At 38.0% G+C, this 72,089-nt stretch overlaps 1 protein-coding gene across 1 annotated transcript; it reads left to right on the top strand.

Annotated features, from left to right (window-relative positions):
• The first annotated feature begins 20,140 nt into the window (after positions 1-20,140).
• Positions 20,141-62,336, top strand: Mfsd14b (major facilitator superfamily domain containing 14B). The gene is made up of 12 exons (XM_057787874.1): positions 20,141-20,579; positions 33,780-33,875; positions 42,064-42,126; positions 42,534-42,661; positions 45,800-45,914; positions 49,888-50,106; positions 51,556-51,669; positions 53,301-53,372; positions 55,223-55,335; positions 57,530-57,627; positions 59,450-59,592; positions 60,605-62,336. Exons 1-12 carry the CDS (start codon positions 20,466-20,468, stop codon positions 60,851-60,853), a joined length of 1,524 nt encoding a protein of 507 aa, XP_057643857.1. The 5' UTR covers positions 20,141-20,465; the 3' UTR covers positions 60,854-62,336.
• The last annotated feature ends 9,753 nt before the right edge of the window (positions 62,337-72,089 follow it).

The raw sequence follows: 72,089 nt of genomic DNA, 5'->3' as shown, positions 1-72,089 counted from the left end.
AACCACACACACTAGTAGTAGGAGACTTCAACACACCTCTCTCACCAATGGACAAGTCAATCAGACAGAAACCTAATAGAGAATTAAGAGAATTGTTGGAGGTAATGAAGCAAATGGACTTAACAGACATCTATAGAACACTCCACCCAAATACGAAAGAATATACCTTCTTCTCTGCAGCTCATGGAACCTTCTCGAAAATTGACCACATACTCGGAAACAAAGGAAACCTCCACAGATACAAAAAACTATCAGTGTCCACTTGTGTCTTATCAGATCACCACAGACTAAAGTTAGAATGCAACAACAATGCTACCCCCAGAAAGCTGCCAAACTCATGGAAACTGAACAGTCAACTACTGAACCACACCTGGGTCAAGGAAGAAATTAAGAAAGAAATTAAAGTCTTCCTTGAATTTAATGAAAATAAAGAGACAACATACTCTGTAGTGGGAGCTGCGGGCTGTGTTCCCACAGCCCGGCTCCCTGCCGCCCAGCTAGCTTTACCCGAAATAACAACACACAAATTGTATTCATTTAAACACTGCTTGGCCCATTTCTATTCATGTGTGTAGCACCCCAAGATGTGCTTACCGGGAAGATTCTAGCCTACATCCATCCTGGGTCGGAGCTTCATCGCGTCTGCTCAGGAGAGGAGAGCATGGCGTCTGTCTCACAGAGGAGCTGCCCTGCATCCGAGCTCACTTCCTCTTCCTCCCAGCATTCTGTTCTGTTTACTCCACAAACCTATGTTCTAACCTATGAGGGCCAAGCAGTTTCTTTATTATTTAACCAATTACCTTCCTCCATCAATACTCTAACCTATGGGACAGGATGAAAGCAGTGCTAAGAGGAAAGTTCATAGCACTAAGTGCCCACTTAAAGAAAACGGACAAAGCATACATTGGGGACTTAACAGCACACCTGCAAGCTCTAGAAAAAAAAGAAGCAGACGTGCCAGGGAGGAGTACAAGACTGGAAATAATCAAACTGAGGGCGGAAATCAACAAAATAGAAACACAGAAAACAGTCCAAAGAATCAATGAAACGAAAAGTTGGTTCTTGGAGAAAATCAACAAGATCGACAAACCCCTATCCAAACTAATTAAACAACAGAGAGAGAACACACAAATAAATAAGATCAGAAATGAAAAGGGGGACATAACCACAGACACCGAGGAAATTCATTAGATCTTACTACAGAAGGCTGTATGCCACAAAACTGGAAAATGCAAAAGAAATGGACATTTTTTTTTAGATAAGTACCATATACCAAAGCTAAACCAAGACCGGGTGAACGATCTAAATAGACCTGTTAGTCGCGAAGAGCTAGAAACTGTTATCAAAAATCTCCCTTCCAAAAAAGCCCAGGACCAGATGGTTTCAATGAAGAATTTTACCAGAACTTCCAAGAAGAGCTAATACCTATACTCCTTAATGTATTTCACAATATAGAAACAGAAGCATCATTGCCAAATTCCTTTTATGAAGCTACAGTTACCCTGATACCAAAACCACACAAAGACACAACCAAGAAAGAGAATTAGAGGCCTATCTCACTCATGAATATCGATGCAAAAATTCTCAATAAAATACTGGCAAACCGAATTCCAGAACACATTAAAAAAATTATCCATTATGATCAAGTAGGTTTCATCCCAGAGATGCAGGGCTGGTTCAACATATGCAAATCTATCAATGTAATCCACCACATAAATAAACTGAAAGAAAAAAACCATATGATCATTTCATTAGATGCTGAAAAAGCATTCGACAAAATTCAACACCCCTTTATGATAAAGGTCTTGGAGAGGTTAGGGATACATGGGTCATACCTAAATATAATAAAAGCTATTTACAGCAAGTCGACAGCTAACATTAAATTAAACGGAGAAAAACTCAAAGCCATCCCACTAAAATCAGGAACACAAGGATGTCCACTCTCTCCATACCTCTTCAATATAGTGCTTGAAGTTCAAACAATAGCAATAAGACAACATAAGGGGATCAAGGGGATTCGTATTGGAAAGGAAGAAGTTAAGCTTTCGTTATTTGCAGATGATATGATAGTAAACATAAGCGACCCCAAAAACTCTACCAAAGAACTCCTACAGCTGATAAACACCTTTAGTAATGTGGCAGGATACAAGATCAACTCCAAAAAAATCAGTTGCCTTCCTATACACTAAGGATAAGGAAGCAGAGAGGGAAATCAGAGAAGCATCACCTTTCACGATAGCCACAAATAGCATAAAATATCTTGGGGTAACTCTGACCAAGGAAGTGAAAGATCTATTTGACAAGAACTTTAAGTCCTTGAAGAAAGAAATTGAAGAGGACACCAGAAAATGGAAGGATCTCCCTTGCTCTTGGATTGGGAGGATCAACATAATAAAAATGGCAATTCTATCAAAAGCAATCTATAGATTCAATGCAATCCCCATAAAAATCCCATCAAAATTCTTCACAGATCTGGAGAAGACAATAATCAACTTTATATGGAAAAACAAAAATCCCAGGATAGCCAAAACAATCTTATACAATAAAGGATCTTCTGGAGGCATTACCATCCCTGACTTCAAAGGGGTATGCTCATCCATTGCTGGTGGGAATGCAAACTTGTGCAACCACTTTGGAAAGCAGTGTGGCGGTTTCTCAGGAAATTCGGGATCAACCTACCCCTGGACCCAGCAATACCACTCTTGGGAATATACCCAAGAGATGCCCTATCATACAACAAAAGTATATGCTCAACTATGTTCATAGCAGCATTGTTTGTAATAGCCAGAACCTGGAAACAACCTAGATGCCCTTCAATGGAAGAATGGATGAAGAAAGTATGGAATATATACATATTAGAGTACTACTCAGCAGTAAAAAACAATGACTTCTTGAATTTTGCATACAAATGGATGGAAATAGAAAACACTATCCTGAGCGAGGTAAGCCAGACCCAAAAAGAGGAACATAGGATGTACTCACTCATATTTGGTTTCTAGCCATAAATAAAGGACATTGAGCCTATAATTCGTGATCCTAGAGAAGCTAAATAAGAAGGTGAACCCAAAGAAAAACATATAGGCATCCTCCTGAATATTAACCTTCATCAGGCGATGAAAGGAGACAGAGACAGAGACCCACATTGGAGCACCGGACTGAAATCTCAAGGTCCAAATCACTAGCAGAAGGAGAGAGAGCATGAGCAAGGAACTCAGGAAGCGAGGGCTACACCCACACACTGAGACAATGGGGATGTTTATCGGGAACTCACCAAGGCCAGCTGGCCTGGGTCTGAAGAAGAATTGGATAAAACCGGACTCGCTGAACATAGCGGACAATGAGGACTACTGAGAACTCAAGAACAATGGCAATGGGTTTTTGATCCCACTGCATGTACTGGCTTTGTGGGAGCCTAGGCAGTTTGGATGCTCACCTTACTAGACCTGGAATGAGGTTGGGTTCCTTGGACTTCCTACAGGACAGGGAACCCTGATTGCTCTTTGGGCTGATGAGGGAGGGAGACTTGATCGAGGGAGGGTACGGAAATGGGAGGCGGTGGCGGGAAAGCGGCAGAAATCTTTAAGAAATCAATCAATCAATCAATCAATAAAACAACAAAATAAAAAAAATAAAATAAAAAAGGTATGTAAATATCAAAACAGAAATAAACATATAGACCCAAGATTGCCTAATATTATCTTGGAGTATGGCTCCTAAATATGGCCAACTGAGGGGGCTGGAGAGATGGCTCAGTGGTTAAGAGCACTGCCTGCTCATCTAAAGGTTCTGAGTTCAATTCGCAGCAACCACATGGTGGCTTACATCCATCTGTAATAAGATCTGGTGCCCTCTTCTGGCCTGCAGGCATGCATGTAGACAGAATACTGTAATACAATAAATAAATCTTAAAAAAAATATGGCCAACTGATTTTTTATATAATAATATAATACAAATAACATAAATGTTACCATCAGAATTTTCTAAATTTATAGTTCTGTTTCATTAATACATTCACATTACTTTGCAATCTCCAGAACTTCTTCATATTGCAAAACAAACTGGTAATACACATATATTCACACAGGCTCACATGCATACACCTATACTAAATTAATATACAAATCTTCAGTACTTAAGAGAAAACTCTGTTGGAAGAAGGCCGCTTGTTCTTCCACACCAGAACTCAGTGGGTAAAGTGCTTATTACTCTTCCTGAGGACTAGAGTTGACAACCAGTACATTTGTCAAGCATCTCACAACAACCTGTTAAGTAAAGCTCCAGGGAATCCTACACTATCTGGAATTTAAGTGTACCTGCACACATATAGCATATGCATCCATACTCCATACATATACACATAAATAAAAATGATAAAAATAAATCTTTTAAAAAATTCAAACTCTATCCCTGTAAATAACAACTTCTTATTTTTTCTCCTTTACCCTCAGGCCTCAAGCATTCTGTCTTTCTAGGAGTTTCACATAGAGAAATCTTACAGTATCTGGGACTTTGGAAGTGATATATTTGTATTTTAATACTTTCAAGGATTATTAAGGTTGAAGCAGGTGTCAGAATTTTCTTTGTAAAATGAAATAAGTCTATAATATGTACAAAATAAAATGCATATCACTTTATGTATTTTTTATTCAAGGACATTTGATTTGTTCCTGCTTGATTACTGTGAACAGTTCTGCTTTGAAGATGAGTTTACATGTATCTCTTCAGTTGTCTGCCTTCAGTTGTTTTAGTACAGTTGAAAGCTCTCAGGATTATTCAATTTTCAGTTTTTAAAGGAATTGGAACTTTTTAATGTTTACATGATTCCACCTTCTTAACCATAATGCAAAATGGTTTAATTACACCACAGTCTTACCAAAATTGTTTAAGATGTTTATAACAGTAATCATCCTGATGATAATTTGGGATGACAGATGGGTTTCTGTTTTTAGATACAATATTCTTATGCAATCCAGGGCAGCCTCAAATTCCTAATCCTATTGTCTCTACCCCCTGAAATTATGGTCATGTACCATTAAGCCCAAATACCAATTGATTTTTGATAAATGTATGAACATAATTCACTATTTTGCCAAAAATAGTGTTGAAACAATTAAAGATTCTGCAACAACATCAACAAATGAACCTCAATATCTGGTCCTGTGGCTGTAGACTGGGCAGCCTGTCCTGATCTCATCTGGCTGGATCTGTCTTTGCAGCAGTGCAGACAGCACAAGGCACAGCTTGTCCTACCCCACAATGGTTCCAGTTCACAGGGGTTGTGTTGGTGCCTGGGATTACAGGCATGTAACACCAGAACCAGCCATCCAGGTTTGATTTTTTTTAATTCCATGTATCATCAAGAAAGTTCTGCTGTATATATACTGTCTATAATATAAATTTAAGGCCAGTCAGAGTTACTCTATCTCAAAAATCTTCTAATATTTACATCCCATTTTTCAAGTATTCAAAATTCCTTTTAACAAATGGTTTCACTTGTTTAGAAAGATGTTTCAACACATTTCAGGTCATAGTACAAGATCATATGAACAGCACTGTTCTTAGAAGCTACTTAAAATCTCATTAAGAAAGAACATTTTTGTTCTTTGGAATTTTCCTGAAATCAACAAACAGTTTGAGAATGTCTTTTGTAATCTTCATATGACTGCCAATATCTAATATTATAACCACAAGTGATTGCAGCCTCAAGAAGCAGGCATTTTCTGCTTCTAAGACACTTGGGAAATCCAGAGGGTGGGGCAAATGACAACACCCTGTGGCCCAGCTCTGTTATCTTAACTGGTACATCAGATAATAAAGGCTGTTGCAGGGCATAGTTTGAATTGACTGTTTCCCAGGTGAGTGAGTATCTCACTATCCAGGTTTCCTGCCTACCTCTATTCTGCCCTGTCATAAGCCCAAGTAGCTTCTTTATTCATTAACCAATAAAAGCAACACATATATAGAAGGATTTCCCACACCAAAGAAACAGCTTTTCTTTCATTTATAGTTCCCCCAAACAAAGGAGTTTCTTGGTCTTTAGTCTTATTTTCTATTTTCATAAGCCATTTTAAAGACCTTTGGAAGCTCACATGGTACAAGATATCTTTTAAAAGAAAATCTTGGGACTAGTATCTGAACTATATAAAGAATTCTTTCAAATCAAACTACCCAAATAAAATATCTGCCTTAATAGAGGACTAAATGTTCTTACACCTGCTGTATTCAATCCATTTTGACTTTGACCCCCCTTTTTTTTAAAATTTATTTGACTTTGACCCTTTTTTTAACACAGAGTCTCACAGGCTGGTCATGAACTCACAATCCTCCTGCCTCAGACTCAGGGCTTGAGTAGACACTTTCCCAGAAAAGATATACAAATAGACAACAAATACAACAAAAGATATTCTGTACCATTAAGGAAATACAAATAAAAACAAAAACAATTGGAAACCTTTAACACAATGTAACACCCAATTTTGTGTTACTCCCTCAGTACAGTTCGCGTGCCACTGTACCATACGCGAGTCAGGCAAGGGCCTGGAGATTGAAAGAACACACAAAGAGACCTGGGTCATTCGAAAGGAGATCAGCCGAATGCCATTTATTCAACCTTGGGGAAATCCTTATATACCTAGCTGCTGCACAAGGATTTCCGCCCAGGCAGGTGGAAAATTACCATACCAACGATGGAGTCAGTGCCCTACAGCTAATCACCAGGCGGGGCTGGGGGAGCACAGGAACAAACAGAATGCTTTAGTTAGCTGACCAGAAACTGTCCTCAAGATGCATCCCAGGAACAAGGGTAGACCCGGGCCCTACAACACAACACCCATATAATGTCTTCCAAGGCTCAAGGAACATCAGAAGAGGTGGTGCAAAGAATATAAAATCCTGACAATAAGAAAGGGGGCCATGAAACACCATCTTATGGACACATATGGCTTTGCACTCATGAATTCCTAACAGTTGTGTTTGCCTGCATAGGACCTAAACACGATCGAGACATTAAACATTCAGTCATAGATCAGGAAGAGTTCTTGGGGCCCAGGAGAGCTAATGGCAATCAGACTTTACTGAGGGGGAGTAAGTCATTGTCTGCAGCGATGTAGCAACTGGTGAGTTGTTCATGCTTCAGAAGATCCTTCACACTCATGACCATGCATTCAAGGAGTCCTGGTTAAGGTCAGTGAATGACAAAACAAAAACAAAAAGACATGAAAATGGAATGAGGATTTGGTGGAGGAATGGAGCAGGTGGTGGAAAGACATTAAGGGAAGGTAGAAAGATAACTATGTCCAGAAAGTGTTTTATACATGTATGAAATTGTCAAAGAATACTGATGAAACCAATAATGAGGTCCCATTTAATGTCCACAAGGATAATGACAGAATAACTATAATAACTTTTAATTAGAAATGTTTATGTGTATAAGTTTCTGTTTGTTTTGCCTGCATGTATATCTGTGCACCATTTGTATGCAATGTGCCTGCATATCTCCTGAAATTTGAGTTACAGACCATTGTGAGCTATAGTGCAGGTGCTGGGAATTGAAACTGGGTCATTTGAAGAGCATCTAGTGCTCTTAACTGATGAGCAATTTCTCTAGCCACTATAATACTTTTATAGTTTTATTTTTGTGATACTGAAGAGTGAATCCAGTGTTGTCAGAAGTTTTTGTGCTGCCAGCAACACCCCAAATAACACACAGAGGTTTAATATTAATAATAAATTCTTGGCCAACAGCTAAGACTTAATACAACCTAATTTTTACATTTAAATTAACCCATATCAATTCTCTAAGCTTTGCCACATGACTTGGAACCTTTTCTCAATATGGCATGTCCATCTTGCTTCTCCTCACATCTCTCAATAGTTCAGATTACACCCTCCTTCTGCCCATCAGACTTGTTACTACCTATTACATTTAAATTAACCAATATTTCTTATCTATACTTTGTCATATGGTTTGGAACATTTTCTCAGTATGGCATACCCATCTTGCTTCTTTCCGCATCACTCACTAGTCCAGATTCCACCCTCCTTCCTCCCAGCATCCTCCTAGTCAGGCTCTCCCAACCAATCGCTTCCTGCCCTGCTATAGTTCAGTTGGTTCTTTCTTAACAAATGAGAGTAATATATATTCTCAGTGTATAGAAAGATTATTTCACAGAATTTCCCCTTTTCATTTAATTAAAAAGGAAGACTTTGCCCTTAACATAGTAAAACCACATATAATTAAACAATTAAGAATTATAGTTACAATATCCAGTCCATTTGTATTTGGCAAACTTAGAGAAAACACTCTATTATCTATCTTCTCTTTGTGAATCTAAAGTTTTACACCTAATTTACCTTTTATTATGATGAATGAAAACTTTAATCTAGCCTTCAAATCTGTCAAAGGCCCCAGAAGGGTGAAATATTACCTACCAACAGGGACATCTGGCTGCCTGGACAGTCACCCTAAGTTCATCTGTAACACTGGAGCATCTCACTTTGACTTACAGGCCTGGTATATCTGACAGATATTTTTGAGAAGCAGGAAAATTTGAAAGACTGAAGCATGACTGATTAAAAACTCAGAAAGAGAAAAACTGGGGTTCAACCTGAAGATCTGAAAAGCAAAACAGCCAGCCACTGGGTCTTACCTCGACCTCAGTCCAAAATGGCAACCCTACTTCCAGGAATCTCAGAATGAGACTGTGTCTGAGAGCTGTTCCCTCCCCTTATAATCCTCTCTAGATCTGGAATTAAAGGCATGCACCACTAGGATTAAAAGCATGCACTGCTTGGTTTCTATGGCAACTAGTGTAGCTATTGGGATTAAAGGTTTGTGTTACCTCTGCCTAGCTGTAAGACTGACCAGTGTGGCTGTTTTACTCTCCCGATCCTCAGGTAAGCTTTATTTATTAAAATACAATGGAAGTGCCACTACAACTGTCTTACTTTCTCTTGGCACTGTTTGGCAATCACTTTCTTTTGTGTCCTGCTGGTCTAGTTTGGACAGTATACGGTCAACAACTGAGGCAAGGGCAGTTTTTGCTCAATGTCTAGCCTTTGCCTAATGAAAACAAATTCCATACGGAGGTTCTTTGATGCCTTATCTTAAAATCCATTAGCAGGACACCTAGTCCGATCTAAGGTTTTGAATTTTTGTATCAATTGATATGTATATGACTATATGGGCAGCTGGGGAAATTACAGCTGATTTCTTAAGCTGTGCTCTAACACAGGTCTTATTGGAAACTTTTAACTCCTGACTTGGTCAGTATCTTTTTATATTTATTTTATTCATCAAAACTTTATATAGGGTAACAACATCAATATTAACTGGACAATACAGTTAAGGAAGAGTCATCCTCTTGACAATCTACAGATAAAAATGCCCAGTAGATTGGGAATGTATTCATAAAATACACATATAATATATGAAGGCTGTGGGAAGACATGCAAATGAGCACATGTGTGAAATTACAGACAGAAGCAACAGATGTTCTAGAGTCTGTGTATCTCACTGACTATGCAAAAGGAGTTTCTCTTCATCAGAAGTTAATTCTGGTGAGTTGGCACCTTAAATATCAACTGTTAAGTCCTGTGATAAATGATAAAGGGTCTCAGAAATTCTGTGAGGCTGTATCATTTCAGTCAGCATCCTTGAGGCCGTTCTGGATGCTGGATCACCTGGGCCATCTGTTTTTATTGATTTCTTGTCCCCTTGTTCTGAAAATATATAAACTTTTAAAGATAACATTAATTACCTTTAATATAAGCTTAGACTGCATTAATATAAGTATAGACTTGCATTGTACACAAGTCAGACAAAGGTGAATTTTTGTTTTATGTTTGAGCAGGTAAAATATCCATCACCTGTCTTGTAGTTTTCTGGGTTTATTTCTTTAGGCCTGTAACTAGGATTTTCAGGGGGATTTCCTGATCCATATCAACCTGGAGTGAATCTACATAGCCTCTAATTTCCTGTGGAAATAAAAGCAAAGCCTCTTCCCCAAAGATATATATATATATATATATATATATATATATATATATATATATATACATTTCTAAAATATATAGGCTGGTTTAGTACAATTATTTTTATAATTTTAGCAGGCAAAAAAATTAAAGACAACACAATAATATACAGAATCCAGACTCTGTGTATTTTCCATTTTTACTTGGCTTTTTTTAAATATTATTTTATTCCCACTTTTAAAGATTTTATTATTTTAAAATTATATTTTTATGACTGTCTATACCATTTTTTTTTCTCTACCAAGTCTATGTATGTTTTCGAACACACTTTAACCCGTTTAGAGATTTTTTTCTCTCTGAATCTGTCTTTACTGTGTATCTGTAATCTTTTTCTGTGTGCATGAGCCTTTAAACTGCTAAAGGGTGTGGCCAGGGCCACTGCCTCTGTTTTGGCAGCTGGCTCCACCATGCTTGTTTCTCTAAGAGCCTAGCTTCATGGCAGAGTTCCATTGCAAGAGCCATGTTTAATATCCAGCCTTCCCTCGGTTTGTGTTTTCTTCATTACCTCCATTTCATTCTTCAAGTCTTGAACCATTTCCCTTACCTGTTTGATTGCTTTTTCTTGTTTTTCTTGGGTGTCTTTGAGAGATTTATTCATTTCCTCTACCTTTTTGTTTGTCATCTCTATCTCGTTATGGCAGTTTTTCATCTCCTGTTTAAGGTCCTCTATTATTTTCATATAATTCCGTTTAAAGTCGATTTCTTCTATTTCTTCTGGAGTGTGGTGTTCAATTCTTCTTGTTTGGATACCTGGATTCTGGTGTTGTCATGTTGCCTTTCAGATTGTTGGAGGAATTCTTGCATTGGCGCCTGCCCATCTCTTCCTTCAAATGGAGCCAGGAGAGGCCTGCTGCCTTGGTCCAGTCTTTGCTGTGACTGACTCTCTGGGTGGATCTCCTCAGTGCAGGAGCAGGAACTGTTCCTGTCTGGATGGAACTCCTCAGCACTGAAACAGGGATGCCTGGTACCCCCTCTGGGTGGATAACCCCTCCAAAGGGCTAAGTGGGGTGCAGGGTGGGGTCGAGTAGGACACAGGACACCCTGCAGCACAAGCTGAAGGTGCCCGCATTCCCTTGCAGGGACCTTCTGGCCTGCCCGGCAGGCAAAAACTCACCCCTTTGGGTGGGTAGCCTTAGTGCAGGAGCAGGAAACTGTCCCTGAGCCAACGACCATGCAGACAATAAGGCAGGCTTGGGGGAGGCTGGGTCGTGTGAGATCCTGCAATACCACTCTTGGGAATAGACACAAGAGATGCTCTATCATACTACAAAAGCATTTGTTCAACTATGTTCATAGCAGCATTATTTGTAATAGCCAGAACCTGGAAACAACCTAGATGCCCCTCAACAGAAGAATGGATAAAGAAAGTGTGGAATATGTACGCATTAGAGTACTACTCAGTCGTAAAAAACAATGACATCTTGAATTTTGCTTGCAAATGGATGGAAATAGAAAACACTATCCTGAGTGAGGTAACCCAGACCCAAATATATGAATGTGGTATGTACTCACTCATAAGTAGATTCTAGCCATAAATAAAGGACATTGAGCTTATGAGATCCTAGAGAAGCTAAATAAGAAGGTGAACCCAAAGAAAAACATATAGTTATCCTTCTGATATTGGAAGTAGACAAGATTGCCAGGCAAAAATTGGAAACTTGGGAGTGGGGATGGGGTGGGGATAAGGGGAAATGGGGAGAAAAAGTGAGAAGGGGAGGATGGGGAGAGCTGGGGGGAATGGGACAATTGGGATGGAGGCAGGGTGGATATGGGAGTAGGGAAGTATATATCTTAATTAAGGGAGCCATTTTAGGGTCGGCGAGAGACTTGACTCTAGAGGGTTCCCAGGTGTCCATGGAGATGTCCCCAGCTAGATCCTTGGGCAGCTGAGGAGAGGAAGCCTGAAATGGCCCTATCCTATCGCCATACTGATGAATATCTTGCATATCACCACAGAAACTTCATCTGGCGATGGATGAAGCTAGAGACAGAGACCCACATTGGAACACTGGACTGAGCTCCAAAGATCCAAATGAGGAGCAGAAGGAGAGAGAACATGAGCAAGGAAGTTAGGACCGCGAGGGGTGCACCCACCCACTGAGACAGTGGGGCTGATCTAATGGGAGCTCACCAAGGCCAGCTGGATGATGGAGCATGTGATCAAACCAGACTCCCTGAATGTGGCTGACAAGGAGGGCTAACTGAGAAGCTAAGGACAATGGCACTGGGTTTTGAACCTACTGCATGTAATGACTTTGTGAGAGCCTAGTCTGTTTGGATGCTCACCTTCCTAGACCTGGATGGAGGGGGGAGGACCTTGCTTGGACTTCCCACAGGGCAGGGAACCCTGACTGCTCTTTGGACTCGAGAGGGAGGGGAAGGGGGATGGGGGAGCGAGAGGGAAATGGGAGGAGGTGGAAATTTTAATTAAATAATAAAAAAATAAAAATAATTTTAAAAAGAGCCATGTTTATCGTTCTTGGGTCCACATTTCCCTGAGTAGTGCGCCACCTGCTGCTCATAAACCATTTAAGTGTTTCATTTAAGTGTTCAGGAGCAGGGCCTTTTAAAAGAGCCATACTCATTTTTGTCATTATCACTGAGCCAGGAAGCTGCTTCTTAAAGGAGCTGAGCAGCAAACAGAAAAGGCAGTTACCAAGAAGCCATGCTTGACTCCATTTTTGTATGTTTAGAATCCTTTTTAAAGTTTTATCAGAAATTATGTAGAAATTCCAGGCCAATGTTGTAATGCCATTTTTTTGGCACAAGTTCCTGTCCCAAACAAGCACACAGAGTCTTCATATTAATTATAAATGCTCGGACAATAGCTCAGACTTGTTACTACCTATTGCTTTTAAATTAACCCATATTTCTTATCTACACTTTGCCACATGGCATAGAACGTTTTCTTAGTATGGGATGCCCATTTGCTTCTCTCTGCATCACTCACTAGTCCAGATTCTGCCCTCCTTCTTCCCAGCATCCTCCTAGTTTGGCTCTCCTGCCCAACTATAATCTGCTCAGTTCTTTCTTAAATAATGAGAGTAATACATATTCATGTGTACAAAAAGATATTTCGCCGGGCGGTGGTGGCGCACGGCCGGGCGGTGGTGGTGCACACCTTTAATCCCAGCACTCGGGAGGCAGAGGCAGGCGGATCTCTGTGAGTTCGAGACCAGCTTGGTCTACAAGAGCTAGTTCCAGGACAGGCTCCAAAGCAACACAGAGAAACCCTGTCTCGAAAAAAAAAAAAAAAAAAGATTATTTCACAACAATCCAGGTGCACATGAGTTTAAGTAAGTCCTTTACTGCTGATATATATATATCCCCAACTGGAAAATAATAGGTGTTGATTTGAATGTGGAAAATTAAACCTTCTTTCACTGGTGAAAAAATGAAAAATATAAGGTGAAAAAATTGGTGGTCCTTTAAAAAGTCAAACAAGAAGTAAGTAGCTAATAATTCCTCTCCCAAAGAATCGAAAACAGTGACCAAACAATACTTGTATATTAATGTTTGCATAAACTCTAAGTATAATAGACAAAAGATATAAATAAGCCCATTGAAAATGCACAATTAAATGTGGTATATGCATTTAATTGGATCAGCTTAAGAAGAAAATTTGACAAATGTATGAACCTCAATTACAGAAAAAGATAAATTTGAAATAATTTATTTGAGATATCTAAAATAATCAAAATTGCAGAATCAGAAGAATATTGTTTTCCAAGGGTAAAAAGGAATAAGAGTAGAAAATCAGTCTCTTGTGGATTTGGAATTCCAGTTTGGAAACTTAAAAGTTATGGAACTGAATGTTAGATATACAGCAATGCAACTTCGTACTTGAAAACAGTGATTTCTGTTTGAATACAGACCAGGTTGTCTCTCCCTCCTGAGTACTAGGATTAATGGTATGATATATCAGGCATGGTTGATGCAGGTGGGTCATCTGTCTATGTGTTATTTTCATTCATTAATAAAGAAACTGCCTTGGCCTTTGATAGGACAGCAGCTTAGATAGGTGGAGTAGACAGAACTGAATTCTGGGAGGAAGAAGGCAGTGAGCCAGATGCCATGCTTCTACCTCTACTTAAGATATTTTTTATGTTGATGTAATTTTAGGATATGTTTATCATATATTTATCAAATTTCTACCTCTGATCAAGATACTTATACATTATTTACATTTTGAGGTAATAGGTCATAGCCCTCATTTGCTGCACAGTTGTTTAGAGATTGTTTAATATTCTAATATGAAGACTTAGTCTTTAAGCTATATAGGTATTGAGAATTGCAAGTCAATAGTCATCCATGTTAGTCATACTTATAGTTAGACTAATCAGGTTCTTTAGATGCACAGAGATTGTATTCCACATAGATAGGTAATCTTCAACCACTTCAAGGAACCATGGAATATGACCTTTAAATAACTTAGGATTCTGTTGATATGAAATGTAATTGTTCCTAGCAGCACCAATCAATTCCCGAGACAATGTTGGGTACCAAAGACACTCCACTTGGAGCTTGTTTTCTTCTTGGCAAAAGTAGCCTTTGGGCAAAGAACTGCCCCTGCCTTGACCACTGAAAAAATGCATGGTGTCCGGACTGGACAAGCAAGATACAAACAAAAAGACTGCCAAATCTTGCCAAAACAGAGTAAGACAGTTTTTCAAATTTTCCTGCTCCTGAAAATAGTCTGTGAGATACTCTAGGCCTTAGCCAAAGTTGATTGCCCCAACATTGCAAATGAGACTTTGGGTGATTGCCCAGTTAGCTGGTTATTTTTGTTATTTCTTGCACCTTTTGGAAGTTGCTTGATTATACTCCCTATTAACTCAAGTAATATTATTTCCCTTCTCAGGTCTTTGATGGAATTGAAGACTAGATAGCCATAGTTACTTTCCTCTTATGACTTAGCCAAGTCATTTATTTATTTATTTATTTATTTATTTTGGTTTTTCGAGACAGGGTTTCTCTGTGACTTTGGAGCCTGTCCTGGAACTAGCTCTGTAGACCAGGCTGGTCTCGAACTCACAGAGATCTGCCTGCCTCTGCCTCCCACGTGCTGGGATTAAAGGCGTGCGCCACCATCGCCCGGCAAGCCAAGTCATTTTTAATATAAGATTTAGACTCCTTAGGATATGATAACTATTGAAACATTTAGGCTATGTTTCTTGTTTGATGTTGTTCATGCTGGTTATAATTCTAATTTTTACATATGTTTTTGTTTTTTTTCCTGGACAATACTTGATAATTTTTCTTATTGTATATACTTTTGTATTAGGCTTAAAACTTTCTTATTTAGACAAAAGAGGGAGGAGCTGTTGGAACTCTTTCAGCCAATAGCCTTTAAGATGTCTGCCACTTTGGGAGTGGTCTCATGCACTATAAATGCAGATGAAAAGCATGTGCAGCCGGCCCTCTTGGCTGCTGGATTCGGTTCCAGTTCCCAGTGTACACAAAGGACTGTGGATCACTAGTCTTTCTGTGAGTTTATCCCCAAATAAATAAACCTTTGTTATACTCCACTCCAGACTATTGTGGAAATCTTTTGTACTCCAACAATTATGACTATTTATATTTGGCAATATATTATTCATTAGACTTTGCTAGTTAACATTCACAAAAAATTAGAAGTTAGACTGAAATGATGTGCTAGTCGATTGTGTTTTCTGGGGTAAAAATTGAGGTGATAAACTCTATACTTAATTAAGAGGACGGTAATTTCTTAGAATTCAAATCTTGGCCTGGAGGTGTAGCTACAAGGTAGAACATCTACCGAACATGCAGATACGTGTGTATTCAATTTACAGTTTCATAGACTCAATTAAATTAAACTCAATTCAATTATACAGTATGCTATTCTATCATGTTTGCTTTAATTTTAACAATATTAGCTTTTCATATTTTCTCTTTCCAAATTTTAAGCCATTTTATGGGTTCTTTTCTATTTTTTTATATTTTTGTTGTTGTTGAAACTGACTCTCACTATCTAATTCTGGTTATCCTGGAACTCACTATGTAGACCAAACTGGCCTTGAACTCATAGAGATCTTCCTGCTTCTGCAGTGCTAGAACTATAGGTCCTAGCACTATACCTGGTCTGGGTTCCTTTATTAAACAGATAAATTTAATGTAGGCATATGCTCAGTCTTTTGTGTGACTTTTTCTACCAAGATGTAATCTTTTTAATGTTAAAGAAAAATCTTACACAAAGTATACAGAAGATGCAAGCAAAGGGAAGATGATACTGAAGGCCATCATGGAAAGGTCTGTGTACAAGACACCTGAGCTGAGCATTGAAGTAACAGGAGTTGTAAGCAGGCTGGAAAGGAAAGAGAAAAGGAGGATTTGAAGTGAGGATGCATCACAGGGCAAGGAAAAAATATAAACAGGTATAGATGGTATCAAATGAGATTGAGAAGTCAGATCCTAAGACACATAGGTCATAATAATGAGCAGTCCTATCCTCCATGAAAGCATACATGTGACACAATAAGATACCTTTGTGTTTCAGGAAAACCTGTTTTGTCTGAAGAATGCATGCATATGTGGAAATGGATCTAAAAGACAGAGATAAAATAAGATCTAAAAGAGAGTATACTTACACTACATAGGTAAGTAATAAAGCTATGAACTAAAGCAATGGTGTAGTGAAGGGCAGGCTCAGAATGATTTGTAATAAATAGGGCACTGTGGTTGCTTGTATATAGTAGGAGTGGGAAAGGGGGTAGGAGGTGAGTGAGATATGTGTAAGATCTGATGAGTAATCATGAGGGGGTGGCTGGGATAAGGAGTATTGACCTACATTAACAACCTTCCTACCTTGGGAATAGAGATAGTATCACTCCTATTGTGAATAATGCAGGGACAGCAGTTAACAACTGCGTATATTTCCAAAGTGATAAACTATAATACTAGCAAGCAACTCCTAGCTTTTTACACAGTTTACATACATTACAGAATTAACTCTTTGCTTATCTGGGCAACACAAACTTCTATCTTTCTTTTCTTTGAGGCAGGGTCTCAGTATGTAGCCCTAGCTGTCCTGGAACTTCCTAAATTGACCAGGAGGGCCTTGACCGGCCTTTGCCTCCAGAATACTGGAATTAAAGCCATGTATCACCAAACTCAACCTATCTTTTCCTATAAAATGCTAATTCGCTCACTTTGGGACTCTCCCCAGACCTTTAAAAAGCTATAATTTTAAATAAGTATCTTTCTATGGCTTCATACCTATTTTTAAAAATAAACATAATCATTGCTTTCCATACCATGTCCTACACATTCTATAAGATATTAATCAGTGTTCTGTGAATAAAAGAGGTACGTAAAAGTAAATTTGGGAAACAATGATTAATATATATAATATATAATACATATGCAGAGAATCATACAAAAATCATGGAAATCTAAAAATAAAAAATTAAATAATTTTTTAAAATAAATAATTTTCATTTTATTTTTAACCCAAAGTTATTTTCCACCAGGAAACAGATTTTTTCTTGTGTATTTTTTCATAATATGTATTTAGTCTGTGAGTCAATGCAAACAATTCCTGGATCAAACATGATAAAATTTGTTAGTGAGAACCATTATTTTTCTAAGTCTATAAGATTCTGAATTATGTAGAATCCATGGTATCCATTTGAATTAGTACATCAATTCCTATATTTTAAGAGATTGTTCATATAATGAATGTTCATACAATGAAGAATCTCTTAAAAATTAATTAGGGGCTAGCAGAGGGACTAGGGACTTATGTGGTGAAAGAAATGAAGCAACTCCCACAAGTTGTTCTCTACTGTCACATCTGAGCTGTGGCATGTATGCACACACACATAAATAAAACACTATGCCCAGCAATAAATGTAATTTAAAAATACTTTATTTAAAAAAGAAGTAAGAGTTGAGGACGGGTAGCATAGGCTGTTAATCTCATCACTTAAGAGGACAAAGTAGATAGATTTCTGTGAATTCAAGACCACCCTGATCTACATAGGGATTTCCAGAATAGCTAGAACTACTTAGTAAATAAACACTGTCTCCATAAATAAATAAATAAATAAATAAATAAATAAATAAATAAATAGTCTGCAGAGATAGTTCAATGATTATGAGTCCACTCTACTGTTACAGAGGACTTGAGTTTGTTTCTCAAGACTGGAGTTCAGCTCTCAGCTTCCATGCTAAGTGGTTCAACTTCCTGGGACTCTAACTCCACAGCATCTGTCTGCCTCCTTTTTATGGACTTCATGGTCACCCACATGCACCACATATTCACATAATGACACTCAAACCTAGACAGACAGACAGACAGACAGACAGACAGACAGACAGACAAAAAAAATAAAATGAAGCTGGGGATTATGGCTTAAAGTTAGAGTGCTTGATGTGTCTTATACCCTAATTTTCTACAACAAGGCATCAGACATGGTTATATACACATTTATGTGTACAAGTGTTTTGCCTTTGTGAGTGTGTGTGTGTGTGTGTGTGTATGATGTACATATTGAGCCTAGAGAGTGTGTTGGACTCCTGAAACTGGAGTTACAAATGGCTGTGTGTTTCCATGTGGGTGTTGGGAATAGAACCACTATTTTCTCCTCAAAGTTACATTTTAAAACATCACATTTTCATTGGGATTTTCACAAACTGGGATTTAATTAAAGAATATCTGAAAGATGAGAGGTCCAGGCTAGCATTTTAAACAAATGGTGCTAGATGTTTTTGTGTAGATATGGTGGGCAAAATCACAATCAACAAAACATGTGTGAAACAGGCAGGAAAACTTTGGCTAAATAAAAGGATATTGAGAAACCAGCTTATCTCCATTTTGTTCCTAATAGTCATTTTGAGTCTGAAGCCAAGTTAAGTTTCTGTTTCTCAGAGCTGGACAGCACCCTACCCCCAAAACCATAGAATGTACTGTAAACCAGCCCCCTGGAGAGCTACCTGCTGTTGGAAATTGTCTATGCCCTTTGTTCTATAATCTACTTTCCTTAAAGCCTGGTCTTACATCTGTAACCATGCTTGTATGAAAAATTCCCCCACTTTATGGTTTTGCCTTATATAAGGGGCTTAAGAAATTGACTTTGGGGCTGGTATCATGAATTCCACCTTAGAGAGAGACAGCTGCTGATTTTGCTCTGATGTGTGCCTGAATAAACCTTGGTTTAATTTGGCCATACTTTGCGTTGGTGGTCTTTCTCCTTACATCTGTGAGATTAACTATAATTTACAAGCCAGGCAGTGGTGGTGCCTGCTTTTAATACCAGTACTCGCAAGGCCAAGACAGGTGGTTCTCTGGGAGTTCGTAGCCAGCCTAGCCTACAAGAGCTAGTTCCAGGACAAGTTGCAAAGCTACAGAGAAACCCTGTCTCGAAAATCCAAAAAACAAACAAGAAAACCAATATCTTTTACAAAATTAGCATGTACCCGTATAACAATATAATTTACAAAAATGTACGTGGCTTGTTTATTTATCTTCTCCAGTCATATTTAACAGTCGAGAACAATGTCCTGTGTCGTGGCTCAAACCATTCAGCACGTGGGGAGACTGAGGCAGGATCATCATCATATATTTAAGACCAGCCTAGGTTATATATGAGGAAATCCCTAGGTTTTTGATTGTTTTGGCGTGTGTGCGTGCGTGCGTGCTTGCGTGAGTGTGTGTGCGTGCGCGTTTCACTGGAGGTTAAACCTAGAGTTTAGCGAATACCCAGCAAATGCCCTATCACTGAGCAATATACCTGTGGAATTTTCTGTTAATCAGTGCAAGGTTGGAGGTTTCTGGGATATTGTGATATATATAGGATTCCAGATCCAGGGCTTGTGTATCAGGTTGTCCATTTTTATAACTATTACCAATTATCATTTACTGGGGGGGGGGGGACTCAGTTCCTAAGGTGCCTGAGGACCCAAGTCGGATTCCTAAAACCCACATAAAAGTGTGTCGACGTGCTCTTGGAATCCTAGCCCTAAATAGGAGGAAACAAGCGATCCCTGGGGCTCAGATCCTCTCGGTCTCTGTAAAAAGCGGTAGGCTCCCGAGTCCCCAAGAGATGACGCAGTATTGGTGCGCTACGCATACTGGGGCGGAGCTTGGTTGAGCTAGTTGAGACGGGTGGGTGTTGCATGCGGGAGCCGCCTTTGCTTAGTGCTTTTGTCGCCCCAGACCGTTCTGGTGCTCACTGCCAGTGTCGGTGTCCTGTGTTCACGGACCACGATCGTATAGTTCAGGGTCCTGTTCGCTTCCTGCACGGCTCCAGCCTCGGCGTCCCCTCAGCAGCCGGCGTCGTCACTGGCGCCACCGCCTGAGTGGCAGGCCGCCGCGGACTGCGGAGCCCATGAAGGCGCGGGCCCCGCCGCCGCAGTTGCGGCGCTGCCGGTGTTTTGGAACGACCCGAACCTGTCCGGGCATGACGGCGGCATGAGCACGGACGGGGAGTCGCCGGAGGAACCGGGGTGGAAGGCGACGGCCTCACCCAAGGCGGCAGCTATGCCTGAGAAGCGCGGGAGCGCTCAGGCCGCGAGTGGCAGCTGGGTAAGTTTTGACTGGGCTCGGCTCTGGAATTTTGGCCTTTTCTAGGAGAGTCAGGTTCACTGAAAAGCTGCCTTTCCTAGGTAACTCCTCCCTAGACGAAGCTCTGGGATATTTTGTTATTGATTCAAGAGCCACTAGACTCCCAGCACTTGGGAGGCAGGGGCAGGCTGATCTCTGTGAGTTCGAGACCAGCCTGGTCTACAAGAGCTAGTTCCAGGACAGGCTCCAAAACCACAGAGAAACCCTGTCTCGAAAAACCAAAAAAAAAAAAAAAAAAAAAAAAAAAAAAAAAAAGCCACTAGTCTTGGGACAGTAAATATAAGTAATTTTGATATCTCAGAGTTCTCCATTCTGTGTCACTTGGCATAGTCTTCTAGATGCAGATTTTGTACAAAGCAACCTAGACACATGGATAGGGAGTTTTATTTGGTCCAGTCTTCCTAATAGCCTAAAGGGATGCTGGAGGTAGAAATGGGAGGCACCTTTCTGATCCTTCCTCCTCCTTTGGACTGCAGAACAGAGTGTGGTCTGCTGAGAGGAAGCTGATGGTCTCTGCAACCCAAGGAGTAAATTCAGCCTAATCTCTAGCGATTCTTGAGATGACTTTGACAACAGCATAGGAAAGCTTATTTTCATTGGCCTGGATTCACAGTACGGGCCTTAATCAGTGCCACCTTGGTTTTCTATGGTGGGAAACTGAGCAAAGAAATGTCATTTTTTTTTTTCAGTCAGTCCTAAATATAAAAAGGGATTTTTGGGGAAAGATCTACTTAGGACCTAAAACATAAAAAAGTGTTGCAGCGAGTTGAGTACAAACTCTTGTTATCATGTAAAGTTTGTTCAATGAAAAATGGGTTTTTTAAGAAAGATACATGCAGACAATATTGTCAATTCTTTCAATTTTTAAGCTTTCATATTTATTTTTTGTTAAAGAATACTAAGTGGTTACAAGTGCATATTTAATTATATGAATTCTCCTTTGGTAGAGTTTGGAAGATGGAGAATTAGGAGCAGTATGTGAAATGAAATTTTAGGCCAAAATTCATACATGCAAAAATACTGAGGAAAAACACAACTGTGTAGTATTTACTAATGACTTACAAGTCTTCAAGGTACAGGTTTTATAATTTGATTCTGTCTGCAATCTTGTGATTCATATCTTTAATGTTTTAGACCTAGACCAGAGCTGGTTTCTAGTCCTAATTCTACAGAGTGTTGCTACTCGGTGCCTAATTTGTAAAATCATCATGTGTTGAAGAAGCATGGAGGGATCCTTTTTTTCTTTTCAAAGCTCAGGCTTTTCTAATGTAGAAAGCTTACCTGGTGGGGTGAGTTTTACAAAATTGGTATCTCTCATTAAGTAGATAATACTTCTTCCTACCCTTTAAATGAAACTAAATCACCAGTTTCCCTTTCTGTTTTCCACCAGTGGATGAACAGTAATTACTAACTAGTGGCCAATTCAGTAGCCTAAGAAGTGTCTTCCTTCATCTCTTCCCATATTTTGCAAATTTTAGCTTCTTGTTCTTGCTTTTATATCTCTAGGGTTCAGTTCCCTAGTATTTTTTGCTCTTACTGCTTGACACTCATGTTATTACCAATCTGTATCCCTTTGGCGTAGAGAATAAGAAGTAAACTGCTGAGTGGAGGTATCTTAGTATAGTAATTAAGTGACCATGCTTGGAATTCTAGTTTCTGTTCTTATTACCTATATCACTTTGGGTGAGTTACATAACCTCTCCTAATAGTGTGTTCCTCATAGGTTGTAAGAGATGGTGCAACCTAGTACCTAGTATTCAGGTAAAGCCTGAATAAATATTCCAGGGTAATCTTAGTATTTCTTACATGTGTAAATGTTTTTTAAGTTTATGGTGTATTTGTATGTTTATGTGTGTGTATGTGCGTGCCAGCCAGAAGCTTTTATGGGATATTTACTCAAAGAAACTAGACTCTATTTATTCCTTAACCTTTCTTTGAATCCTAATGCTTATCCTATTTTGGGCAAAGGTAAATTCCTCCCAGTCATTCCTCATTTTTGGGTACAGTCATTATTGATTGATGAGAATACCGTTTTTCTTGTTTTTTTGTTTGTTCATTTGTTTGTTTTCCTATAGTTAATGAGATGACTAACATGTGCAGGGCCCAAGGAAGGATGTAAAAACAATGAACTTTTAGCTGTAGCTGTATATGTCATATGCCAGTACCCCAAATTATGCATTTTTAGTTTTGTAGTTTCTTTCCAGTATTGCTTTCCAGTACTGTGACTTAAGCATTCATGGAATCAGGCATTGTCTTCCATGAGATCCTTTGTCTAAAAGAGAATTGTGCCTATCAATTAAGCTCACATATTATTCTTTCTGTCCTTCCTTCCTATGAATTCACACACAATTTGAGGTGTTTTGTCAAAACTATTTTAATTATTGAATATAGATTTTTTCTATTTTATAATTTTTTAAAATATTTATTTATTATGTATACAATATTCTGTCTGTGTGTATGCCTGAAGGCCAGAAGAGGGCGCCAGACCTCTTTACAGATGGTTGTGAGCCACCATGTGGTTGCTGGGAATTGAACTCAGGACCTTTGGAAGAGGAGGCAATGCTCTTAACCACTGAGCCTTCTCTCCAGCCCCTATTTTATAATTTTTTATCACCAAGTAGAAGTTGTTTTGTAGTCATTTAATCTTTTTAATTATTTTATATCTATGAGTGTTTTGCTGCATGTATGTATGTAGGTAGGTAGGTAGATAGATAGGTAGATAGGTAGGTACCAAATGCATGCCTAGTGCCTGCAGATGTAGAAAAAGGCATTGGGTTCCTGGGAACTGGAGATATGGATGGTTGTGCACCATTGTGAATATGGGGACCAGACTGGGGTCTTCTGGAGATCATCAATTGCTCTTAACAGCTTGAGCCATCTCTCCAGCCCATTTTACAGTCATTTATTCATGGGTATCTGATGACAATTAATGATTTATTGCAAAGGAAATATACTGTTAGGTGTAATATTTCAAGATATTCATAGAATGGTCTCTAAGAAATCAATACTTGGATTTCAGTAAAGAGCACTGATGAGATTTAGAAATCAGTAATATTCTGGGCACAATTGTTGTCTCTTAAGATGGCTTAGTAGGTAAGAGTATTTGCTGCCCAAACATGCAGACCTGAGTTTATGTTCTTAGCACTCATGTTTGCATTTGGGTTTTCCCGTCTGCAAAATGTAGGCAATTGCTTCCATCTCAAAAGGATAAAATAATTGTGTATATTATGTGATTTAGTTAGGGCCAGGTCTGTCTGTTACTACTATTGTTATAGGGTAATTTTTGCTTGGATTTTGTTCAGTGCCCTTCCTACTACTACTCCTAGTCTATATTTCTTGTACTTCAGTGAATATGTTTACTTGTGTAACTTTACATTCCAGGAAGTGAGAGCTGGAATCGTTTCTTCCTTTGTGCACCACTGTCCCCCTGCATCTTGCTAATGCTAGTAGACCTCAGCAAATAGGTGTTGAGTTAGTTACTTGCAGGTGACTACTTTTACTGTTAATGAAAGTTGGTAGAGAGGGGAGTATTGCCGGAAGTATTGCTTAAGTTTTTTATTGGTGAGGAACGGTTGGTTTGAAAAGTTGTGAAGAATGATTGCAAGTATTTAATGAATGCATAGTCTATCCAACTTAATAAGTACATCTAACCTAATAAAATGCTGAGAACATGTTTATAGAAAATATAATTAATCTGGACAGACAGCCAGTAAAATTTCTTTTCCTTCTTAGGTTTCTGTGATTCTTATGGTAGTTTTTTTAAACTGTGGAGTACCTATTTTCTGTTAGAATATACCTATACATTTTTTAATGTTAGAAGTACAATATCAGTACTATATCACAGTTCTGGGATTTTTCTGACCTCCAAAATGTCCTTTCTTCCTTCTTTTTATTTGGAAACCTGAAGTTCAAAACTTTGGTGACTGCCAAGAAAATGCTGCAATTTTGGACAAAGCTAAGGAATGTCAGCAGTTTTCCAAACCTAATCTGCTTGAAATGTATGCTTTGCAGAGGCCATATGCATTAGTTGAATTGTTATACATGAAATATATAGCATAAAAAATAAGAATGACCATATGTCAATAGGTCAATTAAAGATACAAATATTAATGCAGAATAGAGAAAGGAGATTCATTTGTTGTGGCTGGGTTGGTGTGTTGTGAATGTGACTCAGTTTATAGATTGCCAGCCTGGCATACCAGAAGACGTGGGTTCAATGTTGAAATAGGGTAATGGAAACACTCAGGTCTATAATGTAATATCAGCCACTCTAGACGTTGAAACTAGAGGAACAAGGCTTCAAACTCATCTTTGGTCAGCTTGAGGCCTACCTGTACTTATATGAGGCCCTGTTTCAGACAGCAAAAGAATACTTAAATCATTGTGGCTACATTAGAAGGAAGAGCAGATAAAAAGGTCTTGTGGCAGACTCTTTTACTTTTTTCATTTCCTGATATGAGATTTCAGTTTAAATAGAAGACAAACACTATCTACAAACAAGCAGTCCTGGTTAAGGTATAGTCTTGCCTCTCACTGTTCCATTGTTGTCTAGTTTCCAGTATTCCTACAAGGTATTTTGACAGAGACAGAACAGGTCTGGGAGAAACTTCCACGATGAGTGACTCGGCTATGTGTTCCAGTTAGAGTTTCTGCTGTTGTGATAAATACCACAACAATAACGGCAATAAAAACAACTTGGGAAGTGTCTTAGTTTTCTATTGCAGTGCCAGAACACCATGACCAAGGCAACTTATAAAATAAAGTGTTTTAATTTGGCTGATGGCCAATAAGTAGAATGAAGGCATGATGACAGGAACTGCTGAAAAGCCTACATCTCAATCCAAAAGCTGGAGGCCAAGAGAGCACACTGGAAGTGGCATGGAATTTTGAAATATCAAAAACTTCCCCCAGTGACATACCTCCTCTAACAAGGGCATTACCTCCTAATCCTTCCCAAACAGTTCCACCAACTGGGGACCTAGTGTTCAAATATATGACCCTGTGGGGTCATTCTCATTCAAATCACCACAAGATTTGTACATTTCAATCACAGCCCATCATTTGGGAAGGCAGAAACTTCAGCAGGTCATAAATTTGTTCTTAAGAACTGAGGTGCTGACTTTGAGAAATACTGCCTACTACGTGCCTTCTAAGCTTGAATTTTTATGTAGCCCAATACTTCTGTTTGGTGTGGCCCCATCCGTATAATAGTGTGGCCTCTCATGTCAGTCATTAATCAGAAAATGCCCTGTAATTTTGGAGGCATTTTCTCAACTGAGATTCCCTCTTCCCAGATGACCCTAGCTTCTGTCAAGTTTGTAAAGAAACAGCATGTTATGGTACTTGATTTACCCATTCCACCTCCAACCAGATGGTATGTTAACATGAATTTCTGCTTTGAGTGAAACATTGCTTATACTCAAACTTAATATAGGTGGAAAGTAAGTCAGATTCTTGAAATGTCCTCTTCTTAGGTTGCCCTTCTGTAGACTTGGAGAATTTGTACTAATAATAATTATGGCATTGGCTGGGATCTTGAAAAACACAGGACTTTTCAGCAATACCTGCATGAAAATAAGGAGGTACAAATGGAATACTCTCATTCTATAAACCTTCATTCTTCTCTCTGTATTCTAGTTTTATATTATCACTAAATTTTCTTTGAAACTGTTGGTATCACATCTTGCAGGTGCTTCCCAGTTCTGCTGAGAACTCTTAGACACTCAATAACATCTTTCCCAGATTATCCCACTTTTTTTTTTTTTTAATGGAATAACTATTTGGAGAACCCTGAACTGGGTAATTCTCTCTCACATTAATAGTGGTTAGGGGATATTTCCTTAAGAATGATGCAACCCTACCACCTTAAGGAAATAACCATCCTATATCACCAGAATCAGGCCTAGAACCAGTGCCACTTAAATTTTAAAGGAAATACTGTGCATACTCAAAGCCCTCAGTTTCCTCACTCCTCCCCTCTCTTCTTTTACTGAGAAATGTAGAAATGGATTTCCTGCTAAGAAAATGGAATCCCCTAGGGTTTTAGAATTCCTATTTTCCAAGATTAACACCCCAATGGCTTGCCACTATCATCGCCTTCTTTATGCAGATTCCCTGTGTCAAAATCTCTTGCTTTTCATCTCTGCAATTCATAGGCTACAGACTTATTGTTTAATTTCCCCAAAACTGTAAATTAACTGGTAATTTTACATTTTTCAGGTGAGAAGTTCAAACTTAGACAGTTTCTCCCCCTCTGTCTACCCTGCAACTCAATCCCTCATGTTCTGAACCCCACCTACCCCAGTCTACCCAGGAGATCTCTTCTATTTTCCCTTCTCAGGGAAATCCCTTTGGAGCCTTGTCACTTAACCTCTTGTAGATTGTACTATGTTATCCTTTACAGCTTATATCCACTTAAGAACATACTATGTTTGTCTTTCTGGGTCTGGGCCTCCTTTTAAGACCTTCATAATGGTTCATACTGGTGTCCGTGGCCTGTGTGGCCCATGCTGCCTACACAAGCCAGATTGATGTCAGTGGTCTGTGTTGCTGCCAGAGGCTATGTGGATGTCCTTGATCTGTGCTGCAGCCAGGGGCCATGTTGATGTCCACAGTCAGTGCTTCAAAAGCCTTGTTGAGGTCTGTGGTCTGGCTGCTGTGCTGCTAAAAACCATGTGGAAGTCCATGTTTCATGCTGCCACTGGCTGTTAGGGCAAGAAAGCCTTTTTTGCAGTGGTATCGATGACTGCAAATTTATACTTGAGAATGAATTGAAGGCTTCTGTGACAGCCTTGTTCCCACCCCCCCCCCAAAAAAAAAAAAAAGTAAAAAGGAGCAGCCTAGACAGGAAGCCATTGGAAAAGTTGTGATAAATATGCTGAAGTGTAGCTCTTCACAGTTGATGGCTTCTGGCAGGGGAGTGGGGAAAGACTCAGTTTTCTTTAAGGGACTTCGTCTATGCTGGAATGAGTATGTGGGCAATACAAATTGGACTTTGTGTATGTTTTTGTTTTCTTTTGAGGGGAAGGGAACACGGGTAGCAGGGTGGACCTGGGGGAATGGGAAACAAGTGTGATTGGGGTGCATTGTATGAAATTTCCAATTAATCAGTAAAAATATTATGTTGAAAAAGAAAGAGGGGGGAAAAACCAAGCAGCAAGGCTGTGGTGATGAATACAGACAGAGGCTGGTGGATCCTTGTGAGTTTGAGGCCAACCTGAGATACACAGAGAAACCGTATATTGAAAATAAGAAAAGAGCAACATCGTTGAGGTGAAATCTTCTGGAAAGTGTTTCCTGAGAGTCTGCACACAGAAGCTGTGTTCCAGACTTGACATGACCAAAATTGCACCTTGTGCTGGCAGCCAAACTTCTTAGTCACCCAAGTGAAGCTGTTTAGAAAGTGTGAAGGGGTCATGGAGAACAGCTGTGGCTTGACACTGTGTGGCAGGACTGGAGTCCCAGAAGATTGCCTAGCAGAGGCAATTGGTGGAAGTGCAGCCCAGTTGCAATAAGGGGCCCCAGTAGTTTTGGAGATGTCAGTGCCATGGGATGACATGAACAGCATCAACAGTGGAATAGAGGCAGCCAGAGCCTAGAAGACAAGCTGTACATGCTGCAGAAAATAGAGCTGGAGAAATGACCCGAGCTCCTCCAGTAGAGGAGCCCAGTGGACTGTGAGTGAATTCCAGATAACTGGACATTGAGTGATGTATGTTATTGGAGTTTGGTTTACTTGGTTCAGATTGTGATTGTGCTCTGATTCTTCCCTCTTAAAGTATTTATCTTAATTTTGATTTTAACAGCCTATCGCAGAGACTTTGAACTTTTAAAGAGATTTTGTGTTTTAATGAGATTTGATATTTTAAAAAGAGACTTCTAATCTGTTCGAATTTGTAAAGACTGAGGGGATTTTGTCGGGGTGCATTGTGTAGCACAGGTTCATTGAAGAAAGAAGGCACTCCAAGATATAATTTTAAGGCCTAAGTGACAACAGGAAGGTCCATCTTCTCTGATGGCCTGAGCCCCGAACAGCTACACAAAGATGTATTTATTGAAAGTTACACAAAATATTTCCTCATAACAATGTCCCTAATCTAATTTGCATGTCTTACTAAAGGAAAGTATCACTTGCCCTCATGACTCTAGTCCTTTATTATATATCATTTGCAATACACAATAATACAAGAGCCTGGGGTGTATCTGGGGCATCTTGTGACCAAAATCATGGTCACAATCACTGTTTTCCACAAAGATTCTTCAAGGTCAAGGTATTTCTAAAAAAAAAAAAAAAGTTGTATATTCTAATATCTAGCCAGCTACAGTGACTCTGCTAAATTACTACAACAGAATTTAGTTATTTGTTTTATATTGTGATATTAATATGTCACCTTGGGGATTAATAGGAAAGGAACAGTTCTAATTGAAAAGTGCTGTGTTTCTGTGTCAGGTTGATAAGGGGTCAGTTGTATTGGCTAGTTTTATGTCAATTTGACACAAGCTAGAGTCATTAGAGAGGAGGGAACCTCAATTTACAAAATGCCTCCATAAGATTAGGCTGTGGGAAAGCTTGTAGAACATTCTTAATTAGGGATTGACTGGGGACGGCCCAGTGCATTGGGAGTGGTGCCATCCCTCGGCTAGTGGTTCTAGGTTCTGTAAGAAAGCAGGCTAAGCAAGCAATGAGGGGCAAGCCAGTAAGCAGCACCCCTCCATGGCCTTTGCATTGTCTCCTGCCTCCAAGTTCTTGACCTGCTTGAGTTCCTGCACTGACTTTCTCTGATGATGAACTGTGGTGTGGAAGCACATGCTTAATAAGCTACCCTCACCTTTGGGGAAAAAAAAAAAAACATAAAAATAAAGAAGAACACAGAGTTGGAAAGGGTATAGGAGTTTGGGGTGGATCTGGAAAGAGGGAGTGAATATGATCAAAATACAATGTAAGCATGAATAAAATTCTCAAAATTAACAGATATTATTTTAAGAATGCAAAACAAAAAATGCTAAAAAAAAGAAAAATACATGCTTTTAGGGGAAATGTTTGTTAATTTAAATAATTTCTAATTAATATTTTAATGTACAATGGTAGTAAAGAATAGGGTAGGTGTTTTTATTTTTCAAAGTATTAAAAATAGCATGATGGATAGATGTAGACTTTATTATGTATCTGCAAGTTTGGGATTTTGTTTTTGTTGTTTGAGACACAGTTGTGTAGCCTAGGCTGGCCTCATACTCAACAATCCTATTGTCTCAGCTTCCCAGTTGCTTAGATTACAGGTATTCAACACTACAGTGTGTCTGTTTTTATGTTCAGTCAGCATTGCATCGACATACCTGTATTCTAACAGTCTTCATTAAGTAGAATCCCAGGTTGAGAGGAAAATATTCCACCGAAGCTGTATATGAGAGCTGGATAGGATAGGAGCACCCCAACACACACCCCTCATCGTCTTGTTCAGGATCCTTTCAAGGATTTTTAAGCCAAACATTTTCAAACAGTAACACAGGTCTCTCAGAAGTTCAGTGAGCTCTGTGGCACTGGACAGTTAGTTGTTAGTGAACATCCTATGTACATTGGTATTTTACCTCCTAGTATGTCTGTGTGAAGGAGTCAGATATTCTGGAACTGGAATTAGAGACAGATATAAGGGTACTGGGAATTGAACCTGGGTCTTCTGGAAGAGCAACAAGTGCTCTTAACCACTCAGCCTTTTCTCCAGCCCCGTTAGTTAACATCTTGATCTGGTCTCCATCCAAAACCAGTGGTGCAACAGGCTTAAGGGTTATAGGAAGTGTCAAGTTATTCACACGACTTTAGGCAAATTTATAACTGAGTTGCTATGACAGTAAATCTGGAGTTAAAATAACTACATATTTAGAATTTTTTATGTATCAGTTGTATGATCATCCAGCTAAGTGGCTGACATTAATATACACTATAACTTCACAGGTCCCTTATTAAATGCTGCTTCTAAAGCTGATTTATCTATCCATTCCATAGAAAAGGCCAGTTATTCCACTCTGGGACACAGAGGTACAAACCAAAGGCCTCAGGATACTTTGGTGCTTATTGTTTTTTAGAGGAAAAGAATTTTTTTTATTCCTGTACAGATTCTTATCTGAATACTCATATTATCCAAAAGACCAAGTAGTACTAAAATTGCAATCAATGTGTGCATATACAGATAGTTCTACTAAGAATTATCTCCAACTAGGATTGAACTTCATTGCCCAAGATATGGTTAAATTTGAATACCAAGATGGTTGTTTCAGAACTAAGGTATATGCTCTACATTCCCATTCATAACACTAATATTTGTTGAATAGTTGTCATATCCAAAGGAAACTCCATTTCCCCAAATTCTGGTGGTTAGGCAAAAGATACCATTCCTCAGAAACTTGTGCAGCTGGTTCGGTTCCCCATTTCCCTTATCATTGGCAGAAGGGGCAAATGGCTATCTTTAGTGCCTGTTAGCTGACCAAAGCACATGCTGGCCATCTTAGTGTTTTATTGCTATGAAGAGAAACTGTGACCACAGCAACTCTTATGAAAGAAAGCATTTAGTTGGACTAAACTTTATTTCAGAAGGTTAGTCCATTATCATGGCAGGGAACATGGCAGCATTCAGGCATAAATGGTACTGGAGAAGTAGCCTTGAGTTCTACGTCTGGATCAGCAGTCAGCAGGAAGAGAGAGCCACTGGACATGGCTTGAGCTTTTGAAACATCAAAGCCCATCACCAGGGATACACTTCCTCTAACAAGTTCATACCTAGTCCAACAAGGCCACACCTCCTAATCCTTCTCCAGTAGCCTCTCCCTGATGAATAAGTATTTAAATATATAAGTCTATGGGGGCCATCCTTATTCAAACCACCACATTGGCCCCCAGGTCCTCTCTGTATTACAAGTACCTGTTGAGCATTTCAAAATTCATGCTAGCTTCCTAGTTCTTTTCATCTCCCTAGCCCTAAACTCCTTTCAGCTCTGGAGCTTCCCTACCTTAACTACTCATTTTTCCTTATAACCCTGGTGATTTCAGTTATGTCCTCTCTCAGGTTTGGTCTCTCACTCTTTGTCTTCATTTTGATCTCTCTCTCTAACCTTCTCTCTGTGTCTCCCTCTTCCCCTTTCCCTCCTGCTCTGTTTCTGCTTCTTTCATGGCTAGGTTCAGTCTTTTGGCCTTGTTCAGTCTCCTATTTCTGCTCTGGACTCTTCAGATGCCTCTGGCTGTTCTCTCTCATCTATAATTAAAAACCCTTCCCCTAAACTATATCATGAACTAGTCATGGCTCCAGTTTATACAATACTGACCTTTACAGAGTAGCTGCTTGGGCTGGATCAGAGAACATAACAGACAGAACACTTTACTTTTTGAGGGTATTTCCATTCCACAGTTAGATGATAAAGAGAAACAAGTCATAAATTTACCAGAAACCCTTTGGAAAACAACAGTGTAAAGAGAGACCAGGGATAAGAAGTTGAAAAGGAAGCATTAGGAAGCCCAATGTGCTCAAAGAGTAAAAGTGAAAAATTAGTATCCTTAAGGAAAGGCCTCCTGCTGTGTTCGGATCTATGGGAAGGGTGCCCTGTGAGCAACCCCACCCACCCACCCACCCCCTTACCCCCTCCCCCCCTCCCCCAATACCTGCAGTATTTTCTCAGCTAAGCTTCCAATTCTTGAAAGGAAGGAAAAAAAAACCATAGGGCAGTGGTTCTCAAACCTTCCTAATGCTGCCACAGTTCCTCATGTTGTGGTTATTCCCAACCATAAAATTACTTTTATTGCTTCGTAACTAATTTTGCTACTGCTCTGAATTGTAATGTAAGTACCTGTGTTTTCTGATGGTCTTAGGCAACTCCTGTATAAAGGTCATTTGTGACCTACTGGGTTGAGAACTGCTGCTGCCCTAAGGATTTTTTATTGTTGTTTTTGCTTGTTTGATCGTTTGTTTTTGTTTTTGCTCCCAGAAAGTGATTGTTTCTATTCATAAAACCTGCAGCTAATGTAGTCAAAAGAGAAAAGGATTCATTCCAAACTGTCTGTAGAATTAGCAGGAATTTAGCAGTGTAAGCCACACTGTGCTGTCTTTGGAGGTATGAAAGATACCAGAGTGAGGTCGTCCTGGGTTCTTCCTCCATGATCAGAGAGCTACTGAGGCCAGGCAGTGTGCGGCAGTGTTGCAGTTGCTGCAAGAAGTCCTTAAGAGGCCATTGAGTAAAACTATATAGGAGACCTGGGTTGCAGTGGAAGACTGAGATGTTGGAGATGCTAGAGCCTTAAGACATCTGCCAAGAGGAGTCACATAGCTGGAGTGGAGCCAGCCGTAGATAAAGATTGCAGGTAGAAAGTTTGGAGGGACTGAGCCATCTAAACTCCTTGAAACTAAAGCATGAGATAAAGGACATGGAGCTATAGGATGTGGTATTTGCTCTGCTAGATTTGGGTCTCGTTTTTTTCTCTCTTTTGGGAGGAATTGAGTATTCTGTGCCATTGTATGTTAGAAGTATGTAATTTGCCTTTTGTTTTTGCAGAGGTCATAGTTAAGAAATTGTCTTGGGTATTAAAAGGGACTTTGAACTTTTTTATTCTTTTTTTTTTTTTTTTTTTTTTCAACTCTGGGTTTCTCTGTGTTGCCCTGGCTGTCCTAGAACTCTCCTGTCAGACAGAGATCTATCTGCCTCTGCCCTCTCAGAGGTGGGATACTTGGCTTTGACTTTAGACTTTTACATGGTGTTGAAACTTTTAAAGAGCACCAGACTTTTGCAATTGAACGAAGTATGTTTTACATTATGATAATGGCTATGAACCAACCTGTGGGACTGCCAGAGCGTGGAATAGTTTTGAATGCAAAGTGTCTAGGTAGTCTCTCTGCAGTCTGTCAGCCATCTGCCCCAGCTGCCTTACCCTTCTGCCATTATAGACTCTCTTTCTGCAACTATAAGCCAAAGTAAATTCTTTTATAAGTTGCTTTTGGTGGTGATTTTTATTACAGTGATAAAAAATAATTAATACATAGCTGTATCCCTATTTCCTAAAGTATGATTTTATCTTGAATGATATAGGTAGTCCAAAATTTGTATATTTCCCCATGCCATTTCATGATAATATCTTAAGTCTGTTTACTATTGTTTTTAACAGACTTTTTTCCCCACTTTCAGCTACAAGGCTTTGGCCAGCCAAGTGTTTACCATGCTGCTATTGTCATCTTCTTTGAATTCTTTGCATGGGGCCTGTTGACAACTCCAATGTTGACTGTAAGTATCACTGGACTGTGTCTTTCATCTTTAGACATGTTGTATATGAAATATGAGGCATTGTTAAAATTGTCTTTATTCAGATGTTAGTGGCCTTTGAATTAAGGACCCAATAAATAGAAGATTGGTAAGTACTTTTTAATGATGAATGTAAGAATGATCATGTGCCTGGTTTTGATAACTTCTCTGTAGCAATTTCCTTCAAATTTCTTTTTTAAAATTTTATGTATATGACTCTTTTGCCTGCATGTATATCTCTGGTGGTTGAAAAGAAAATGGCCCCCAAAGGGACCTTGTTGGAGAAGGTGTGGTCTTGTTAGAAGAAGTATATCATTGTGGAGGCAGACTTTGAGGTTTCATACATGCTCAAGGTACCTCCCAGTATCTTAGACCACTTCCTGTTGCCTACAAGATATAGGACTCTTAGCTACTTCTCTAACACCATATCTACCTGTATGCCACCATATCTACTTGTATGCCACCATGTCCCACCATAATGATAATGGACTGAACTTCTGAACTGTAAGTGAGCCACCCTAATTAAATATTTTCCTTAATAAGAGTTGCTGTGGTCATGGTGTCTCTTCACAGAAATAGAAACTCTAACTAGGACAATATCTATATACTTCTTGCTTGCTTGCTTTTGGAGATATGCCTGGTGTGAGAGACATCACATCCCCTGAAAGTTGTGTTACAGATGGTTGTGAGCTACCAGGTGGGTACTCAGAATTAAACCTGTGTTCTATGGCGTGCAGCCAGTGCTCTTAACTGCTGAACCATCTCTCCAGTCCCATATATTCTTAACAAGAACTAAGATGTTTGATGTATGAGTGTACTTAAACATGTGCCAAAAAAAAAAAAAAGATGAGGGTGGTGATAGTACATATTTTAAGAATTATTTAACACTTAGGTAAGTTTTGAATGTCTTTGAAATTAAGTTTCAGTTGTCTTTACTTGTTTTTAAAAATCATTAATAGACAAGTGCAATGGCACATGCCTTTATTTCCAGCATTGGGGAGGTAGAGATAGGTTGGCTCTTAAGTTTGAGGCTAGCCTGGTCTACAGAATGAGTTCCAGGATACCCAGGGCTGCACAGAGAAATACTGTCTTTAAAAAAATTTTTAAAAAGGAGCAACAACAAATCACTAGTAGTTGTCTCTTCTCAGTCATTATTTGCCATACCAAAAAGCTCCTTTTCATATGTGCAATTTTTGTCTCAGTTAAATCTTGAAAATACAGAGGTTTGCAGGGTGGCCTTTAGCCAGTTATCCTTATAGAAGACTTTATACCTTGTTGGGTATAAAAATCTTGGTTGATAGTTACATCCAAGGCTTGAAACACATCATTCTATACTTTCCTGAGTTTGTAAAGAAAAACAAAACTTACATCACTCATCAACAACCCTTAATTTTTAATGTTATTTATTTCTTTTGTATTTTTGAGCATCTTGACTATGATATGTCTTATCAATTTAGGCTTCCATTTCTTTCTCTAGGTTTGGGACATGTTCTGATGTGTTTTCATAAAATAAATTATCTTTACCTAAATACATGGCTCTCAGTTTCCTTTTCATCCCCATTGAATTTTGACCTTTGGTCTCTTGAATATATCTCAAACTTCAAAGTTTTGATCATACTTGTTGACTTTTTTATTTGTGCATACGTCTAAATATATTCTTGTCTCAGCCTTGTTTTCCATCCTTGAAATTTGTTTTTCTTCTTGGTCTTGTCTGTTTTTGATGCTTTCCATTCTCTTTTGCTTTGTTTTGTTTTTGTTTTACTTAAGCAATTGATTTTTTTTCTCATTTTTAGAATTTGCGTTTAATTCCACTTCAGAATCTGAACTTCCCCGCTGAATTACATTAATATTCTCGGGTAGATCATTCTGAATTGATTCTCTTCTTTCATTCATCTACTTATTAGAGTCTTCTGTATGGTCACTGATCATTTGAAAAGGAAGAATTTTTTTATGGCATTTTTAGCTATCTTCTTATCTTTTGTTTCCAATATGAGTTGTGAGCCTGTAGAGGGTTGGTTTCTTTGTGTAATTTGCAAATCTGTTGGGAAGGAAGTATTCTTCAGATTTTTCAGATTTATCTCTCCCTTCCCCTTTCTCCACTCTTGTTGTTTGTTTTGTTTTTTTACATGAATCTTTCTGGTGTCGTCTTTTCATTTGGGTATTTGTTTCCTATTGCTATTTCAGGAGAAACTGACTGCAATAACTTGCACAATGACTTGACAACAGCTCTGGTGTTAACTTGTAGTAGGAAACATCTGTGTACTTCTTTTGTGTTCCTTTAAAGTTAGAGAGGCAGCTGCACTTGGGTATTGGTTGATGAAACCATAGTTTATGTTTCTTTTTGTTTATTTGTTTTTGGCATTTTTCCATAGCTACTGGGAAAGACAGACCAAGACTGAGTAGAAAAATTTATGGGGCTAGAGGTATAAGAAGTAGTATACAGAATATTGTATAGGAAGAACAGATGTAAAATCTTTTCCTAGCAAGATAAAAGTTAAAACACAACAATGAACAAAGTATAAAAGTGTGGATACATTGAAATAAGGGAAAAATTAATTTAATAAAAATAAACAATAAAATAGTATTATGACCTCTCAGTATTTCTTCCCATTTTGGAAGATACTGTTTGTCTCTGGGGAAATGACTTTGGTCTCTATAATTCAAACAAGTTAAATCAGTAGAGTTTCTATTACAAGTCTACTTTCTGACAGAATTCACCAGTATGTGCTCACTCCTCACAATCCCCATCTGCAAATTATAACCTTCTCTCTAGTGTTTTGGGAATTAGTACATGTGCAGGGCTTTCTGTGACTGAGGCTCTGGGAAGGGATTTATGGATTTTTTTTTCCTCCAGCTGCCTGTGTTTACCTTTTACCGCCTACCTCTTACCCTTTTCCTTCTATCACACCCAAGTTTCATGGGACACTTTCCATAATCCTGTGTAGCTTCTCTATGTGAATGAGGAACTTGGGGAGAGGTAGACAGACTTCTTTTAGCTGCAGACGCCTATACCACACTTACATTACTCTCTCCAGTTGGCTGTGTACTACTGCCTCCCTCGTATATCTTATCTAGTCTTTCTAATTTCCACTGTATCTTCCCTCTAATGTTCAAAGCTGATAATTTTGGGGGCGGTGGTGTGTTCTGGCAGACACTGAACCAGCCAGCTGAGAAGCCGCTCTGTAGCCTCTTGAGTTTTTGAGCAGTTATGCTGCTTGAATAAATTTGCTTAGAATGAATGTTTAAGTGTTAGAGGTACTGAGTTTATTGTTATTTAAGAAATGCATTTGAGTAGTTGTGCTAATTTTTCTTCTTTGTGTTCTTCATTGTCAATAAAATTGCCTTAATATGTTCTCTTGTTTCCTGATTCCTACTGTTCATCCCACAGTGTGTTTTCCCTATTCTAACCCTATTCTGTTTTTTGATTAAGGAGATTGATTCCTTTTTAAGAAAAACATTTTGCTTTTTGCAAATGTTTCGTTTGGCAAATATGCTGTTCACTTCTATCTCTTTTTTATTTTTTTAGATGCTAATTTGGGGTTCTTTGATAAGGAGCTAAATTAGTTTTGTTGTTGTTGTTGTTGTTTGTTTTCTCTTTTTCTTTTTTTTCTCTCTATAACATCCCTGGCTCTCCTAGAACTCACTCTGTAGACCAGACTGGCCTCATACTCACAGAGATCCGCTGCCTCTGCCTCCCAAGTGCTGGGATTAAAGGTGTGCACAATCGCTGCCCAGCTCAAAATTAGGGTTTATTTAGTCACAGCCAGTACTCATGTATCCTCTTTTATGTTTGTGTATGTCATCATTCTATTTATTCCTTGGCATCTTGAACCCATCACCTACAGTGGTTTAACTGTTAAGATGATAGCATATGTTTGCTTTCATTTTTAACCGTAATGTACCAAGTAGACAATACTTTTATTTTTAATAAGGCAAAAACAGAAAAAAATCCCAAAAAAAGCAGTGTTGGAATCATGATTTGGAAACTTAGAATACCATATACATATTAATATTTTGTCCATTTAACTCTTTTTTTTTTTTGATTTTCGAGACAGGGTTTCTCCGTAGCTTTTGGTTCCTGTCCTGGAACTAGCTCTTCTAGACCAGGCTGGCCTCGAACTCACAGAGATCCGCCTGCCTCTGCCTCCCGAGTGCTGGGATTACAGGTGTGCGCCACCACCGCCCGGCTTAACTCATTTTTTAATCTGAGAATAATTTCATGGAGTGGAGAAAAACATTTTACTTCTTGGTTCACAGTTTTCGAAAAATGTTAATTATGTAGCCATGGCTTAACTTACAGTTTTAATTAATTCATTTGATAATATAACTAAAGTTTGCATCACTGATGTCTTGTAGCTATAGCAGTTTTATGAAATTGCCTTCATACAGTGTGGGCCTACCTTGTAGTACTAGTAGTAGTATTAGCACATTAAAATGACCTGTCCCTTATTTCCATGCTCTTTGAGGGCTTAATCTTGATTCAGTTTGATTAATCTGATTAAACTAATGCCCTAGGGTACATTTAAATCAACTGCTTAATTGAATAAACTAAATAGTCACAGAAACAAGAATTTCATTTCTTTTAATTTATAGAAATTATTTTTCAAGCTGACTTTGAAACCTCAGTGGACACTTAAGAATAGAGTATTCCCTACTCATTTATCTTTTTCATGTGGTGGTTTGAAAAATCCAGATTGTTCTTTGACCACTTTCTTGTGACATTCAATTCTCTCATCCTTTATTCTGAACTGACTTTCAAGATAATGTGCCCATTCATTCCTTCATTTGACTAACATACATTTTTCTCTTATCTGCCAATTGATCTTTTGACTAGCTGTCTTGTCTCTTTAATAAGTGTGTCTTTCCAGGAGTTACAATGGCTGGAATGAGGTACAACTGTCTACTAGATGTTTTGGTCACATTACATAGTCACATTGCTGGATAATTTACTCTTTATAAGGGAAAAAATAGTAAGCGTTGTAACTAGAGAGTCACATGTATACCATCTTGATTTCTAGAATCATGAGATGCTACAGATTGACTTGCTGGCTTTAGTAGATGTTCTTTTTGGATTTTGTAATATATATATATATATATATATATATATATATATATATATATATATTGTTGTTGTTCTTAATTTTAAAATAAAATTTATAGAATGGGCCTGTGCCGAGGACCCTGCAAGCCTCAGAGCCAGTAGGGAGATTATCCAAGAAATGAAACTCCAGTCAGTACCAGCTTTGCAGGGCTGGCTCAAAATTTCCAGCCTGACTTTGTGGTTTATTTTTCTTACCCATTTAAGCATAGTAAAGATTTGGAAAAAGGCTTCTACATGACAGTTATTGCAACAAAGCTTTAGGCATAACTACAAAAAGCTCCCTAACAAAGTAGCAAAGCACCTGCGACCTTTAAAATAAAAATGTGTTCTTATTGGTTAATTAGCAGAACTTAAGGTTAGGACCTAGAGAGGAAGGATTTGTAATAAGCATAAAGATAGATTCTGTTGATGAAGAATGCAAAGTACATGGGACTTCTATCATGGGTTTCTATTCACTAAGGGACAAAGCTCAGGATTAGGGCCTAAAGCAATTCTCGGATTTGGAGGAAATTCAGATGGAGGCTGGCTCCTAATGGAACAACAAAGGATCACCAGGTTGACTTCAGTCCAGCATTCCAGGTGACCAGGATACGTTCATTTCCTTCCATTGAAGAAAATAGACCCCCATGACTGACAATCCTGGTTTCTCCAATGCTTACTCTAAGCTATGCTTCCTACAGGCCCGTTTATGTAAATGATTAATTATTAAAGTCAGTAAGTACCACTCAGTATCTAATAAATATTATTAGTTAAATCTTTGTTTACTGTTGTGTAGCTGACAGTGTACAAAGCACTAATCTAAATCAAACAGATACAGTGAGCTTTTCTTGGCATTTGTTTTCTCTTACTAATAGTTTATTTAAATGAATGGCTGCACATGTGTGTACAGTGTCAGTGGAGAGCATAAGAGGGTGTAGGATACCCTGGAACTGGAGTTACAGGCAGTTGTGAACCCTATGATGTGAGTACTGAGAACTGAACCCTGATTGGCCATAAGAACAGTGAGCATTCTTAACTGCTGAGCCGGCTCTCCAACTCTGTCTGTCATGTATTTTTAGATATGTAAACAAGGTTAATATTTTAGCAAAGGCAACACCAGATTTCCAACTTTGCTAATCTATAATAAAACTATAAAAAGAAGTGACAAGACAGTGTAAAATAACTATAAGACTTTAAGACAAGTCATCTTGTCTTAAAGATTGGGATATATATGCATCATTATACTGCCTCTGGCATCAGTTACATCTGAAACAAAGCCATTAATACAAATTATCATTCCCCATACTAACATGATGTTTTGTATGCTTAGAATGACTTTTATAGTTGTGATTAGTTGGTATAAAGCAGCTAAATGTTATGATTTTTAAACAGTATATTGTTAGTATTTTAATTTAATTGATGTTTAGTTGGATTTCCTCTGATTCTCTGTTCTGATGCTCTTTTTTTTTTTCTTTTTGGATCTCTTTATTTTCTTCTGTATTTGATTTACAAAGACCTTTTTGTTTTGTGTGTCTTTGGTGCAGTTTTGCCATGTAGAGTATTGTTTGTAATACACACTGATGGAGATATTCAGTCTGGTGGAGAAGAAACATTTTTACTTTAGGCCATGTTATAAGTGAACATTTTAGAAGTGAGGTAAATCTTTTCCTTTTTGTCAGTCTTTCTGGTACATTTCAACAGCTTTTCTCAGTCTTTCTGCTGAATTTGATGTATCTGTTTATATTTATAAGTGATAGTAGATGCAGTAGATGAGGAATTGAAAGAGATATTTTCTGGGACTAGGCAAATAATATAAATGCATGAATTTGGCTGAGAGTGTGCTGGTGTTATAGTTCCAATGCCTGCTTCCTTGACAACAGTCATCATGATCTTTTACTAGCCAATTAGCCATAGATAGTCTTTCAAGCTCCATGTTTTAAAGTCTGTGGGTTGCTGTAAGAAGCTGGAGAACCACATGGGACATAGACACATTTATTAAGGAGGCGTATACTTACTTATTCATATGGGTGAGGCATTTGGGGAGGGTATATTTTTGCACATGCCCAATCTGCAGCATACAGTTTTAGCTGAAACTAAAGGGTATTTTGAAAGTGTATTAGCATAGGAATCTCCTCTAGTAGAAACAGGAACTCTTGATCTGGTTTAGAGATAAGCACTCTTCCATTTCCTCTAGAATACAGAAGGATTGTACAATGTAAATAAAGGGCATTATGCTGCTTTTAACAGCACTAAGTAATCTGAAGCACTGTTGGTTTGAATTACACCCCACTTAATTCTGTAAATGGTCCACTTTGAGGACTGTGCTTGTGATTGTTATCTTGTGACCAACTACAAAGGTTAGCAGCATTGACAATAATATATTGTCAAGAGTTTTTCTTTGTGACATATTTTAGTAATGCATTTTCTTATAGCTCTCTGTTTTTGTATGTGTGTATCTTTTCATATAGGAGTTTTGGGAATCTGGAAAAGTAATTTATTGAAAGTTCTCTTTTAACATCATCTATTAATTTACTTCAACTGTTATTTGTAAAAATGAAATATAGTGCTCTGTGGGGGGGTGGGAGAGAGATTGATTGATGTATAGATGTATATTCCTTCCTAAGATTAATTCAAGGAGCTGGAGAGATAGCTCAGCAGTTATGGGCACTTGTTTCTCTTTCAAAAGACCTAGGTTTGACTTCCAGCACCCACACTGGAGCTTAGAACCATCTGTAACTCAGGTCCTGGGTTATCAGATGCCTTTGGCTTGGCTTTGTGGACACCATGCTCTAAATATTTTATGACAAAAGCACCTATGAGTGCTAGGGCTTATCTTGTCTAGTTCTTATTGTTAGTGTTTTATTATGTTACTGTCTTTTCATGGCTTCAAGGTGTTTTGTTTTATTTTGGTTTTGAGACAAGGTTTTCCTCTGTAGCTCTGAGTGAAGTGGTTTATTCTTGTTGTTTAAGATTTCATAAACATTTTATAATTTTTAGAGTTCATCCTGTTTAGCCCCCCAGTAATAAAGGCAGGAATCTTTACTTTTAATTTATATTTGAATATGTCTTGATGTTTATTTGTTTTTATAGGTTTTACATGAAACATTTCCTCAACACACATTCCTCATGAATGGTCTCATTCAAGGTGTAAAGGTAAGAAAAAATGTGTGAAATCATAGTGAATCAAAACCAGGAATCCCTATTTAGTCAGAAAAAAATATATAAAACACAAATACTTATAATGTATAAAATAATTTAACATTAAAAAGCCAAGTGAATACTCTAAATGACCTAGGTCATTTTTATCTATATATACATGGCAAATCTGTAAATTCTTATATAAACCTTTAATTGCTCTGCCAGGCAACAGTTCTATTTAACTCTTCATGCTTATATAATATTTGTCTGTGCATTATGCTTATGTCTTAAACAATATAATTCAAATTGTAATTATACTTTAGTAATTTTAGCAATATTGATGAATACATATAGAAAGGAAGAATTATAAGTAATAAAGGGATCATACTTTAAATGTAACCTTTGCTTCTGTTTGTTCTTAGGGCCTGCTCTCTTTTCTGAGTGCTCCACTCATAGGAGCTCTTTCTGATGTATGGGGCAGGAAGCCCTTTCTCCTTGGCACAGTCTTCTTTACCTGCTTTCCTATCCCACTGATGAGGATCAGCCCTTGGTGAGTAGCTGAACTCTTCACTGTCATACTGGTCTGCTTTGAGTCTTATGTAAATAAAAACAAATAATCCAAATATCCAAAATGTAAAATGATCTAAACATTCCAAACTTTTTGAGTACTGACATAACACAAATCTAATTGGTTCAAGTATATACAAACTTTACCTCATAATGATCAAGTATAGAATAAAATAATGAAAAAGTATTTCAAATATTGAATAAAATGACTTTTAGACTGTGCATAAGGAGTATACAGAATATGGATAAATTCTACTTTACACTTGGGTCCTATGCTTAAGATAACTCATCATATATATGCACAATTCAAAAAGGAAAAAATCCAAAACACTTCAATCCCAATCATTTATGAACTCAACCATTACTTTGATCTGCAGAACACTCTTTAACCATTTCAAAGTAAACTCTACTTAGTTGAAGAAATTCAAGGTGTCTCTAAGAGAAGATATTGATGCTGTGATGTCATAGGAAGTCAGTGCTGAAAGTGTACTCACCACTGTGTCTTGGTTGACTTTGCCAGTGTATTATTTTTGTCATTTCATTGCACTGTGGCACTGAATAAAAATTGTGTATATAAGAATAAACAGATTCACATTTTGCATACTCTATAAAGACCCTTAGCTTATTAGAATATATGATATGAATTTGAATTAATTTTTGCTCTTCAGTATGATGAATCCGGGTTTTTTGTTTTGTTTTTGCTGTTTTTATTTTTTTCCTTTTTTTAATTTTAGTTTTTTTAGTTCTAGACCTTGGGATAGTACCTTAGCCAGTATTTCTGGTGTTGAGATGCTCTTGCTTTGTGAAAATACTTTTATTTGATTATCAGGAATTCTTGTTAAGTAAATTTTTTGGATGCCATAATAATTTTATCTTCTACCAAGTAATCATTTTTTTGTAGAATAGAATGCACCATGCCTTTCTTTTTTATAAAAATTCCCTTTGCTAGCGTAATATTTATTTAGATCCATAACATTTGATGGTTCTACTCTTATATATCCTATTCGTTTGTTGTAATACAAAATAGCCTTTTATCATAATTGCTTGATTTTCTAAGTATAGTAATGCCATCTGTAAATAATTTTACCTCATTTCTTCTAGCTATATGCTCTTTACTGCCCTTTGAAACCTTAATAGCTAATGAATGGTATTTAATTAAAGTGATGATTGTGGTGTTTTCTTCTATTTTTTAAGACTGTTATAATTTTTCTTAATTAGTCTTTTCTTTTTTTCCTTTTTTTTCTAAAATCTAATGTGTATGAGTATTTTGCCTTTATATATGTCTATGCACCATGTATGTATGTGGTGCCTACAGAATCAGAAGAGGGTGTTGGATTCCCTGGATTTGGAGTTACACACAATTACGAGCAGCCATATGGGTATTGGGAATTGAGCCTGGGTCCTGGAAAAGCAGCCAGTGCTCTTAACCATTGAGCTATGTCTTTAGCATTTTGTTTCTATTTTATTCAAGGGTTTTCACTTTTTTTTTAAATTTATTTATTAAAGATTTCTGCCTCCTCCCTGCCACCGCCTCCCATTTCCCTCCCCCTCCCCCAATCAAGTCCCCCTCCCTCGTCAGCCCTAAGAGCAATCAGGGTTCCCTGCCCTGTGGGAAGTCCAAGGACCACACACCTCCATCCAGGTCTAGTAAGGTGAGCATCCAAACTGCCTAGGCTCCCACAAAGCCAGTACGTGCAGTAGGATCAAAAACCCATTGCCATTGTTCTTGAGTTCTCAGTAGTCTTCATTGTCCGCTATGTTCAGCGAGTCCGGTTTTATCCCATGCTTTTTCAGACCCAGGCCAGCTGGCCTTGGTGAGTTCCTGATAGAACATCCCCATTGTCTCAGTGTGTGGGTGCACCCCTCGCGGTCCTGAGTTCCTTGCTTGTGCTCAAGGTGAACCCAAAGAAAAACATATTGGCATCCTCCTGAATATTAACCTTCATCAGGCGATGAAATGAGACAGAGACCCACATTGGAGCACCGGACTGAAATCTCAAGGTCCAAATCAAGAGCAGAAGGGTTTTCACTTTTAAAATAAAGACTTATTGATTAGATTCAGAATTTATTTATATAAAAAATTAGATATGAGATGTTATTAGATGGCTTTTAGCATAAATGGAGGGAGGGTTTTTTTGTTTGTTTGTTTTGTTTGTTTTTTTTGCTGCTATTGTTTTGTTTTGTTTTTGTCTTCTTAAAAACTGTTATGGTGCCCATGAGATGACTCAGTGAGTAAAAATACTTGATATGTAAGTGTGAGAACCTGTGTTCAGTCCCTGGTATCCATAGTTGAAGGAGAGAACCAACTCTTGTCTCACCTGCCCAAGACATGATGCCACACGCATGGCTACTCTTTCATGCATCATGTATATAGAGAGAGCTACAATGACAGTAACAACAAAATTTGAATATTTTAAAGAACTATTAATAGACTAATTATGTTACTGACTATTAATTAGTAATTTTTTAATATTAAAATATCTTTATGTTATAAAATAAACTCTACTTTGTATTCTGTAATATTCTGGCTTTTGCTGTTTTAACTTTTTTCAATGTATTCATGCATATTGTAGAAAATTTTGGTTTGAATTATGTTAACATTTTTTGTTATACTGTTTTTGTATAGGTTGTTTTGTTATGTATATCTATGTGAGGGGTTGGACCCCTTACAACTGGAGTTACAGTTGAGAGCTGCCATGTCGGTGCTGGGAATTTTACCTGGGTCATCTGAAAGACTAGCCACTGCTCTGAACTGCTGAGCCATCTCTCCAACCCCATATAAAATTTTAAAAAGGAAATTTGAAACATTATTGTATTGGCTACCTTTAAAAGTACAGCTATACCTAAAACTATAGCTTTCTTTCATTTAGTTCATAATTTTTCTTTCTCGCCCGCCATTTTTTAGGCCAACATGTACTCCTGCTAATATTGACAAAACTCCAGTTAATTTTATATTTATCTTTAAACATATATGCAGATACGGGAGTTTATTTTCATTAGTTTATAATAGTCACATGATATCTTTGCCTTTGATTATAAAACTTGAGTAATTAAAATAATCTTTCAGCTAACAGAAGATGATGTTCTTAATCATATTCTTTTTAAAACTATCTTTTTATAGGTGGTATTTTGGCATGATTTCTGTATCTGGAGTCTTCTCAGTTACTTTCTCTGTAATATTTGCCTATGTAGCTGACTTCACTCAAGAGCACGAAAGAAGTACTGCTTATGGATGGGTAAGATGGTGAACTTTTTGTTTGATTGTTTTGAAACAAAAACTTAAGTAGGCCGAGTTTACTTCAAACTTGGAATTTTCCTTTCATAATCTCTTGAGGGCTAAGGTTATATTTTTATATTGGCTAGTAATTTATTATATTGTGTAGCAATTTACCTGTCATAGGAGTTTTTGTTATTTTGAGGTCTTCGGGCAGATTAGACTCAAACTCAGTGAGTATCTTAGGATCACCTTGAACTTCAGTTCTTCCTCCCTTCATTTCCAGAGTGCTAGGATTACAGGCATACACCATTATGTCCAGCTTGTAGACGTAAAAACTAGAGTAATTAATAGCATTCTGTTAAAAATTGACAAGAAATTGGTGTTTGAGATAACATCAGAAATAGATTTTAGAAAGAGAGAATCTCAACAATGTGTCTCAGGTACTCATTTGAGACATAACCTATAGAAAACAAAAGGCTATTAATGTGGAAGATGGTGTTGAATAAATATCAAAAGTTATGAGGAATTTATTTTTTGATATTTTGACATTAGACAGTCACATTTTCTTAGTCATGATAATGATATTATAGTTATGTATGAGAAGAAAGAACTATTAAAAGATAACAGCAGAAGCATTTTGGGCCAGAAGGGCAGTAGATCACATCTTTGCAAGTTAACTTCCCCCCCACTTAAAAAAAAAAAAGACAGGGTTTGAGAGAGGATTTTGCCATGTAGTCTTGACTGCCAGGCTGGACTCTAACTCAGAGATCCACCTTCTGCAAAGTACTTTTAAATGGTTTAGAGATAAGATAGCATATACTCATATTGATGAGCAATTGTAGACTCATGTTCAGTATCTGGGATATATATGTATGTTGTAGAAAGAAAAGTGATCTGGCTAGATATTGGAGAGTAGTAGGTTAAAGGAGGATAAGAGCCAGAAACCCAGATAATTACTTTCTCTCTTGTACCCTTTTCTTTAAAATACTGCTTCTTAAAATTAAGCGCTCATTCCTGTTAACTGATTAAATGAGTAAATTCACTGATCAGTTTCCAACCTACAGGTAAGTTGCTTCCATTCCACATTTTATTGGCTTTAGGCACCCACAATTAGCGTCTCTTTCCCCTTCTGACTACAATCTGCCCACTCTCTCCCTTCCCACCTCCTGTGAACATTATTCATGCGTCATCCTAAATTGAAAGCACTTGTGCATTACTGTTCAGGATAGAGGAAAAAGTGAATAGGAAGGCTTCGAAGAAGGAAACATTCAAAGTGGGCTGTAAGTGTCATGAAGAGCACCAAAATCCTATACCTCGTAGAAGTGCAGCTTTCTTCTCCACCTTGTCTTATCATGCATGGAAAATGTCTACGGACATTAATTTCCTCACAATGTTATTAGACTATAAAAATGTGAATGGATACATGGAAACATAAAACATGTACATATTTGATGTATATACATCATATAATGTCTGACTGGTTAGACATTTTGTTTCCTTCAGGTTAAACATTTTTCCCTTTTTTGTCTTTTATTTACTGTGTGTGTGTGTGTGAACAACTACCATAACATGCTACTCTTCTTCTATCATGTTCTGGGAATCAAACTCTGGTTACCAGCCCTGTGCAACAGGCATGCTGAGCCATGTTGTCAGCCCCATTTATTTTTTCCTTATGGTGGAATTTTCATAGCTGTTTATTTTTTGCTTTCAGTGGAAACACAATTTATAGTGCTTCTGTGCTGATTACAGAAAGGGTTTGGTAGTCACTAGTAGTCACTGTCACTTAATTACTTAATCTCTAGCTTAGTTTCTCATTGTAGATGACAGTTAGGATTAGTGCTTACTCATGAGGCATGGCAAGTAGCCAGCGAGTGAACATCCTAGCTCATACAGTATCATTCTGAAGTACGATCCCATCAGCTGCTGCAGCTCAGCAGTAGGCTACTGGGTTTGTCTCAGGCCTAGGTCTTTGCCAGTAATTCCCTTACAGCCTATCTAGCTTGCAGAGAATTTTCTGCCGATTATTTCCAGGATGTGTTAATTCTAAAAGGTACTTTGATACCCAGTTTAGATTAAAATGTGCTTTCCTTTCTGGAACTCCTTCAGAAAACCAAGAAGGAGGTTCTTTAAGGGTCATAGCAATCAATAATACTACTGGTAAGTTACTCCTCACTGCATCTGTAAATGCATCTATAAGATGATTTCATGACAACAGAGTCTTAATGAATGTTGTTGTGGGTTTCGATAATTTTAAACAAAATCTGCAAAAGTATTGTCCTTCTTAAGACATAAAGTAGCCTACTTGGCAGTATGCTCAGGTGCTATGAGATGTGACCGCACAAAAACTTAACATTGTGTCCATAACACTTGAGGATGGTACCCTAGTGCTCAAGTAACAACTGAAGAGAGTACAGCACAGTTCCCATAGCTGTTTGCATGTTTTTGCAATTTGTGGCAGTTATGTGGCTGCCTGGACTTTTTCAAATAAAATGGTAAGATCTCTGTCATTTTCACATACTAAATAACTGAGTTTTCCAAACTAAAATTCTCCATATCTTTATTCTTCACTGCAAAAGTCTTTTTTCTATCATTTTTAGCTTTGAAAGCATTTTAATGTAGCATTAGTTTTATATGTATTATGTTTTTATATTCAGTTGTTGGATAATAGGTGATACAAAGATGTCATTGCTTACCAGGAATCATAATCAGATATAGTGATTTCTAGTGCTTCTTTTTAAATAGCATTTTTACTTAATCTTTTAAAATTTCATACATATATATATATATTATATCTTGATCATATTCATCTCACACACCCCTAGAACCCCCATGATATCTTCTAATTTCATTTCACTCTTTATAGTGTTTTTTTTCTTAACTCACTAACTCCTTATGTGATTTTTTTTTCTAATAGCATCTTCTAGTTTTAAAAACTTATCAGCATGTTTTTGGTACTCTAATTTGCTTATAATTTAGAGAATGAATATTTACATTATATTTGTAAATGTAGAACATAGAGCTGCAGTGTAATAAGGCTTACTAGCTACTGCCCTAACCAGAAAGCTTTAACCCCTCCACAAATCTTAATTTTCTTTTGTGTGGGTGTTGGTATGAGTGGTACTAATGATCACACCCAGTGTCCTGAATATGCTAGCTAAATAGTCTATCACTTAGCTATATATCCCCAGCCTTCATTCTTTTATTTTTATTAATGCAGTTATTTTGGTTATAGCTTTTTCTCTTAAAACCAGCTACCTTTCCCCCCCACTGTGTTAATGAAATAGTTATAAAGAAATAAATGGGTATGTGGGGAAATATACTGGTTTTGGATGAATCAGATACAGTACCTGAGAAATTTATAGATTTCATCATCTATAAATCTTCAGAGATTTAGGATTTTTTTTTTGAGACAGTTTTATTATGTAGCTTAGACCTGGCCTTGAACTTAGAAGTCCTGTACCAACCTAAGTACTGTGATAACAGGCATGAACTACCATGCCTCATGCTAAGCAGGTGCATGCCACTGAGATATAACCCCAGTGAACAGTGTAGGAGATGTTTTCCAGTTAAACAGGCAAAACCAGTTAGTGAACTCTTACACTGTTCATTTATATCGTACTTTAATTATAGCTCCCCAGAATATCTCCACTTAGTTAATATCTCCATTTCGTGGGTGAATATATTTTTAAGCAAAATTGTTTTCCTTCTCTTTTATTCTTAAAATTTGTATGCAACACATTTGTCTTGCTGAATCCAAGAGAGGCGTCTTCAGAGATGGCTTAGCAGTTAAGAGCAGTTGTTCTTGTAGAGGACTGCTCATAACTATCCATTCCTCTAGTTCCTTTTCTGACCCCTGTGGGTGCCAGGCATTCACTGAGGGAGGAGGATATCTGTAGCTATATACCTGCAGTAGGTGGGACTCTGAGGGAGAGCATGCTGTCTCCACTGATGTTCATATTTAGGATCCTAATGACTGTATTTTTTTCCCATAGGTCTCAGCTACCTTTGCAGCTAGTCTGGTTAGCAGCCCAGCCATTGGAACATTCCTCTCTGCAAATTATGGAGACAGCCTTGTTGTGCTGGTAGCCACAGTGGTGGCTCTCCTAGACATCTGCTTCATTTTGGTAGCAGTTCCAGAATCTCTACCAGAGAAAATTAGACCTGCTTCCTGGGGAGCTCAGATTTCTTGGAAACAAGCAGACCCTTTTGCGGTAAATAAGACATGAAAATATTTACTTCCTATATATTTCTTTTTACTGAGAAAAATAAGACTATATATACAGTCTCAGATATATATATATATATACCAACAATTGTTGATTCATTTCTTTTACAGTAAAAATTAAAAAAACTTTACTTACAAGTAAAGGGCTGAGAGACTGAGAAATACAGAACTAAGTTGTAAGACAAAATATTGCCCTCAAAGACATGGTTGTTTTTATCACTTAATAAAATAAATGAAGATAGTAGGAGAGGGATGTAGTAGGGAGTATATCACACTAACAAGAAATAGTGCTAGGAAATTTTTGTACCTCTCTCTCTCTCCCTGTCATACCGACTTTTATAGAATAGTTGTAAACCACATTGTCAGACTGTCATCCTCTTATCACAGTTGGCTTTATTTTTTGAGTCAGGGTTTCTCCTGAACCTGGAACTCATCAATCTCGTAAGACTACCTGACCAGAAAGTTCCAAGGATCTTCCTGTCTCTGCCTCCCCAGTGCTAGGATTATAGGCATGCACCACAGTGCCTTGCTTTTTTATGTGCTGCAAATCAAACTTGACTCTTCATGCTTGTACAGCAGGCCTTTATCAACTGAGCCATCTCCCCAGTTCTTTAAAATTATTTTCTAAAATGATCACTCTGAGTACTTCCTGGAGATCTTGCCTGTTCCTCTTACGTGTTAGTTATATTGTCAGATGGTGAGCAAGGAGTTTGGGGAAGGAATCAAGAATGGGCTAGAGAGCCTGCAAGCTACTTATCTATATATGTATGTGAGTGTGTAAGTATGTATGTATATGTATTTATCCCTGGTAGTGATCAAGTTACATGTAGAAACTTCTCTGTAAAACAGAACTACTGTGGCTTATTTTTCAGGGCAGCTATAAGGTCTCCAATTAACATGTGTAAGTTAACTGATCTAATGTCTTGTGTAGCAAGGTTTTAGTAGACATTAGTTGTTTTGGTATTGATTATTCAAAGTTTATAGATGATGACCTAAAAGTTGTGTGACACTTGTCACTCCTGTTCAAATAAGTTTTAGGATATACCAATTGTCTTCCTGGTTTCAGGCAACTTGACTATCAATAACTTGAAGAATAGAGTGATTTTATGTATAGTGAAAACTATGGACGAGGTGAAAAAGAAGGATCAGAATATCAAGTTTATCCTCAGCTGCGTACACGTTTGAGCCCAGCCTTGGCTACATGAGACTTTGTGTCAGAAAAAGAAAGAAAACCTTGTAATTAAAATCATATAAAAGAAGTTACTTTACAAATCCAGAGAGATAATTGATTTTTCTTAAGAAGGTTTGGTAAAAACATTTTTTCAGGGCCTGTTTATAGGTTATTCAAGATATCTTGACAGAGATATATAAAAATAGTGAAGCCAGTGTCACAAGAACACTGACATTTGTGTTTTTGCTCTCTACTTATTCCCAGTCCTTAAAGAAAGTTGGAAAAGATTCTACAGTCTTACTCATCTGCATCACAGTGTTTCTCTCATACCTTCCTGAAGCTGGACAATATTCCAGCTTTTTTCTCTATCTCAGGCAGGTGAGTAGTCCCTAGTAGCCCTCTAACATGTAGATATCAAAGACTGAGAGTTGTCTAAGATAGGTTGGAGAAACCATTGTAGAAAAGGAAATGTGAATTTATTTCTAGAGACGTCACAAAGCAGGGGCGTATAATGGCCTCATGAGTAACTGGAGCGACAGGTGTGGGTCGCTACTTTCTTGCTGTGAGGCAAGGGTGTTGCTTGTATCTAGGATTTAAGAACACAGTAAGACATCTACTTTGGAAAAATTCCTTTAAAATAGAGAATTATCAGAAACAAAACTCTGAGCCTTTTGATTCTGTAAACCTGGTTAATTGGCCTAGAATTTGCTGAGCAGACCAGGCTAACTTACAGAAACCTTTGTCTCCTGAGTGCTGGGATTAAAGTCATCCACCACCAAATCTGAGACCCTTGTCTAAAATAGCATTTAGAGTGAACAATGTGGGATTTCTCTCTGTATGCTGAGAATATGTTTTATTATCATTGGTTAATAAAACAGTGTTGTAATTAATGTAGTTTTGTGTGATTATTTGGGTCTGGGCAGCTGGGAAACTAAAGTGCAGTCTGCATTTACATTGAACCAAATTAAGAGAAGATACAGAGCTGTCATATCTCTTACCCACAGGTGCACGCTGGTACCAAAGGGATTCATTTGGTACGGTTTATGAACCTGTATATTTTTATAAAGGAGCACCACTCAATCTGTACTTTGTGATAAGTTCACTCTTGGCATTGCTTACATGTTTTAGCAGTTATGCATAAAGCTGATAATAGGCTGCCTTCACCTCCTTTAGTGCTGAAATTATAGGCATGAGCTATACCACCAGGTCCAGATTTTGTAATTGAATATGATTAGGTTGTAACAGAAGACCCAGAGGTTCTAGCACTAGTAATTGTGATTGGGTGGGAGATGCTCATTTATGAAGTAAGAAGACTATATAAAGTTATTTTTAGTATTTTCCTGTACTTTATAGAATTTCAGTAGAAGACAAAGTAATGTATCCTTTTAAAAATTATTAATCCTTTTATAGTTACTGTTGCAGTTGGAGGTTTAGAGGTCATTGCCAGTCAGACTTGGCTGTTTACTTAATAGAAGTATATAGGAGCTTTCACAGCACACCTACCGCTGGACCATACCTCGAAGTCTAATATAATTCATCTTCAGTGGGGTCTGACATCCTCTTGTTCTCTTTTTTCCCCTTCTTTCCTTTTCTCTGTTGCTCACATAATTTTAAAATATAACCGGACTCAAGAGCCACTGACTTCACTGATGGTCCAGTTCTACCTTGGCAACAGTAAAAGTCAAGTTGCTTTCTTTTACACTCTCTTTATTGTGCTCTCATTGTCTCCACACTGGGGCAGACTAATTAAGAGAGGGAATACTAAACAGTAGGCATAATAAAATTTTCAAAAAATTCACAATTTGTGCTTACTTATAATTATTTTATGTCACATTTAACTATAAATTTTGGGTTAATTTTTTCAGCTTCTGCCTACTGCTTTTGTGAACTTCCCTCAGCTATTTTCTCCTGTCAGTTTTAATAGGGAAAAAACAATTTCTTATTAATTATATCTCTAATAGCTCTTATTACAAAAGTGATTTTTTATTTGTTTTTTCTCATTTCTACAGGTCATAGGTTTTGGATCTGTGAAAATTGTGGCATTCATAGCTATGGTAGGAATTTTGTCAATTGTGGCTCAGGTGAGTGTTTTTTACAACATGTGGATTAAAAAGGCAAAGCTTCCCCCCCCCAATCCTGATAACCTCAGTTCTATAAGAAGCCAAGGATACAAGTTTCAAAGAGTTCTTCCACACTGTTGCCTCAGCTGCTTAACTCCTACTGTAACATACCTTAATCATGTAGAGAACCACTGAATTCAGGAAGCTGGTAGGTACACAACTCACTTAACTGGTTGTACATACAATACTGAAGTCCTTAGGATTCAGTAGAACTTCATACAGATTTCATTAGATTGTTATTTGTAATTTGTGCTGGATCCATTCTTCTTACTCACTGCCAAAACAACTGGGTTAACAGGATGACGAAATGACTTGGTCAGAGAAGCTTATTGCCAAGCAATGCCCTGAGTTCAGTCTTTGGAACCGCCATGGTAGAAGGAGAAAACTGACTCCTGCAAGTTGTCCTCCGACCTCCACATACATGCTGGGACATGTGTATACACATGTAATAAATAGGTATAAAAACTATTTTAAAGGAAAATAAAGTAACCAGATACAGCAAAATTAACCAATGGAATGTGAAAATTAATTAGAAATAAGTGTCTTCTAGATGCTGCTGTCTCCAGGATTAAACAAACAAGGATCAGCATATTAGAATATATATAGTGAGTAAATAGCAGTGCATTCTTTCCAACCTATTATAATTTCAATCTAGAAAGGCAAGAATATTGTCCTCCTATGCTTCAGGGACAGTTACTATAGCTTATGTGGATTGCCCAGAGACTGTTCCCTCGAAATGGCTATCTCGGCCTGGCTACTTGTTCTTCTGTGATTAACTCTCTGCAGAGGAAATGAGAAGTCTGGGAAACTAACTAGTCCTACCAAATGAGAGAATGAATACATAGAAGCAAACTATTTCTTTGCTGTTTTTGTTTTAAATGTTGGAACATGTTAGCAAATTATGTTAAACTTCTAAGTTGATTATGATTTTCTTTTGTTTTTTATATTAACCTTAATTGTTTGCCCATAGGTGTCTTTATCTTCCTTTTCGTACTGTCCCTACAAGTTATATTTAACATAATATATATTTATTAAAAATGAAGCTCTTATTCTTGATTTTGTGAAATTGTTAACTACGAGAGAATAGTAAACCTTGATGAACATTTACAGGTGTGGAATTCTGCTGAACATTAAGTGCTTGTTGACATTTCTCCAAAGAAGGCTAAGGTGTGATCCTCTCAGTCATGATAACTGCAGTGCAGCTGTATTAACCTTTTGGGAGGGACTAGAGGAACACCAGTTAGACAGGCTTTTCTGGAAGGAAGTCAAAGGCCCTAAGCCCCAGATCAGCACTAGAGTCCTTGAACTCCACCCCTGAAGAATTATCACAACTGCCTGCCGCTCACCGCCCTCCCCCGTGGCTGGCATCCAGTTCGCGAGCTTCGGGCAAGGGGCTGGAGGTTAAAATATACAGACACACACAGACAGAGAGACAGCAACATGGGTCATCCTTGAATTCCCCAAGAATGCCCCCTTTATTGTGTTCAGGGGCAGATTATATAGAGAGAGCCATGCCCCAGCCAAACCCACCAGAAACCACTCTCCTGCCATCAGGAACTCCTGAAGGTCTCGTGCTCAGAGCAGCTGTAGGCACTCAGATCAGGGGATTACAAGAAATTCAGGATCTGGGGTCTCACTGCTCCCAACAACTGCCTGCTCTTGGGGTTTATAACCAGACATATGTACCCTTAAAAGACTTTGGCCATCAGTGAGTGGAATTCACCAAAAGAACTTATGCTCTGAATTTGAGTTTGTGATCAAATTCATGTGTGCTCATATGGCTTCTGAGAGTTATCCTCTTTGCCTTACAGACAGTCTTCCTTAGCAAATTGATGAGATCACTAGGGAATAAGAATACTGTCCTCCTTGGCTTGGGTTTCCAGATGCTCCAACTTGCCTGGTATGGTTTTGGATCTCAGGCCTGGTAAGCTTCCCTTAATTCACATATTATCAAAACAAACAAGCAAAAAGCAGTGAATATTAACAGATATAATGAGTCTTAAAGGAGCTAAGGCTATTTGACTATTTTTTTTTTTTTTAAAAAAAAGGGGGGGTTGTCTCACTAGTTTGTTGTATTTAGCATTTCATGCTTGGGCAGGAGTGGAGCTAGAAGATTTGAAATGTCTTATAAAGATTTCACTAATTCTGGAGTCATTGCTTAATTATATGTGTGTTGTCATCTACCAGCCCTCCAATACAGTTCTCGTTCACTCGTGATCTCTCCACTCACACACTCTCGCTCCTTTCCCTTTTTTTGAGGGTGGGTAGATTTGTGTATTTTTTGAAACAATCAAATATTGTAGCCCAGACTGACCTTAGACTTGCTGCAGTTCTCCTGCCAAGGCCACCTGAATGCTGGTATTACAGGTTTGAGCCACCATGGCTGACTTTGTGTATACATTCTCTTTTACTTGTTGGATAATATCATACATGTTTTGATCACTTTCCCCTAACCTAATGTGATCTTTTGTTTTTAAACCCACTGTGTCCACTTGGTACTATTTGTATATGTAGAGATAATAGACACGTGAGTAGTTTCTTAGGGTCTGCATTCCTGAAGAAAACTGAAAACACCCCCTCCCATTTCCCCAGAAGCCACCAGTTGTCTACAGCTCCTCAGCCTGGGGTGGGACTTCATAAATGCTCCTCCACTCATACCGGTATTCTGGCTGACTGGATCTTGTGCAGTTGCTGCGAGTTCATGTGTGCAACTGTGCTGTCAAATCTAGCAAATACTGTTTCTCTGAATATGTCCACTACTTCTGGCTGTTAAAATCTTCCAACTTAACTCTTTTTGAATGGTCCCTGAGCCTTGTGGGAAGGAGTTATGATATAGATGTTCCATTTAGAACTGAACTCTGTGGTCTCTTAGTCCCTGTACTTCTGCTTCTTAAGTATATTAACCCACTTTCAGGATATGACATATAGTCAAAACAAAAAGACACTGAATAACAACAGATTACAGCATGCTTTGCTGGTACACTTAGGCAGTAATTTAACTATCATAAAATAAATCATTTGATGAACAATAATATGTTCTTCAAAGTCATGTGAGTATCCTGTATCAATTTTCTTTAAGTATTCATATTTTAGCTTCCTATAAATGGGAAGAAAGGTCAAATTAAGACCTATTGATAAAAAAAAAAGAACAGGAAGTCTTGAGTTCCATTCTCCTGTATGACAAGTGTCCTTGTGTACCTTATTGCCAGATACTGCAGAGTCTCAGTTTCCATTGTAGGCATGAATTAGTCCTCATTTACTCATTTGCATTCATAAATGGAGCTATTAGAAATGCTTTGTTGATTAGAGATTAGTTGGGAAGCAGATATGAAATTCTGAATTTCATTTCATATGAACCATTTGTTCTATGTTACATTTTGCCTAAGATTAAGTTGATGATTCAGTGTTTTTGGTTGGGGGGTTTGTGAACTCTGGTTCAGTATCTGGCTAGTCTAGTCAAACCACTTTATAAAGTGTTAAAAAGACTTTATGATAATAAGATTTTTAAATGTCAATAAAGACCACCCCAAAGGAAGTACATTATCATGACTTTTTTTTCCACTGAGAAAAGGACAAAGGTTTGAAGCAGTCTTTGTTTATTCATTTAACAACAAACAGTGCCATCAAGCCTGACAGACCACACAGCCCAAGGACATTGTGAAAGATGAATTTTCGAGAAATGTAAAAAGTTAGTGACAGGTGCAGATGGAGATGTGGTGTTTATTTAAAACAATAAAAGAATAGACAACTTTTTAAGAACTTGTGCCTACACTTGGAAATGACAGTGGGGCAACCTGGAAGAAGAGACTTTTGAAAGAGAAAATAAAATATTCTTTGATCTGCATCCCAGTCTGTGGTCAGTGTTAGTATGGATTCTTTTCACAGAGAGACTTACTTTGTAGCCCAGACTGGCCTTGAATTCATGCTGCTTCTGCCTGAGCCTTTTGGATGCTGAGATTACTAAAATTACTTAGAAAACTATACCTTGCCCAGGAAATCCATTTTTAAAGAGTGAAAAATAAATAAAATGGAACATGAGGTAATACAAAACATTTGCACTGTTACCACTGATTAAAAGTATCTTAAAACCTTCTTACAGCCTTCATTAATCTTTTCAGGATGATGTGGGCAGCAGGAACTGTGGCTGCCATGTCCAGCATTACATTCCCAGCAGTCAGTGCCCTCATCTCTAGGAATGCAGAGTCAGATCAACAAGGTGAGATTTGTACCCTTGTTCCTTCAGCTGGAACTTCTCTTTCCTGAAGTATGAAATCCTGCATCCTCCATAACAATAACAATTGACAGCAGTGGGCCCCTGTCATAGGAGCATATCTGCTTATTTTGTCAAATACAGAAATTCTGTTTTCCTCCTTGCTCACGCTCAGACTTTAACAATCCAGACTCAACCATTCAGGTTATTAGTAATAGTTAGAAATAGAAAACATCCATTTCTAGTTTCATTTCTGATTACATTGTCATCAGAATTAAGCAGTTTATAATCTTATTTCAATAGATTTCTATTAAATAATAATAGCAAATTAACAATGTATTATCCCCTTAGTCACTAAAAGTTAACTTGAAATAATTCAGTCTCAGGAGCTTAATTTAAGAAAGGAATCTTTGAAAAGATGAAGAAAACTCTGGTTAGTAATTGGAGATAGGGAGAGATGACGTGACTTAGAATTGCTGTGTAGAAAACAGACTTTATTCTTTCTTCCTCTGTGTGTTTCCTTTTTAGCCAGTTCTGATGCCAAAATTAACCCTTTTTTCCTCCATCTTCTAATGGCCCACCCTACCATAGTCAGGAAGTAGGAGATTTTTATCTCATTTATTGTTTTTTATTTTCATTTAATTGTAAATATTCATTGTAATATTTATTTGTGTTACAGGAAAATGGAAAATTTGTGTGTGTGTGTATGTGTATAAAACAACACAAATGTACATAGTGATTTGGTATGATCTGATGCCAGTATAAACCCAATACCTTGAATATACTAGGCTACACCTCTATCCCTAAAGGGAAATGTTTTTAAATTTGTAAGAGGACTTTTAAAGTTTTCAACAAAAATTAAATTTTAAAAGATAGTTTATTTATTATTACACCTGTTTTCCCACATAATGAGTTTGCTGTATGAGTAAGTTGTATCCATCCTTAGATTTATGGACTTAAGTGACATCCTTTGTGTTATCACCATTAACTGCAGTAACTTAGCTGGGTATGAATACTATTATACTTGCCTATTTTTGATTTACAAAAATATGCATTTCATGTGATTCAAACCCATGTTTTGCTTACCATATTAGAAAGTTGCGATATCTAGAAATTGATGCTTCCAGAATTTTTGAGTGGACGTCTACATGAGATGGAGGGTTGCGGATGACAACCCAGGGCCAGGCGGAGCCTCTTTGTATTCACATGTGGCCTAGGAGGTCTGAATGGAGAACATACTTTTATTGTACATGAACAATTAAATGAGTTAAGAAGGAAGTCTTTTTTTTTTTTTTTTTTTTTTTTTTTTGGTTTTTCGAGACAGGGTTTCTCTGTGGTTTTGGAGCCTGTCCTGGAACTAGCTCTTGTAGACCAGGCTGGTCTCAAACTCACAGAGATCCGCCTGCCTCTGCCTTCCGAGTGCTGGGATTAAAGGTGTGTGCCACCACCGCCCAGTAGAAGGAAGTCTTAACCCGTAGAAAAATTGAAATTACATAAGGAAATAATTATTTAATATTTTCTTATTTCTCATTAAATGGTAGATCTAGTTCAAAAGGTTTTCAGAAACTGAATTCAATTTTTTCCTTGTATACCTTCACACAGAGAGTACTGACTACTAAATAGACATAATGCAACCCAAGAAAACATTTGTATAATGAATGACAATATCATGATGAACTCTAATGACTGTAATAGATGCTATAGATAATTAGCCTAAACTATGATGGCTCATTCCAGCCAAGTCTGTCTTAATGATGGAGTGTCCTAGATAAGCTCTATATGTGAGGCACTTTTCTGAGAGACTGACTCCCTTCTCATTGTGATCTAGGGGTTGCCCAGGGGATTATAACAGGAATACGAGGACTTTGTAATGGCCTAGGGCCAGCACTGTATGGCTTCATATTCTACCTGTTCCATGTTGAACTAAACGAATTGGGCCCAGACTTGAATTCTGATGATGATCCCTTACAGGTAACTTGGTGATCTGTGTTATACTGGTTATCTTTGATTATAGCATAATCTTGTGGCTTTAGATTCCTATTTATTCATCATCATTGCATTTGACAGCAGCAGCTCATTGCTTGGGATCAGAAAGGGCTCATAACAGATTTAATGTCTTATATGAAAAAGTGTCTGTACCTTATTTACATCCTCTTTTCACCTAGTCACTGTGAATAGTATGCTATTATCTGGCTAAATTTAACCTAAATAAAATATAAAATTACCTAAAAATTTAGTTTAAGGGACTTGGTATATAGCTTAGTTGGTAGGTGCTTGCCTAAAATGTACAAAACTTAAAAGAAGTGTGATAGTACATGATTGTAACTCTAGCAATCAGAAGGTAAAGGCAGAAGATCTTAAGTTCAGGGTCATTCTTAGCTACATAAGTATGAGGCCAGCCTGGGATACAACAGACTCTGTCTTTACAAAAAAAAAAAAAAAAAAAAAAAAAACTTACTAAAAATTAAGCTACTGAGCTTCTGTTTTTTTAAAGATAAACATTTATACAGAGTTCTGTACAAATCTGAAATTATTAATATTCATATGTAGAAATGTATGATCTGAGGTAACGAGATTACAGAAAGAAAATTACTGCTTTTGTAAGTATATAGGGTAGGATCTATTAATTAGAAATAATATAAAAAACAGTGATTTGTTGCCCTGAGTTATTTTCCAAACATTAATCTCTATTAGAATTTGCCTTGATTAATGAAATACAGGCCTATTAAAACAATTAACTAGACTTTTCAAAAAATCATTTAAAATTAGCTTGTAATTTTAAAAAATATCCTAACCATGCTGGGTCTGTTAATACATGTCTATGATCCTAACATTTGAGAGATATTAGCAGAAGGGTTGTGATGTCAAGACTACTCTAGACTAAATAGCACAAGTCTCTGTCTTAAAAAAAAAATAAACAAATAGAAAAATAAATAAATACTTAACTAACTTCTGTCTTCATTTGTTTTTTTATATCCATCAGGGAGCTTTCATCCCAGGCCCACCATTTTTATTTGGAGCATGTATAGTTCTTATGTCTTTTCTGGTTGCCTTATTCATCCCTGAATACCGTAAAACCGGTGGAGTTCAAAAACATAGCAACAACATCAGTAGCAGCCCAAGCACTCCCCCTGAACAGGGCTGTGATGAGGACATTGAGCCATTACTGCAAGACAGCAGCATCTGGGAGCTCTCCTTTGAAGAGCCTGGAAATCAGTGCACTGAACTATAACCCAGGAGTACCCAGCAGTAAGGGAGGTTCTGCAGACACCGTCTGAGAGCCATGGAGGAAGCTGTACCACCTGGAGACTTCATGGTGCTGGAGGGGAAATGCTAACAGCATCCTTTGGGCCAAGTTTAATAAGTTACTCTTTCATGCCTTTACCCTTCACTCTTCTGCCTCTTTCTGTTCCTTGACTCCCATTCTTTTTCTTCCTGTTCATATATTCTAAGAAAGATTGAAAATGTTTCACAGAAAATATGAAACTCTCAAGGTTATATGGAATCAAGACTAAATCTTTAATAGGAAAATCGTGTCTGGTAGGAAAGCTTACCTTTTCTTCAGTAACTAGAATGAGAGTGACAGAAATTTTGTTCCCTTTTTGGTAGAAGGTATGAGACAAGAGTGTTAACTGCCTTCTTTCATTCTTTCTGTGAATTATTCCTCTTAGTCTATAGGTGTTGATGAGTGGCCATTCTAAAGAGTTACTTGGTATCAGGGATCTACTGACTTTGTCCAAAGGTTAAGTGAAAACCTAGTTTTGCTTTCCTTTTAATTTTTTTATTTCTTAAGCTTCTTGAAAACAAACCTTAATAGTGTGTGGGCCAATGATTACCTTTATTAGATAAAGAAAGTCTTTCTTAGAAAATTCAAATAATGTTGAACAAGCAGAAAAGATTCTTGGTATACAAAGTAATTTTACAGAAGAGGAAGAAAAAAAATCAAGCCTGTAGCCCAGCTACTTACAGATTTTAACAGGAGGATTGAAATTTGAGGCTAGCCTTGGCAGCATACTAAGATCCTATCTCAAAGCTAAACAACCAACCATGAAGCATTCTAGTTTCTGTTGTTTTAACAATTTGAACATTCCTACAAGGTGATGAGAGTAACAGCAGAGAATGCTCCTTCCTGTATCTCCTATGTCCTACTTCCGTTTCCTCATCATACTCCTGCCTTAACTGTTAATGTAGAATGTGTGTGTTTTCAACCAATCTGTATCTTAGTCTGTTTTTCTGAATTTAGAATCTCATGGGAATGCACACATCAAATTCCTTTAAAAATTATGAAGGTTAGTGAAGCTCAGTTTCATGATAATTATCTTGCTAATTTTTGAGATGTTTTATGGACAAAGAAAACTTTACAGATTTTATATTTTGCTGCACAGTAAATGGACCATTAACTAGGGTCTATCTTTAACAAAGCACTCCTTTGAAAGTTTTATAGGTATGAAAACATGTAGATATTGTAAGGATTTTAATTTTTTGATGGGGTGCTGTGTAAATCTTGTATTTATAAATAATGAAGGTATTGACAGAAAAAAAATATATACAACTTTTATAAAGGATTGTGTACTGACTGAATACATTTAAAGGAAAATATATTTTGAAGCCTGTTCTGCCATGAACAGATATAACATATCTTTTTACTATGCTGTTGGTTTTTAGGCTAAGCTTCCTAATGCATAATAAATTTTCAATGGATACTTAAATGTCTTAAATAACAAGTTTTGTCATTGCTCTTTTGGGTTCTTTTTTAGGTAGCTGTCAATATAACTGAGTTAGTAATCCTTCAGCTAATTAAAACTTTTTTTTTTTTTTTTTTGGTTTTTCAAGACAGGGTTTCTCTGTGGCTTTGGAGCCTGTCCTGGAACTAGCTCTGTAGACCAGGCTGGTCCCGAACTCACAGAGATCCACCTGCCTCTGCCTCCCGAGTGCTGGGATTAAAGGCGTGCGCTAAAAAGTTTTTTAAAAAATGGTTTTAACAGTTCCTTGTGAACCTCCCATCACATCAAATGTTAAGTCATACATGAACAATGCTGCTATGGGCATAGAAATATCTCTCCTGTTCCTAATAGGTAAAAGGTACATAAAACAAGAATAGAGGCTGAAAAGAATGCTTTCTGGTCTTGCTGAGGAAAGAGTTTGTTTCCTAGCCTCCAGCACTCACATTGGGAGGTTCACAACCATTGCAACTCCAGCTCCAGGGAATCTGATGGTCTTCTAGTCTTTGTGGGCTCTGCATTCATTTCCACAAATCCACACTTGGACACTCCCTACTGTTGTGTAATATACATTTTTCATTGCCTGCTAGACACCCTCCTGTCACTACCATATATAAACTTCTTAGATAGCAAGACCTTCTGCAGACTTATACCCAAGGCCACTGTACCAAGTACACTGCTAGGTGTCAGGTCCTGCTGTCTTAGTCAGGGTTTCTATTGCTGCAATGACCAAAAAACAAGTTGGGGAGGTAAGGGTTTATTTGGCTTTTACTTCCACATCACTGTTCATTGAAAGAAGTCAGCACAGGACACAGGGCAGGAACCTAGATGTAGAATCTGATGTAGAGGCCACGGAGGGATGCTGCTTACTGCCTTGACCCTCATGTCTTCTTACAGAACCCAGGACCTCCAAGCCAGGAGTGGCAACTACCCACAATGGACCAGGCCCTCCCCATCAGTCACTAGTTAAGACAGTTCACTACAGGCTTGCCCAGAGCCCCATCTTATAGAGGCATTTTCCCAGTTGAGGTTACCTCCTCTCAAATGACTTGAGCCTGTATGGAAGTGACATAAAACCACCAAGCACAATTGACCTCTTATCAGCTTGACACACAAACACATTACCATAACCGTTAAGCCACAACTTTTACTTTCACATTCATCTCCAAGATCTCACATTAAAATTTTAAGTAACTTTAAAAATCTAAGTCTTTACAAATTCCAACACATTAATAGTTCAGTATCTTTAAAATAGCCAATCTTTTTAAAACCCAGAGTCTTATAAAATTCAGAGTCTTTCAACTGGAGGCTCCTGTAAAATAACAATTACTTTCTTCAAGAGGAAAGAACCAGGGCACAGTCACTATGAAAGCCAAACTCCAAAAGTGTAAATAGTACAATGTTCCATGTCTGGGGTTCATGCACGATCTGGGACCTCCAAGTGTCTTGAGTAATTTCTGCACTTCCACCCTCTGCAGCACACACAGCTTGTCTTCTAAGCTGCAGCTGTCCTTGGTGGTCATCCATCTCCAAAATAATGAACGGTGTCTTCTGCTGCAATTGGGCAGCAGCAGTCCATCAGGGTCTGTGAGTTGGCAGTATATTTGGGGTATGAGCTAGGGGGCAACAGAGCCGATAACCTAGAAACTTTTATGTACCAGAGATGGTATCCAGCGGAGGTTAATATCTCAAGTATATATGGAGTGGAAGGTATCCTACAAAAGCTGATAACTAGAATTCTGTATGTTTTAGACACGCCTTCTACCATTGCTGCATCATATACACTGGTGATTTTCATTCTATGTGGCTACTCCTCTTCTGGGACCCCATATAACCATTTAAGTATTAAGTCTTACTGGGTAACTCATCACTGTAGCTGTACCATATACACTCTGGATGTCAGACCCTATTTGGACAATCTTACACCCCCACCTCTGCCTGCTAAAATACATTGGTAGTTTATCAGGCCCTTGCTGGACACTGTTCTTTGCCAAAACCTCACATATACTAGATTCAGAACCTTCCTACCTACCTACCTTCCTACCTACCATGTCATCACGTATGTGGCAAGGCAAGATACTCTTGGACATTATTCTACCATTGCAGCTCAAATATATTGCTAGGAATCAGGCTCTGCTGGATACCCAGAAACCCTCTGAAGCCCCACATACAGTGCTATTTCAAGTTCAAAAGGACTCCCCCTCCCCCAACACCTTCTTACATAAAGTGCTAAATATCAGGCTTTTCTAGACAACCTCACCTCATTCTTAAACATCATCAGAGCTTGTGGGACATTCTCTCCAACTCACCACCTACACTGCTAGATGACACTCCCCCCACACACACACCAAAATCCTCACCAAAATGTGCTAAGGATTTTTAATGAACCTCTTAATATAGTTACTGATTCACAATATGCAGAAGTTGTTTTGCATATTGAAACTGCTGAATTTATACCAGATGATACAGAATTGACTTCGTTATTCATACAGGTGCAAGTATAATCAAGAATAGGCTTTGTCCCATATACATAACATACATCTGATCCCATACGGATCTGCCAGATCCTCTAGCACAAGGTAATGCAGAAATTGATTGATTACTGATTGGAAATGTGTTAAAGGCTTTAGAGTTCCATAAGAAACATCATGTCAATGTTGTAATATGGAGCGGCAGGGCTGCGTCTCTGGCACCTGGCCGCCCGCATGGCTAGCTTATGCCCCGAAATAATTACACGGAAACTGTATTCTTTTAATCACTGCCTGGCCCATTAGTTCCAGCCTCTTATTGGCTAGCTCTTACATATTGATCTAACCCATTTCTAATATTCTGTGTAGCACAACGAGTTGGCTTACCAGGGAAGATCTTAACCTGCGTCTGTCTGGAGTGGGAGAATCATGGCGACTCCCTACTCGGCTTCTTTCTCCCAGCATCCTGCCTGTTTACTCCACCCACCTAAGGGCTGGCCTATAAATGGGCCTAGGCAGTTTCTTTATTATTTAACCAATGACCTTCCTCCATCATGTCAATACCAAAGGTTTAAAGAAAGAATTTTCTATTACATGGCAACAAGCTATGGAGATTATAAAGAGGTGTCCTACTTGCTCTTTTGTTTGTTTGTTTGTTTGTTTGTTTGTTTTTTTTTGTTTTTTTTTTTTGTTTTTTCGAGACAGGGTTTCTCTGTGGTTTTGGAGCCTGTCCTGGCACTAGCTCTTGTAGACCAGGCTGGTCTCAAACTCACAGAGATCCGCCTGCCTCTGCCTCCCAAGTGCTGGGATTAAAGGCGTGCGCCACCACCGCCCGGCTTACTTGCTCTTTCTCTAACCAAACACTACTACCTGCAGGAACTAACCCAAAGGGTACTCAAAGGAATAAAATCTGGCAGATGAATGTGTTCCATGTTGCAGAATTTGGAAAATTAAAATATATACACCATACCATTGACACTCAGGTTTTCAGTGGGCAACTGCTTTAAGCTTAGAAAAAGTTGATTCAGTAATCACACATGTATTAGAAATTATGGTCATCATGAGTATACCTGCACAAATAAAGACAGATAATGGTCCAGCATAAGTCTAAGAAAATGAAACTGGTTTTTTTGCTTATTAAAATATAAAGCATATTACAGGTATACCACACAATCCTACAGGTCAGGCAGTTGTAGAAAGATCAAATCAAACTATTAAGGATATGTTAAACAGAAAGGGATGGAAAATACCGCCAGGAATAGATTACATAATGCTTTATTAACCTTGAATTTTCTTTTTTTTTTTTTGGTTTCTTTTTAATTTATTTATTAAGTATACAATATTCTGTCTGCATATATGCCTGCAGGCCAGAAAAGGGCACCAGATCTCATTACAGATGGTTGTGAGCCACCATGTGGTTGCTGGGAATTGAACTCAGGACCTTTGGAAGAGCAGGCAATGCTCTTAACCGCTGAGCCATCTCGCCAGCCCCCAAACCTTGAATTTTCTTAACTCTAATGAGAAAGGGACAATCGCAGCAGAGAGACATTGGATAATAGAAAAGTCTTCTGAATTAAATCAGCTGGTGTGTTTCAAGGATGTGTTGACCTCACAATGAAGCCAGGAGATGTGCTACGTTTTTGCTCCTGTTTCCACAGGAGAAGAAAATCTATGGATACCATCAAAATTAATAAAGATTCCCTTTGAAAAAGAGAAATCTCTTGAAAAAGGGAAATGACAGCTCATCCACAATGGTGACAACCATACAGGTGGTAAGGAAACCATATAGGGTTAGGGCAGGGTTCTGCTCTTGTTTTTACAGGAAAATATACATCTTCAAAAATTCGAGAGATCCTGGAGGTTTGGATGTTGACAGAAGGAAAAATAACTATCCAATAGGGATCATCAAGAAAAAGGAACGTGACTTGTAAGGACAGGTGATCAAAACACACACACATATATATACATACATATATGTATATATATATATATATACATATTTGTGTGTATGTGTGAATATATAGAGCTGGCTTTGGAGTTGGACAACAGCTCTGTCCTCTAAATCCAAACATGTTGTTAAAATAAAAATTCAGAGTTTCTGTCTCATGTCAAGAGCTGTCTGGTATGGGACAAAAAGAAGAAATAATTTAGAAAAAATTTTAGTTTTCTTTATGTCTATTTTTGTTTCTTTCATATCTTTCATTGAATATATATGTCTGTATAAATAATGATTAAGTTTTCAACAATGAATAATGAATTTTCCTCCAGTAATCTTTGAAATTTCCAAGAAGATGATGGGACCCCACAACAACAACTCCACCTGGTTGATATGGCATCATGTTGCTGATAGCGCTACTATAAGACCTGTTTTGGGTGCCAGCTGCTTAAGATGGTTCCAACTTGGTTAGTTGAAATGGTGTACTTTTTTTTTTACAAGGTTCTGACCAGAATTCCAAATAGGCACCTCAGAAAAACCCTACCAAATACTCAGAGACTATTTGCAATTATACCAGACAGTAATCTTGGAACTTAACCATCATTTTACTTTCACAGGATCCCATAGAAAGAACATCACCCTCATGACAGCTGGAAATAATTCTAGAAGATGACATCCCTTTCCCAACAAAGTTTGTCCTCAGGGTTAGGAACACCATTTAGGGGTTTATTATAATTGGTACATGGTTGGGGGTTAGGGGAAAAATTATGTAGGATCAGGGATCTCTTTGAAAAAAAAAGAGAAAATTGGGTGGGATAATAGATTAGTGTGAGCTTTCTCACACTAATAATAATAGTGAGTAATGAAGTGAATACTTGTAAGTTATTATTTATAGGCAATTTACATTGGTATAGATTCTTGTATATTGATACAAATTTAAATTATATTGAATATGTTTCTATTTTCATCTACAATATTTGTATATCCAGGCAAAGTTATTTTATCATATTGTATTCATGCATGTTTCTACCTCTGCTTAAGACATTTTGTATATTGATATAATTTTAGGATATATTTATCATATTGAAATATATATTTCTACCTCTGATCAAGATACTTCTACATTGTTTACATTCTGACATCATTGTCCTCATTTGTTGCTCAGTTGTTTAAAGATTGTTTAATATTCTAATATGAAGTCTTAGTCTTTAAGTTATATAGGTATTAAGATTTATAGATTATTCAGTCCCAGTCCAGCTGGCCTTGGAGAGCTCCCAATAGATCAGTTCCACTGTCACAGTGGGTGGGTGCACCCCTCCTGGGACTGAATAAGCATGGGTTGAAACTGGACTCTCTGAACAAGGCGGACAGTGAAGGCTGATGAGAAGCCAAGGACAATGGCACTAGGTTTCGATCCTAATACATGAACTGGCTTTGTGGGAGCGTAGCCTGTTTGGATGCTCACCTTCATGGACCTAGATAGAAGTGGGAGGACCTTGGTCTTCATGTAGAGCAGGGAATTTGGACTGCTCTTCAGTATCGAGAGGGAGGGGGAGTGGACTAGGGGGTGGGGATAGGGGGAGGGGAGCGGGGGGAGGGGGCAATATGTGGGAGGAGGGGGAGGGAAATGGGAAACGGGGAGCAGTTGGAAATTTTAAGTAAAAAAGAATAAAAAAAACAAAAACAAAACAAAAAAACAAAAACAAACAAAGCCCAAATCTCTAGGAAAAAAAAAAAAGATTTATAGATTAATAGTCATCCATGTTTGTCATACTTATGGTTAGACTAATGAGATTACATACAGATACATAGAGATTGTATTCTGCATACATAGGTAATCTTCAACTACTTTTAAGAGCTGTAGAATATGGTATTTAAATAACTTAGGGTTCTGTTGATGTGAGACACGATTGCTCCTGGCAGCATCAATCTATTCTTGAGAGAATGTTGAGCACCAAAGACACTCCACTTGGAGCTTGTTTACGTCTTGACAAAACTGGCCTTTGGGCAAGGAACTGCCCATGCATGGAGCACTGACAAAATGCATGATATCTGGACAGGACATACAGGATACAAGAAAACATTCTGTCAGATTTTGCCAAGACAGGCTAAGACGGTTTTGAAAAATTTCCAGTTTCTGAAAATGGTCTATCAGTTACTCTAGGCCTTAGCCAAAGTTGGTTGCTCCAATGTTGCAAATGAGACTTTGAGTGATTACCCAGGTAACCAGTTGTCTCTATCATTAATTGCACATTTTGGAAGTTGCTTGACTGCACTTCCTGCTTATTCAAGTAATATTATTTCCCTTCTCATGTCTTCATTGGGGTTGAAGACTAGATAGTTATAGTTACTTTCCTCTCATGACTTGGCCAAGTTATTTATTATACAAAACTTAAACTCATTAGGATAGGATAATTATTGAATTTATCACATGTTTCTTGCTTGATATTGTTTATGTTGGTTGTAATTCTAATTTTTATACCTGATATTTGTTCTTATTATAAATAAATTTGTATTAGGCTTAGAACTTTCTTATTTAAACAAAAGGAGAGTTGCTGTAGGAATTCCTACCACCAGTAGCCTTTAAGTTACCCGCCATCTTGGGCATGGCCTCTTATACTATATATGCCAGTGTAAAGTGTGCATCCGGACTCTTTTCTAGCTGCGCATCTAGGACTCTTTTCCTGTGCCAGCAGAGGATTGTGATCTGTGAGTCTACCCTTAAATGAATAACCCTCTATTATACTCAATTCTGAGCTAGTGTGGGATTTCTTTTAAGCACCCTTCTTTATACCAGAGCTTGCTGGAGAGACCGACCCATCTGCAGCCTCTTTCACATGTACTGTATTCATCAAGTCCTACTGAATAACACATATAAACTTCTAGGTATAAACTTACTGAACACTATCACTTCTATAGGAACACATAAAGCACTAAATATCAGGTCCAAATGGACACCTGCCCCCATCCCATATAAAGTTCTAAACTGGATATACAACTCTTGTGGCTGCCCAGTATTATCAGTCTCTGTGGGAACCCTCATACATATACAGAACCCATATACAATGGAAGGTACCAGGTCCTGTAGTACCACATCTCACCTTGCCCTCCCACAACAATAGGAATCTACATCTTGTTGAACAGTGTCCTACAGTCCTAATTAGACTTAGATATCAGGTTCAACTGGATCTTTCTCCATCTTCCATACTTTTCAAGGTAACAGACTTTGTTGGAACACACACACACACACAAAACAACCACTGCCCAGCATAGACTGCTGGATTTCAAACCATGCTGGATACCCTTCACAACCCTGTATACTGGGGTAAGTACCAGATTTGGCATACACTGCTAGATAACACTGCCATCTTGTGACTGTCTCAAACACTGTGGGCTCCCTGGAACCTCCTAGCACAGTCTGCTGGACCTCCTTCCACTCTTTACCCAACGCTAACTGTAAAATATCAGGACCAACAGGTAAACCATTCCTGTTACCATACACACGTTGGTAGGTTATCAGACCCCACTGACCAGCTCACCAGAAGCCTCCCCTCCCCCCAACACACAATGCTAGGAATTAGGTTGCACTGGATCCTTTCCCTTTCCCCCAATGACATCCTAAGCATATACCGCTTTATTCAGGCCATGCTGCATACCTCTATAAATGCTACATCACATATACTATTAGATATCAGCCCCTGCTGGATACCACACAATCACTGCTAGAGATTCGGTAATGGGAGATGATTATCTAGTAAATCCTAACATCCAGCAGAATAGGTGTCACATTGAGTGTAGGGTGCCTAGCAAACCATAATGCTTGGAAGTTTATATGCAATAGTGACAGGAGGGTACCCAGCAATTAATGCGTCATAAATATAGTAGTGTATGTTTAGTTGCCCTGGAATGGCTAGCCATTATGAGGCCCTGTTGTCTTAGTTAGGTTTACTATTGCTGTGATGAAAAACCATGATCAGAAGCAAGTTGGGAAGGAATAGGTTTATTTGGCTTACAGTTATACAGCATTGTTCATCACTGAAGGAAGTCAGGATATGAACTTAAACAGGACAGGGACCTGGAGGCAAAGACTGATGCAAAAGCTATGGGTGCTGCTTACTGACTTGCTCTTCGTGGCTTCCTCAGCCTTCTTTCTTTCTCTCTTTCTTTCTTTCTTTATTTTATTTAATTTATTTATTTATTTATTTATTTATTTATTTATTTATTTTTTGGCTTATCGAGACAGGGTTTCTCAGTAGCTATGGAGTCAGTCTGGAACTCACTCTGTAAACCAGGCTGTCCTCAAACTCACAGAGAGCCACCTGCCTCTGCCTCCCAAGTGCTGGGATTAAAGGCATGCACCACCACCACCCAGCTCAGTCTGCTTTCTTATAGAACCCAAGACCATTATCCCCACCCCCCTCCAGGGTGCTGGGCCCTCCCCCATCAATCACTAATTAAGAAAATGCACTACAGGCTTGGCTACAACCCAATTTTAAGAAGATATTTTCTCAACTAAGATTCCTTCTCAGATGACTTAAGCTTGTGTCAAGTTGACATAAAAATATTCAACACACCCTGATACTAGGATATCAGCTGTAACTGATATTTAGCAATGTATTCGGGTCATTAGGGTGTCCAGAAGGGTCCCTACACAGTAGTGTATGGGGTGTTGACATGGAGTGGGGTATCCAACTGGATTTGATACCTAGCAGTGTACTTTGGGGAGGCAAATAAGTAAACACCAGAATGCAGATGTTAGTTAGTTGGTGCTCTCTAAAGTAACAGAATTGATAGAATGAATAAATACATATATAGGTATAAGTGTTATAAAATGTTTTTACATTTTTTTCTTTTATTGAAAACAGATTCCCTTCTCACATAATATATCCTGATCAGGGTTTTCCCTCCCTCCACTCGTCCCAGTCCCTCCCTCTCCTCCCCTCCCATCCAGATTCAACTTTTTTTCTGTCTCTCATCAGAAAACAAACAGGCTCCTATGGGGCAGCAGTAAAACAAAATAAAATGTGTTAAGACAAAACAAAAACAATACATCAGAATTGAACAAAACAAACAAACAGAAGGAAAAGAGTTCAAGAGAAGGCATAAGATACAGGCCCACTCAGGAATCCTACAAAAGTACTAAACTGGAAGCCACAATACATAGGCAAAGGACCTGTAGGGCAAAACAAGGAAAAACCATAAATAAGATAAAGCAAAACTAAAATTTTAAAAATTAAAGGAAAAGCCCTAACATAACATTATGAGACAAGGAGCCCCCAAAGATTCCATTGAGTTCATTTTCTTTTGGTCATATACTGCTTGCCATGCAGTCTACCCTTAAAA

The sequence above is a fragment of the Chionomys nivalis genome, chromosome 13 (genome assembly GCF_950005125.1).
Source record: "Chionomys nivalis chromosome 13, mChiNiv1.1, whole genome shotgun sequence".
Taxonomy (NCBI): domain Eukaryota; kingdom Metazoa; phylum Chordata; class Mammalia; order Rodentia; family Cricetidae; genus Chionomys; species Chionomys nivalis.
The sequence above is the reverse complement of the archived record's forward strand: the minus strand, read 5'-3'. Positions and strand labels throughout refer to the sequence as shown.

What these genes read in the sequence shown, in the direction of transcription:
- Mfsd14b (XM_057787874.1), top strand. Translation starts at nt 20,466, where the DNA reads ATGAGCACGGACGGGGAGTCGCCGGAGGAACCGGGGTGGAAGGCGACG. An exon ending in GTCTCATTCAAGGTGTAAAG is followed by an intron (nt 42,127 to 42,533) that starts GTAAGAAAAAAT and finishes GTTTGTTCTTAG; the next exon opens with GGCCTGCTCTCTTTTCTGAG. An exon ending in CTGATGATGATCCCTTACAG is followed by an intron (nt 59,593 to 60,604) that starts GTAACTTGGTGA and finishes TATATCCATCAG; the next exon opens with GGAGCTTTCATCCCAGGCCC.